The 72,089-nt window shown below is 38.5% G+C and overlaps 5 protein-coding genes and 1 pseudogene across 5 annotated transcripts; 5 read left to right on the forward strand and 1 right to left on the reverse strand.

Annotated features, from left to right (window-relative positions):
• Positions 1–23,348: 23,348 nt before the first annotated feature.
• LOC108394905 (olfactory receptor 5B12-like) lies at positions 23,349–24,302 on the forward strand. The gene has a single exon (XM_017656768.3). The coding sequence runs from the start codon at positions 23,349–23,351 to the stop codon at positions 24,300–24,302; it is 954 nt and encodes a 317-aa protein (XP_017512257.3).
• A 12,057-nt stretch (positions 24,303–36,359) lies between these two features.
• LOC108394906 (olfactory receptor 5B2-like) lies at positions 36,360–37,307 on the forward strand. Its single transcript, XM_017656769.3, has one exon. It carries the CDS (start codon positions 36,363–36,365, stop codon positions 37,305–37,307), a length of 945 nt encoding a protein of 314 aa, XP_017512258.3. The 5' UTR covers positions 36,360–36,362.
• An 11,234-nt stretch (positions 37,308–48,541) lies between these two features.
• On the forward strand, positions 48,542–49,424 carry LOC118968089 (olfactory receptor 5B21-like; annotated as a pseudogene).
• Positions 49,425–52,355: 2,931 nt separating this feature from the next.
• Positions 52,356–53,300, reverse strand: LOC108389907 (olfactory receptor 5B3-like). The gene has a single exon (XM_017648398.3). It carries the CDS (start codon positions 53,298–53,300, stop codon positions 52,356–52,358), a length of 945 nt encoding a protein of 314 aa, XP_017503887.2.
• Positions 53,301–61,664: 8,364 nt separating this feature from the next.
• Positions 61,665–62,588, forward strand: LOC108389909 (olfactory receptor 5B2-like). Its single transcript, XM_017648399.3, has one exon. The coding sequence runs from the start codon at positions 61,671–61,673 to the stop codon at positions 62,586–62,588; it is 918 nt and encodes a 305-aa protein (XP_017503888.3). The 5' UTR covers positions 61,665–61,670.
• A 3,827-nt stretch (positions 62,589–66,415) lies between these two features.
• On the forward strand, positions 66,416–67,366 carry LOC108389906 (olfactory receptor 5B2-like). Its single transcript, XM_017648397.3, has one exon. It carries the CDS (start codon positions 66,416–66,418, stop codon positions 67,364–67,366), a length of 951 nt encoding a protein of 316 aa, XP_017503886.3.
• Positions 67,367–72,089: the final 4,723 nt, after the last annotated feature.

Below are 72,089 nucleotides of genomic sequence, written 5' to 3' on the forward strand. Positions count from 1 at the left end.
CAGGACAATTATTTATATCAAGATAGATTATCTTTTGAAGAAGGCTTTATGATTGAATTATTCTAACTAGGAGGCTTGCCCTGTGCATTAGATGGTTTCTTAGTTTTATGCACAGGGAAAGGAAAATTAAGATATTAGGAGTCCTTAACAACTGAAACTAACATTACAGAGTCAACTCCTCAGCCCTCAAAGAGCCTTGAAAACTAATCTAAACCAAGCCTCTCATTTTACAGTGGAAAACCGTGATTCCCACAGTTTAACTTGCTTAAATCCACAGAGAACCAAATTTTACTAGACTTATCCTTTACATTCTGCAAAGTTCTAGATGCGTCTGTCAAAAGATTTTTTTTTTCGTTTTTACTTTCATTTGTTCTCCACCACATAGAGTTTTTTGTACGTCAGTACCACAGCTGAGGAAACCAGTGCTTTTGGAAGTTAACTTACCTGCCTGCTGCTAACAAGAGGAGCCAAGATTTGAACAAAGATCTTGACCTCCCTGCCCAGTTCTCTGAGGAAAGAACAGTAGCCTTATATTTTAGTAAATTTCAACAGATGACTCATTTGATATATAAATCATTTACAGACAGTCTTTCATGATAAGTCCCTGCTGTGTGGAAAGGAGGTCTGGAGAATACAAATACAAAACTGTAAGAAATAATTCCTACTTCAACTATGCAAATCCTCCTGCATGTGAGGTGACTGATGTTATGCGCTTTGAGATTCGATAACTTTGCCAGCAGGCCATTTTCCTATACGCTACAGAACACAAACAGACCAGGGCATATTTGTTTTCATTCTTGACAGTTGGAATTGGCTCTTCGAATGCTACAACCTAGAGATAGCCAAGCCCCAGCCAATGTTTACAGGGCATAAGCTGCAGGGAAGGCATGGTGTGCAGTCTGTGAGGAAACCAGGTGATACACAACACTGTTCTTGCTTCCAGAGCAGCCTGACACCTACTTCTAGAGAGAGGACAGTTCAAGGCATCTGTGGTCATTGTAATGTGAACAATACAGAAAATAAGTTAGAACTTTTCAGAGATGAGATGACTCCTGAGGGTAGGGAAAGGTCCCTGGGGGAGACAGAACTGGAGCCAGGCTCTGAAGGGATAATGGAGAAAGAGGCCAGAATTCCAAAATAGGAGACTGCTTCTAGTCAAAACCCTAACACTTAACCAGCTGCGAGACTGGCCTGAGCCACTTATCTCTGAGAAATTTCCTTAGTCATGAAAGTGGAGACAATAGCACTGGCCACACCTTCCTCAAGTGTATTGTGAGGGTAAGTTGAGATAATGGGCGGGAAAGCATTTTAAACATTGCTACCCTCTTTCTAAGGACAGTATTGCTGCTGGCAATTATATTGTTAGCAGAGCTGAGTGGAGAGTTCCTGAACGTTGGGGACCCACCTGAACCTGGGATGGAAGTGGTTGCACATGACAGGATCTTCTGTTGGCAAGAAATTGTAAGAAAAGTTACCACTTAGAAGTAGGTAAACCAGTTCCTGAGTTCTTTACTTCTGTCACAGCTTGTGTTCGTTCTCCTCAGCTCTTGTCTCCACCGCAACAAATAATCAAAAGACAGAGACACAGTAGAGAAGCAGAATGAAAGTTTTATTTGAATCCAGTCCAAGGGAGGAGCAGGCCTGAGTCAAGGGAGACAAAGGCAAGAGAGGGAAGCTCACTGAACTCCTGCTCAGCATGAGGCAAATTCCTTGCCAACTCCTAAAGCCAGAGTCACACGGAGTCCGGTGACCTCTTGAATCTTCATGGTGTAGGAACTCATACCCTATCATCCCAGGATTTGGGGGAGCTGCAGAATACTGGATGGAGTGAGATTGTGTTCTGGGAACTTCCAAAAGGCAAAGAAAGGAGATTTTCAGGTAAGCTACTAAAGAGCATGATAGCACAGCTGTAGTCCTGTCCAGGTCACCCAGGCGACCGGAACCTGCCAGCCCAAATCAGAGTTCTCGGTAGCCCCTCCCTACTTATCTGGAGCAGAAAAAAGAGAGTGATAGACCTGAAGAAAGGAAAGTGCAGACAACCTCAGAGAGAAGACACACTTAAGGGTTTGGGGCCTGGGGTTCTATAGGGCTTTTGGGGTAAGGATCAGCATAAGGCATAATGTATGTAGATGATTCATAATTCCTTTGAAGTTTGAAGAATAGGGTTATTTAGATGACTGTGCTGGTCCAGATCTTGGCATTCTTTGTCCACATAGGTTTATTTACACTTTGAGGTCTATCTCCTGTCCTGGTTATAAAGTTACATGATTAAGGGGCTGGAAGAAGAGGAAGAATGGCATATAGGTTAAGTTAAAGGATGAACTGGGCCTCATTTGCAAGCTAAGTAGATTGTACAATGGCATCATCTTCTTAGTACAAGGGAGACAGGTTGCACTTCGATACTTTTCCTTATCTGGGGAGTATCTGGACATTCCAAGTTGCTCTTGGTCTTTGAAACTTCAACTAATTAACTCATTAGCTCTGTGAGTCCTTTCCGGCTCTCTGGCTTTACCTGGTTAACTCTCTGAGTCCCTTTCAGTGGGCTCCACGGGCTTTATTCTCCCTCTGCCTGCTCATATCTTGTCTTTCTGCCTAACACTTCTACAGGCAATTAGGACTTGTTCCCATCAAACTTGGGGAAGCGCCTAGACCTATGAGAGTAGCTGGAGCAACTGTGTCCCTATAGGGAAATCACACTTTCATAGAGAGATTTCTGTAGGAGCCACAAGTTAGCTGCATAGATCCAAGGCCAAGAATCCTACACCCCCTGCTCATAATATGGGATTCCTCAGTTGTCGGTCTGTGATTATTTCATAAGGTGTGTGTGTGTTGGGAGTGGAGGGAGGGTAAGATTTTTGTAGTATATTTAACTGATGAAAAGTTAGTATATATATATATATATATATGCATGTGTGTATAAGATGTTTTTAAAAACTTTCTACAAATCATTGAGAAAAAGATAACCTGATAGAAAAATTTAATTATTCAGTCTATTTTATTGCTCCTGTTAATTTGGCTTATCTCTACATTGGGATAATGATGACCAAGGCAGATGTCAACATTTTTGTTATATTTAGTGAACATATGCATTTAGTTCTTTAGGGTATATATGCATCTGAAAGTAGAGTTGCTGAAGCATAGGTTATATACAGTATCAACTTTACTAAATAGCATGTCACTGTTTTCCAAAGTGGTTGAACCAGTTTATATTCCCCTCAACAGTGTGCAAGAGGTCCTACTGCCAGCACCTATTATTACTGGGCTTTTAAATGAAGTCAGTGTGGAGAGAGGTTAGTGTTTTTATTGTCTTAAATTGCATTTCCTTGATTACTTGTGAAATTAAACACACTTTTGTGTTTTTTTCAAGTCTTTCAGACATTTGTGTGTAAAAATAAAGCAAACCACAAATGGATACAAACAGAATGTATGGGAATGGATATATAGAGGTTTCTGCTCTATTCTGACTTTGATGGTGGATATGTTGGTGTTTTCTTTATAGCTATTATTAAAGTTGACCTTTGGAAATATATATATATATATATATATATATATATATATATATATATATATATATATATATATATAATCAGTAAAAATGTTAAAAAAGTAAATCAAACCTATATTCAAATAATTTATATAATTTCTGTTATGCACTTTTCTGTATAAGATGTATTTCACAACAGAAATGTTTCAAAAAAGATATATCCAATAGAATTCCTATCATATAAGTAACTTTAATTTTATGTAGCACAAGATAAAAACCAACAGAAGATACATATAAAATGCTATGGTAGAAGAAAGAAAGGACAAATCCCCGGGTGGGGAATTAAAGAAGGTAGCATTTGTTATGGACCAGAAAAATCATACAGTGCAATAGGGAGGAAGCTATGCAGATGTATTCATAAACAGTGGTCTGTTTGTATGGAGTGTAATATTCATGAAGAGAAATCATGGAAAATAAGTTGGTAGTGCCCAACCGTGGAGGATATTCTTTCAGTTTAAGATTTTCAGATATAAACTACCAAATCAAATTCCCTGGAGGAAAGTCTAGATATTGTACAGATGTCAGAGCCAAAAGTAGAATCCCAACTATAGTAGGAGAACATTTAGAACATTTTTGCCTATGCAGCTATGTTAAGGTAAAGCATTTGCTGCTTCAACCGAAGTTTTCAACATTTTATCTGTGAGCACATATCCACCTAAAAAGTTATTTCAGCACCTGTGGTACCAGATACTGGTCATTTTTGGATGGGTCCAGAGTCCATTTTCCGCTGAAAACATTCGGAGCTCCTTGGAGAGTAATCTCATAATCCCTGGGTTGATGGCAGAATTCCCTGTGCTCACCCAAGTCTATGGGAGCCAAGGCAGGGGGCTCCTCTCCTTCTCTGTCCCCTATAGAGAGACCCCTGTAGAGAAATGTATAGTGTGGTACGTACAGGGGAAGGCCTGAGTCCTAAACCTATCAATGAAGTGCTCTCACTGTCCCGTATGTGACATGAAACAGCAATGCAGGCACAGCATGAAGGCTTGGGATTCATCTGCCCCAGTGGCGGGATTCTGGCCAGGCCCTTCCAGGCAGGAGATGGTTTCTTTCTTGCTGACTTCGATTCCTTCACCTTCTGAAATATCCCTGGTTCCTGCCTTTTGCCCAGTTTCCCTTTGATTCTGTGAACCGCTCAATAGCCTTTCAGTTGCCTCCCTTTTTTCCCTCTACATTATCCTGAGCTGGTCTTTGTAATAAAGCATAACCAGTATGTCTAGCACATGAGAGATGCTCTGCTAAGGACTGTATTGTGAACAAGAGACAAGTTCCTGGTTTCAAGAAATGGAAGGATAGAATGGAAATGTAAAATGTTAAAAGAAAAAGAAAAAAACCCCTCAATAATGCAAGAGAAGGCTGTAAGTTTTTCAACTAGCAACTCAGCAGGAAAAATAAATAATGCAGAGGAAACATTGCCACAAAACATCTCTTACCAGCAGAAAGCAAAGTCATGATCAAGTGCTCCATTTTTTCATCATTTTTCCTTGCTAACCATGCTGATGAAGATCCGGAATTATTGGTAGTAGAGATGAAAGAGAACTTAGGGCTATTTTTGGTCCATTGTCACGTGTTTCAGACAAGGAAGTGGAGATCTGGGGAGGGGAAGTAGGTTCATGTCCAAAAAGTGGCTGAGCCAGATCTTCAGCCATACCCCGTCCTACACACACCCAGGCCAGCGCCCTGCCTGGTGGCCAAAGCCCATTTCATGCCTGTGAACATCCACTTTTGCTTCTCCCTGGATGTTTTTGAGAGAATCCCCCTGTGTCCTCATAAACACATTACTGGTTCTCTGCTCAGATAATGATCACTTGATACCCAAGTGACACGTGCGCCTGGCTGTAGCAGGGAGGACGTTGTACCTGAGAGCCAGCAGGTTGCCTGTCAAGTTAATTGCAGTAACTTCTCTTTAGGTCCCTTGGTAGCTACTTCCCACATTCCCCTCTTCAATTCCGAGCATCTCTCATGTCAATAACAGAGTCTCCCTCAGCAGATGCCAAGCAAGGCTGCCTGGACTTCATAGCTGAACTCCCTCCAGGAATTGCCTTCAGCTGAAGGGAGCTACCTCATGAATTACCCCACATCTAAGACTGTCAGTGAGGAAGACCAGTTCCTCTTGGCTTGTCTTCCTGACATCTCCTGGGCCGTCTGGCTCTGCAGTTGTCCAAAGGATTGGCTGAAGCCTTCTTTGCAACTGGATCACAGCCCAGCTTCTCGCTCTGTCTGATACTTCTGCTACCCCTCCCCACCGGGCATGGCTCCAGAGAGCATTCCCCAGGGAGCCACCTGCATGCAGATCTCAGTCTCAGAGCCTATTTCCCAGCAAATATGATCTAAGAAGCCTCATCACCCAGTCTCAGTTCTCTGAGAAACTCTGATGACTAAACAATATTGTTTTACTTCTTTGGGATTGTGATTTGTGTTGTTAACAATGTTGGAGATAAAAATCTTAAATCTCCAAACATCTCAGAAGAAAGCCAAGAATGACAGCTCTGAGATAAGTGCAGACAACAGCCACAGTTCCTAGGCATGTAATGAACCTTAGAGACCACCCCGTCCCTTCCCAGATATTTCCCGAGGGTTTCCTAGGGGCTCAGGGCTCTGCTGGGCTCTGTCGTCTTTGTTGTTTCTCACAATGACTCTGTTAACATTTAATTTATTATCCTAGCTTTATAGTTGATAAAACCAAGGCTCAGAGATGCGAAGTGACTTACTGAAGGTCTGATAGCTGCAGGAGTGTCACCATGTTCTACTAAATGATAAGTGGTTTGAGGACGGGCACTCTGCCACCTTCACCTTTGTATTCCTAGCACCTAGCTTAGTGCCTGACACAGAGCAGGTGTTCAATGATTTTTTCTGAGTGGATGCATGATTGAACATTCAAAGAACGGACCATAATTTTATTGAGCACCTTTATCATTCCATATACATTTCCTATATTTTAATGTATATTATCTCTTTTCAATTCATAATAAATGAGGGGGGAATTAAATTTCCCATTTTACATTGGTGAAACTGAGGCTCAGGTACACAGGCACTAAGTAGTAGAACAAGGATTTTAACCCAACTCTGCTTTGCGGCTGTATTTGCCTTTTACTATATCTTGTCCTTTCCACCATCCCCTATTTCTCACCATCTACCCATTTTGTCAGGTACAAAAGCCTTACGTGGCTCTCCCCAAGACACACCGCTACAACAGCAGCACCGAGGCTAGACCCTAGGTCCTGTATCTCCCCCTCCGAGCGCTAGCTGGCTGTCCTGCTCAGCAGGCGCAGAATCTGTACAGGACTCTGGTTGCCTTTTCCAAACATGGTTGATGGAATATCTTTCTCACTTAGATCGCAAAATGTCTCGCCAAATATAAAACTGAAAATATAGGCCACCTGCCCACGTGATTATGTTTCATAACTCAGCTAACAATAGCTCTCAGCTTGCCTGGCCTGTTTATAACATATTAAAAGCTCATGTTCAAAGTCGCTCATCTCTTGGATTAGTGTCAAGATTTTGGCTTTCCAGGATCCTTTCTCTCTCGGTCTCTATCTCACCCAGCAGGATGTGGATTATGCTTGTCCACGTTATTTTCCACATGGATTATTGAGTACTTGTTTTCAAAGGTGAATTACATGGCCTTATTCTCTTGGCTGTGCCTGCAGAATTCGTTTTGGACAGCAGGAGACAGAAATGATTAAGGGTGCAGGCTCTGGAGCCAGGTGAGGGTTAAAGCTGTGTATTCTTGGGCCAGGCATGAAACCTTTGTCTTAGTTTCCTCATCAGTGAAATGGAGATCAAATAATACTTATTTCCTGGGATTGTTGTGAGGATTAAACACAATCATTCATGGCCAGTGTTCAGCTCAATTCCCAACACACAGAGGGAATGCACAAACAAGATAACTGAAAACAAAAATCAACAAAACAAGGGGAAGGGGATGAGAGATGAGTGAAATAGGTGAAGGGGATAAAGAGGCACAAGCTTCCAATTATAAAATAATCAGTCACAGGAATGGAAGTACAGCCTAGGGAACAGGGCCAACGATATTGTGGTATCTTGGTTTAGTGACAGATGGTAACTACTCCTACCTTGCTGAGCATTTCACAGTGTATGTAATTGCTGAACTGCTACGTCATAATCTGAAGCCAATATAATATTGTATACCAACTATATTATGCTCAGTGAAATAAGTCAGGCAGAGAAAGACAAATGCCAAATGATTTCCCTCATTTGTGGAGTATAACCATGAAGCAAAACTGAAGGAACTAAGCAGCAGCAGACTCACAGACTCCAAGAAGGGACCAGCAGTTACTAAAGGAGTGGGGGAGGGCAGGTGGGGAGGGAGGGAGAAGGGGACAGAGGGGTATTATGATTAGTGCACATGGTGTGTGTGGGGTCAGGTGGAAGACAGTGTAGCACAGAGGAGAAAAGTAGTGACTCTGTGGCATCTTACTATGCTGATGGACGTGTCTGCAATGGGGTATGAGAGAGGACTCAAATAATACGGATGAATGTAGCAACCACATTGCTTTTCTTGTGAAACCTTCATAAGAGTGTTTATCAATAATACCTTAATAAAAAAATGTTGTATACCAACTATATCCCAATTTTAAAAAGTTAAAAAAAAAATCAGTGCTGGCATTAAAAAAAAAAAAGCCACCACCACCTAGCTTGACCAGATTGTCCCAGTTTTACTGTGACTTTTTAGATTAAACACAGAAAATCCCAGGTCCCAGGAAACCTGTGGGACTTGGAATGGTGGTTACTGTATTTCCTATTAGTGAAGAAAACAAAAGGTTCTGAGTTATTCATTTATTCATGAAGTATTATTGGTGCCTAATCCATTCCAGACACTTTGAGGGTATTCGAACTGTAAACATGACAAAGCAAGTCCTCCGGAATGCTCCAGCTAACGAGAGAGTCATGAAAATGGGCAAACTGTGTTAAGACCCTTCTGGAAGTTGGCATGAAATGTTCAAAGAGTGTAACTCTGAAATGCTCTGCTCCCAGGGGGACACTTTGTAGGAATTCCATGGGTTACACACTTCTGTCTAATAGAGAAGCAATGCTGTGGGGAGCTTTTGGGGTTCCCCAAACCCCTAAAACCTATGGGGCTTTACACAAGAACAGCATTTCCATGAGGAGGTAGGTTACACAGCTCTCTTTATTGCAGTACTCCGTAGTGTCTTTAACAGATTTATGAGCACTGGACTCTCGAGGATGGGGGTGTTTTAAGTATTGTTTCCAAGCTTTAAACGTTTTTTGACAACCCAGAATTATTTTTAGCACTTGTGGAATGACTGCAGTGTTCCACAAAGCTTTGACAGAAAGCTGATCTGAGTGGTATCTGGCACTGAACATAAAAAGCCCAGACTAGGGAGAAAGTCCCCAAACCCCAGCTCCTTACAATTTTAGAGCAGATACGCTTCAGTCACAATAGCCGGAGCTGTGGTTCTTAACCTTTATGTTTGTTCATGAATTTCTTTTCAGAATTTGATGAACACCTAATGCTCAGAGGATAAAAGGTCTCAGTCTAGAGGTTTAAACTTTGCAGAGCATACAGGAGAGATGTTTTATCTCTTTAGGAATTGAAAAATCTTGTTCTCTTAAGATAATTTTGAGCCTTCATATCAGCAGAAATGGCGGGGGTGGGGAAGCCCTATAAAGACTGAACTAAATCCTGACACAAGCTAGAACCACTCAAGTGCAGATTAGTATGAAGGATAAGTATGGAAAGCACACAAGTAATAGCAATCGCTTTGCTATACCAAGTGCTCGCTATTAAGTGTATTGCTTTATTTAATCAGGAGGGAGGTAGTGGTTTAGGCTGCAGTGTCTGAAATCAGAATTCCCAGTTTAGAATATTGTTTTTGCCATTTACTTGTGACACAATGCTGGAAATGGAAATTAGTAAAATTCTTGAGTACTTAACATGAAACCTTAGTCTTCGAATTCTCATCTACAAAGTAGCAATCATAAAAATATCTTTCTTGTAAGTTTTGTAGAGATTACGTGACATGATTCTTGCAGCCTAGTGCCCAGCTTATAGTGAAGCCCAGTGGACATTGCCTATTATTATCGATACTGTTACTAGGTGGACATTATCATTATCAACGTCCCTTCACAGAAGTAATGAGGACAGGAATGATCTGTAGCAGATCAACCCTATCAACCACAGTCACCTCAGAGATAATCATAACTCATTAATGAGGAGGAGCGGGAAAGTAGTGTCATATTTCAGCTTTATTTTCTTTTTCCTCATAAGAAATATTTGAATAAAACTAAGTAATGTATTTGGTCTCTTTCTAAATTATTTTTATCTGAATCACCAGTTAGCAATATGAATCATATTTATATCTTTGTGAATCACATATTTCATATTTATCTGTATGACTCCTATCCAGACTTGTGTGGGTTCTCTTTGGGTCAGATGTGCCTTAAGGCTGTGTCTACATTTTGGGGACACCCAGGATTTTCTTAATAAGAGTTGTATAACCTTAGGATTCTCTCTTCTGATATAAGAGGCATTCTTTTATCTCTAGGACCTGATGCCCAGTCATTCCCCACAGGCTTAAGCTTCCTCTGAGGTCGCCTGTGTCCAGCCTAGAGGGTAGAAGCACGAGGGAGAGGAAGGGGAAAGGAGGGGACAGCCACTGAAGCATGCACGTTCTGTGACTATTTTTTAACTCAGAAGTATCTTTATTTAGTTTAGTTTAGTTTTGTTTTTTCTTTTGTTGTGGTAAGAGCACTTAACATGAAACCTACCCTCTTAACAACTTTTCAAGTATGCAATACTGTACAGTTAATTATAGGCACTGTGTTCAACATCAGAGCTCTAGAATTTAGTCATCTCATATAATTGAAACTTTGACCCATTAAATAGCAACAGCTTATTTCCCCCTCTTTCCAGCCCCAGTAATCATCATTCTACTCATGGTTTCTCTGAGTTTGAGTATTTTAATACATTATGTAACTGGAATCATACAGTATTTGTCCTGTGGCTGATTTATTTCACTTAGCATAATGTCCTCCAAGTTCAACCATGTTGTCCCATATGGCAGGATTTTTTACTTTTTTAAGGCTGAATAATATCCCATTGCATGTCTGTACCACAATTCCTTTATCATTCATTTGTTGATGGACATTTGATTGTTTCCATATCTCTATTATTGTAAATAATATAGCAGTGAATGTGGGAGAGCAGATATCGCCTTGAGATCCTAGTTTCAATTCCTCTGATATACACCGGAAGTAGGATTGCTGGGTCACATGGTAATTCCAATTTGAATTTTTTGGAAGAAACTCCATACTGTTTTCCATGTGGCTTCAGCATTCTATATTCTCATCAACAGTATACAAGAGCTCCAATCCTCCAGATCCTTACCAAGACTTTTGTTTTCTTTGATAAGTTATTCTAATACATGTGAACTGAAATCTCATTGTGGCTTTGATCTGCATTTCCCTGATGATTAGTGATATTGCATACACCTGGCGGCCATTTGTATGTTTTCTTTGGGGAAATGTCTATGCAAGTATTTTGGCCATTTAAAATATGTAGTTTTTTGTTTTGGGGGGCGGTTTATGCATTTGAGTTGTAGGAGATTGTAATATATTTTCATTATTAACCCCTATTCAGAAAGAGGTTTTGCAAATATTTTCTCCCATTCCATAGAATGCTTTTTTCATTTTGTTGATTGTTTGGTGTGCAGAAGCTTTTTAATTTGATATAGTCTCACTTGCCTGTTTTTTATTCTATTGCCTGTACTTTTGGGGTCAAATCCAAGAACTTATTGCCAGGACCTCTATCAAGAAGTTTTCCCTCTATGCTTTCTTCTAGAAGTTTAAAAGCAGGTCCTAGAGATCTGTACACCATAGTACCTACATTTAGCAAGACAGCATTGTGCACTTTAACTTTGTTGAGAGGATTGATCTATATACTTATCATCAACAAAATGAAACAAAACAAAAGACAAAAAAATACAAGGAAGTCTTTGGAAATGATTGATATGTTCGGTACCTTGGCTGTGGTGATACTATCATGAATATATGTGATGTCCAAACTCATCAAGATGTATACATTAAATGTGTGCAATATTTGTGTATTAGTCATACTTCAGCAAAGCTAAATATTATCAGAAAGTGCAGGAAAAGAAAGGAATTCCATGTTTGCCAAGCATTGCCTCTGATCAGGCATCACTCTTGGTGTTTACATTTTTGTTTTATTTAATTTTCATATAATCTTTATAAAGTTTATGTTATAATTCCTATTTTTAAATGTGCAAAATATAATTAAAGGAGACTGAATAACATTGTAAATAGCTTTAAGAGGCAGATCTAGCACTCAAACTTGCTGTCTGACGTCAAAGCTTGTGTTCTATGAAAACTATTCTTCTGAATGGTCACTGGCAGGTGGAGGAGTAAGTTGCTTGATGTTAAGGGACAGTTCGATTCACCTTCCCACCTCTAGCTTCTAGCCTGTATGAAGAATATGGTAGGTAAGTGCAGGAATGCATGCATGCGGTCACATGCCAGGATGGGCAATACCTGTTCTTAGTTAAAATGCTATGGAGCATTCACCTGGCCTCTTGCCCTGACCTACTGTCTTCCAAGATAAGTATTTGTGGCTGCTTCTGCTAATGTATTTGTGTAGTAGAAACAAACCCTAAATTTATAAAATGCCTGAGGATGAAGGAAACTCCATCAGAATTTGCTGTTGGCTTTTCCTTCTCTGGATAAACATCACTGGACTATCATGGCTAACTGTCTGATTGGATCCTGCAATAAGGTACTTCTTTCATGTCTACTCTCTGATTTATGGTGGGCTACTTAGTTCCACTGTAGGAAAAAAAAAGATCGTTTTTTCTCTCTTTTCTGTCATCTGAGTATACTCAGTAACTCATTCCATTTTCTTTTCTTTTTTGAGAGAAATGCCCATGAATTGTCTGTCAAACCTGGTTGTACAAAAGTATGCATTGGACAGTGGAATATCACCATTGATTGCTTGTCTTTTACATGCTGGCCAGGGTAATGACGATTCAGAGATGAAGTTAACCTAGAGCATAAGTCTTGGATTGAAGCTGTCTTCAACAGAGGACTCCAGTTTTGTGGGGATGGGGAGCATAGGTTCATAAAGTTGAGCAATCATAATTCTCAGATCATGGCACTCTTTCTTAATTGGTCTTTTCAAGTACCTCTATCCTATTATTTAACTACTCTCCCCCTTAATTTCAACCAACTCCACTCCTTATTTCCTTTGCTGCAAAGACACTAGCTCCAATAGAGTTACATATATGGCTTTCCTTGAAAAAGATGTTTTATTACATGTGTGCTTTAAAATTACATAAATGGTATGTGTAGATCTCATTCCTTTTCAAAGATTTTTAAATTGAGATAATTGGCATGTGTGCATTTAAGGTACACAATGTGTTGATTTAAGACATTCTGTATTCCAATGTGATTACAAACACAGCATTAGCTAACACCTCTATCACATCACATATACATCATTTCTTTTTTGTGGTGAGAGAAATTTAAAATCTAATCTCTTAGCAACTTTGAAGTTAATAATACAGTATTGTTAACCATTGCCACTTTCATGCGGATTACATACCCAGGACTTATTTATATTCTAGTGGCAAGTTTGTAGCACTTAAACAACTTCTCAATTCCTCTTCCCCCAGCCCATGGTAACCACCATTCCACTCTGTTTTTGAGTTCAGGATTTTTAGATTCCATATGTAAGTGATATCATACAGGATTTGTCTTCCTCTGTGTGACTTATCTTGCTTGGCCTAATGCCCTCAAGGTCCATGCCGTCACAAATGGCAGGATTTGTTTCTTTATCATGGCTGAGTAAGAGCCCATTGTTTCTATATCACACATCTTCTTTATCCATTAGTCAGTTGACAGACAATTAGGTTGTTTCCATATCTTGGCAATTGTGGATAACGCTGCAGGAAATATGGGAGTGCAGATATCAGTGTGATATCCTGTTTTCATTTCCTTTGAATATATACCCAGAAGTGGGATTACTGGGTCAGAGGGTAGTTCTATTTTTAATTTTTTGATGCAAATGAGCTTTCACCTTACACCTGCAAGTGTGAATAGCAATCATCAAGAAACAAAAAGAAAATAAGTGTTGGTGAGGATGTGGAAAAAAGGGAACCCTTGTACATTGTTGGAAATATAAATTGGTTCAGCCACTATGGAAAACAGTATGGATGTTCCTCAAAAAATTAATATGGAACTACCATATGATCAGCAGGTCCACTTCTTGGTATATATCTGAAGAAAATAAAATCACTATCTCAAAGAGATATCTTTACCCCCATGTCTTCTAACATGGAAACATTATTTCTAACAGCCAAGACATGGAAACACCTGAGCACCCATCAGTGGATGAATTGGATCCTGCATTAAGGTATTTCTTTCATGTCTACTCTCTGATTTATCATGGGATACTTAGTTCTACTGTAGGAAAAAAAAGTTGTTTCTTCTCCCTTTTCTGCCATCTGAATACATTCAGTAACTCATACATACACACGCACACACACACACACACACACACACACACACATATATGAACGGAATATTATTCAGTCACCAAAAAGGAGGAAATACTGCCACTGCCACAATATGAATGGAACTTGAGAGCTTTATGCTAAGTGAAATATGTCAGAAAGAGAAAGACAAATACTGTATGATCTCATTTACATGTAGAATTTTAAAAACCCGAATTCAGTGGGTTGATGGTTGCCAGAGGAAAGGGTGTGGGGAGCAGGGGAAATGGTTGAAAGTGGTTAAATGATATCAACTACTAGTTATAAATGTTTTACAAATGTAATGTATAGCATGGTGACTATATTTAATAATACCCTATTGTATGTTTGAAAGTTGCTAAGACAGTAGATCTTAAATGTTCTCATTACCAGAAAATAGATTGTAACTATGTGAGCTGATGGATGTGTTAACTAAAGTCATTGTGGTAATCTTTAACAGGGTATACATATATCAAATCATTATGGCATATACCTTAAATGTATGGAATGTCATATGTGAATTACTCAATAAAACAGGAAAAACAATTTATTTAAAAGAACCTTTAAATCTCATCCAACATCAGAATAGAAAATAATTTTCCTACAATAGGCTTTGCAGTTGGATGGGGTTAGTTTGGACTACTTCTCACCACCTGTTCTGTCACCTGTATGACATTTCAGCCTCCCTTACCATCAGACTGATAATGTTCTAATTAATGCTTATTTTTGGTTTGTGGCAGAGACCAAGTACATGCTTGCTATATAATTTTTCTTCCTAGCACTGACGCGGTCTGGCCATGCCAAGTCGAGCAGGTCCTGAAGTGCGGAAGGGGAGCAAAGAAAAGAAAGAAAGACAGAAAGAGCTGGGAGGGCTGACACTCCTGTGCGTCGCCAGCAAAACTTTATTGAAGGTCCAGCGTTTATATAATGCAGTGGTGTTACATGATTCCAGGACACAGCATTATCCAATAGACAATCAAGCACAGTATTGACGTCAGCGGTAGCCGCGCAAAGGTAGGCTCGGCAGGGTTCCAGTTAGTTGTTCATGGCATGCGTAAACAGAATGTTCTTTGTTCTCCATTCCCGCCACATCGGCAAGTGGGGGAAGGGCATAGCCAGCTCCCAACATAGGACAAAGAAATTCCATTGCAAATATACAAGGACTCTATGGCTTAATTCCAGCTGATAGAATTTTTTATCTATACAAAATTCCCCACACATTTTTATCCATACTCTCTCTTCCCACCTACAGAAACCTTTTTAGTCCCTTGTGGATGATATCAGCATTACGAAGTGTAAGAAAGCTGGGTCTCCCTTTACTACTTAAAATGAACCACTTGGAAAACCACACAACTCACATCCAACTGTAAGAAGGCCAAGAAACAAAATTTCATTTGAAGTTGTGCAATATACATAAAAGGAAATAAAGATTAGTGCTGGAAGAGAATAACATTGGGGGAGCAGCCATTTGCTAGATTTTAGTCCCACACAGATGATGGCTTCCGAGGTCAAGGGCACAATGGACACAGAAGCGTAATTACTTTCAAAGGGAAAGAAAAAAGTCCCACATGACTTATGGAAGCCATGTTGTCAGAGGTCTTTGTGTCTGTCTGAATGCCCCCAGCTTGTGTTTCTTTTCCTGTTCTAATTTCTTATCAGTTGCAGCCAGTCATGTTAGTAGCCTCTTTTTCTTTATTTTTGAGAACAGCAGGTATACTGGAGAAGAAATAACAGCTCACACACCCATGACTTTGCTTAGCAAGTTCCCTCGGAATATGGTCCCTCCAGGCAAGATTTAATGAAAACACTCAGTACGTGAGGCATGGAGCAGTGGATGTTCCCACAGGGGACCTTGCCCCCTAAGAGCTCCATGTCAGTATCATCATCCCCTTCCAGACATCAGTCACTAGACCCTTGAATCCCAACCTGGCTTTATGCAAGCTCACTAGAGAGGAAACAACCTGGTGCCCTGAGCATTCTTGTTTACTCGATTTTATTGTATGCTGAGGAGGTCTTCTGGGTCTCACTGTTGGAGGCCTTGTCCCTCACAGTCCACTGCTGTGGTTCGTAAATCAGAATGACTTGGGATAGCACTTCCTGATAACAAGAACAACCTTGTACATAGGTTGAGTGATTCACTAAGCATTTACACCCTTTGTCTTATTTCATTCCCTTATGTCTATGATCCTAAAGCATCAAGGGTGGGTATTACTAATTCCATTAAAAAGATAAAGGAAATGAGGCTAAGTGGAGTGAAGTAATTCATTTCTTTTCCTATCTGGGACATGACATCTAGCATTTAGGACTCCTGTGGTTTGGATATAAAATTACAAGACCTGTTACGGCATGGTAGAGGTAGAGATAGTTTGGTGTATGGGACATTTCCTTCAGAACCGAGTGCAAGTTTACAGTAACAAATTGTCTCTCTTCATAGGGTGGGGTTTTCTTTTATGGAAAAGGAACTAGGATTTCCATTTTCTCCAATTTGTCCTTGTAAAATGATAAAACCTACCTGGAGTTTTTTTTTTTTTTTTTTTTTTTTTTGCTCCAGCTTACTTTATTGTAAAAATACAATGTATAATACATATAACATACCAAACAATTGTTAATCAACTGCACTTAGTTAAGGCTTCCAGCCAACAGTAAGCTATTAGTAGTTGAGTTTTAGGGAGTCAAAAGTTATATGGGGACTTCTGACTCTGCAGGGCTGGGATAAGGAGGATCGGTACCCCTTACCCTGTCATTGTTCAAGGGTCAAATGTAGTATTAAGACTACCTGGAATATTTTAAAAGTAAAGAATCAGGGCTGGCTACGTAATTTGCAGAGCCCAGTATAAAATAAAAATGTAGAGCACCTTGTTAAAAATTTTTAATAATTTCAAGGGGCAAAAACAGAAATTAAATTCTGTGTAGGACCTTCATAAGCACAGAGTCCTGTGTGACTATACAGGCTGTATGTCCCTGAAACCAGCCCTGAAGAGCCCTCCTCTTCTTAGATATAGTCCTTTAAAAATTACAACAAAACTTATATTTGAAATTAAGTTATTTTCCACGTTTATGTCATCAGGGAATTGCAATTTAAAACAACACTATAACACTACCACCTGCTGGAATGGCCATCATTCAGAACACAGACACCACCAAATGCTGGCAAAGATGTGGAGTAAAAGAAATTCTCATTGATGGTTGATGCAAATGCAAAGTAGTGCAGCCGCTATGGAAGGCAGTTTGGCAGGTTCCTATGAAACTAAACATATTCTTACAAATACAATCTGGCAATTACACTAGTTAGTAGTTGAAATCTTATGTCCACACAAAGTCCAGCACAGGGACTTTTACAGCAGCTTTATTCATAATTGCTAAAACTAGGAAGAAACCATTATGTCCTTCAGTAGGTGAATGGATTAATAAACTGTGGTACATCTAGACAATGCAATATTATTCAGTGCCTCAAAGAAATGAGCCATCAAGCCATGAAAACACATGGAGGAAACCTAAGTGCCTACTACTAAGTGAAAGATGCTGATCTGAGAAGGCTGCACGCTGTATGATTCCAGCTATATGAGCTTCTGGAAAAGGCAAAACTATGAAGACAGTAAAGAGATCAGTGTTTCCCAGGAGTTGGGAAGAGGGAGGGATGAATAGATGGAACAGAGGATTTTTAGGGCAGTGAAATATTCTGTATGATATTATAGTGATGGATACCTAACATCACATATTTATCCAAACTCACAGAGAGTAAAACACCAAGAAGGAACCTTAGTGTAAACTATGGACTTTGGGGGACTAGGGTGTGTCAATGTAGGTTCTTCAATTGTAACAAATGTACCCTTCTGTTGGGGGATGGTGCTGATGAAGGAGGGCATGCTTGTGTGGGGGCAGGGTTTTTTTTGGGGAAATCTCTATACCTTCTTCTCATTATTGCTGTGAACCTAAAACTTCTCTTAAAAATACATCTAGTAAAAATTTAAGTTAGAGATGCATAAAATGCCTATATAACATAAATTCATGAACTTTATACAAATAGACAGTGGTTACATATATTATACATATTACTTTATAAGTATATGATATTATCTCTCTATGTACATATGTATACATTTGTATATATACAAAGAAGCCTTATACATAAACTTGTATGTATATTGTCTATCTATATGTATATGTATATAAACATATATATAGTGAAATTCCAGAAACAAAACAGAAATAACACATTAATGTCAAAGCTCTGCCTGATTCCTAGACACTTATTCCCTTGAAGCAAATACTATGTAAAATTACATGCTTATTCTGTACAAAATTGTACACATACAGCATTTTGTTCTACATGTATACTTCTTGAGTGTCTATTTGTTTAGTGTATATCTTCTCCACTAGATTTAAGCACCATGACTGCAAGAATGATGTTTATTTTGCCTTAGCCTGTGTTCCCACCACTCATCATTATGGTCAAAATACATTTGGGATCAATAAACAGTTGAATAAGTTGATATTTCTTCTCAAGGGTACACATTTTGAAGGTATATTAAGAGAAGCACTAATTCCTGGGTCCACTCATCTTGCTTACTGACAGAGCCTGTGTCTCTGTCCCTCAATTTTTATGTCAAATTGCAGCCCTGGAGGTCATGCTGTGGCTCCATTTGTGCCTTATCAAAGAGAATTACTACAAATAGTGTAAATATACCATGATCTCCCTCAACAAGCAAAGCTGGGTCTCCATAGACATTTTAATCATTTGTTGCCTAGTTAGGTGAGATAAAAAGTTTTGTATTTGTCCCTTGGGAGTTTCATGGCATGTAACTCCCTCCGGGTCCCCACTGTTTAACCTTCCAAGTCCCCACATGACTTATTTGGCATTATATTAGAGGCAGCAGTCCAAAAATCTGTTAATTTGGTCATTCACTTATTCATCTTATTTGTAAATAGTTGTCTAGTAGCAAAAATGATCTTCCCCCAAACTGTGCTGTTGCTAAGGACATGCAACAGTGTCCAGGGAAAACAGCCCCAAATAATAGCAATGGTGGTGGTGATACTGACGATCACCCCTTACCATGTCTAAGGCATTTTAGGTATTTTCTTATTTTCTTATCATAGCAGCAGACTTCAGGGAGGATTTTGTGGGGGCTGCCTTTTCATTATTTCCATTTTATAGATGAAGCTATCAAGACTCAAAGAGGGTAAGTGATTTATCTGAGAGTGAGCAGCCGATCCAGGGTTAGCTGATTCCAAAACCATAGCACTTTTTTCCTTCCGGGCCTCGAGAGAGAACTTTAAACATTTTGACCAAACATTAAAGAACAACACCCCAGTAAGTTGTTTACTTCCTTTCACAGCTGAATTTCTGATTTGTGACCCTCTCACATATAAAGGTGCTGGATTTGCCTGTCGTCTTGTTCGAGAATAAGGTAAATCTATAAACCCACTACATCAAGCCCGTCATCTGCATAAATTTGCATGGATAGAGGTAATCAAGAACATGTTCCAAAGCAGTGATTTCTGTTTTGATTTATTCAGAGCCTGGGTTTAAACACTTTGAATACTTCCTGTGTTGGTTTCATGCAACCAAGGGTTATATGTCTAAACACTGTAGAAATCCTATTAAGAATATGCATATTTATCATGTGACATAGAGGAAAAGCACAAGAAGACTTTTAGTTTCTGCTAATATAAACTTGCTTGACTTTAAACAAATTATTTCAATCTCAGTTTTCTTTTTTTTTCAGAGAATGTGATAATAGTTATTTTGACTAATGCCAGAGTCTTTGAAAGGATCATATGAGACATCAATATAAAATTTTATTGTAATATGGAAACTAATACAATATTGAGAAGAGAGAGAGGAATGAAGAATAATAACAAGGGAAAAATCAGGCTCAGAAATCAATTGTAAAATGCACTGAAATGGAGATGTGAAAAATTACACAAGACATAACTAATTATGGAAATGAATAAATATAATCTCAAGTTCTGACTCTGCCACTGAAGAATGATAAGAAATCAACAAATACCTCAAAGAATCATTATGGTTCTTAATTTCTTTTCAATAGACTAAAACAAGTTTTAATTTTCTTTGTCTTCCGGGAAGATGTTGGATTAAAACCTAAGATTTCATATGTGGAGAAGAGAGTTGGTAAAAAGTTTTGAAATGATTCTTAGCACATTGTTTTTTCTTCCCCCCAGATTTTGAGAAATCTGTATCTACTATAGATTCAAGTGAGCAGTTTGGGGAACCAAGAGGGTATCTTAGTCATTCTGCTCTGGGTAAGTGACCGATATGCCACCCACAGCAGGGGTGAACTCTTCCCAGAGGTCTCCACGCTCTCACGGCTCTCGCTTGTCTAATCAGCTTTCCAACCCCTCCCTTCATCTTGAGACCCATACGACTAATCTCACTATTTCAGTTATTGCTCTGCCACTCACTATGAAGCTGAGGGTTGTCATGAAGGAATTGTCATATCAGCTTTCAAATCCTGCAAAATAATGTCCATTCTGATATGCCATTCTGTATATCTCCTTTACTGACCATGGCTTCCACTCCTGCCCACCTCCTGAAATCATTCCACTCTGGAATTTATAGCCAGTCATCGGCATAACCCAACGTATACAACATTTCATCTGAAAGTCCCCTTAAGCCACTTGGTCTACCTGAAATCCATGTCCCAGGACAGCGCTTCCCTTGAAACCATCTAAAGTGGTGGCAATTGTCTCTCCCACATCCTCCACCAAATCCCTCATCTTTTTGATTGTGTGACATTAGAATACTCTGATTTTTGTCTGCCTAAACTTCTTTTGGTGATGTTATTTAGTCTTGGGGATTCCATATGAGATATATATATATATATATACTTTGAGCTATTAGAAACTACCAACAGAGGTCAAATTAATATAATCTGTTGCAACGAGTCTTCTCTGAAATCTAGAACATATATCCAATTATTTATGCAACATTTCTACTTGGGTGTCCTAAAGCATCACAAACTCAATGAAATGACTTCTTTCCCCACTTTCCCAAACATCTGCTTCTTTTACACTATTCCATCTATCACTGCACAAAGTTTGGAGTCAGCATTGACCCCTCTCTTTCTTTCATGCCCTTTTTTCAATGTATCAGGAAATTGTCAGCTCTACTTTTGAAGAAATCCCAAAGTGGGTAATTTCTCATTATCTTTTTCACGACCATCTTGGTCCAAGCCGTCATTATCTTTTACCTGGACTATTACAATGACCTCCTAATTTTTCGAGCACTTTTCATTCTTATCCTGCTAAATTCAATTATCAACAGATCTACTAGCGTGATCCTTTATAAAAGAAGTCAGACTATGTCACCTATTTGTCTAAATTCTGTTTCCAACCTCACTCAGAATAAAAGCTTAATAACTTTATATAGTGTATGAGGTCATTACAGCTCACCCTGCTATACTTCTCTAACCTAAACTTTTCTTTTCACTGTAGCATTATCGTTTTTTTTTTTTTTGCTGTGCCTAGAACAATCTTGGCATATTCAAACTCCAGTTCCATATATTTGCATTTCCCCTTGCCTGGAATACTCTTCGCCCAAATGTACTCAAGACTTGCTCCCCTGTTTCCTCCAGGTATTTGCTCAAAAATATTATTTTATGGATGAGGATCTCCTAGACCACCATATTTAAAATTATATCCACCTATTTCTAACCTTACTATCCCCCACTTGGCTTTTTAATAAATTTCCATACTATATATTGCCCTATTCATTTTATTTTATATTTACCTCCCTTTCTAAAATAGAAATTGCTGTTTTGCCTTTTATTTCTGGTATCTATGGCAATGTCTCACTTACAGTAGCCACTCATCACTGGATCAAATATATAGTTGCTGTAGTAGGAATTAATCTCTTAAGGATATTTAATCTCTAAACTACTTAGATAAAATTTTAGAGTAGATAAAATTTTCAGGCTCTGTTTTGGAAAGATTTTTGATTTAAGAAAGTAAGTGGAGATTCCATAACAATTTATGTAGTCTTCAAAAAATTTCCCTATGTGGTTCATAACATCAGTGATAATGTATCAACATTTGTACTGTTCCTATCTATGTAGCTTTTTCAGGTTTCTGAGAAAGGAAGAATAATGGAACAAAAGGGAAACTCACCTACATGTTGAATTTCCCAAGAATGTATGCTTATTAAGTGATTGGAGGATATTATTAGCCCCATTTTACAGATGGGGAAACCAAGACCTGGGCACATTAGTTACTACTGAAGGTAACTTAGAAAATAAATGGGTTCTTACTGGCACAGCTGAAAAGGCCACTCATATATATAGAGAGAAATCTGTGTTAAAAATTGGAGAAGGGTATGTGAAAGACAGGAATAGAAGGAGTTTAGGAGGAAAGTAAATGACATGAGAGATGTTATCAAACCGTTGATTTCACCCTTATCTGGATCTCTGTATTATTTTACCTACCTCCCCGATAGCAGCTAGATGAAGCGCTCCATCCGAATCATTCTACCTGATAACTTACATTGTTCAAGTTTGCATTAGAAGCCCAGTCTGATAACTGATGGCTGAGCAATGTTACATACTACCCAAGTTCATCGATTCTATACCTGGTAGAGGTGTGTTTTGTCTCCTTTAAACATGGCTTTAACATGTGAGTACAAAAGTTACAAAATGTATTAATTTAATAAAAAATTAAAAAATGTTATTTTCTAGATGTTTTTATTCTTTCTACATGAGTTACGACTGGTTTCCCACTATGTGGTAAATCACAAATTGTGTATACTGTTCAGAGACTATTTTGGGCTAAGTACATGTCTTACATAACTAACCTTTACCATCATATAATGCTGTTTTTGAAACAATGGAAAGGACAAAGATGTCAGCTCAAGTAAAGTTCACTCGATTTCACACTAATTTTGCTGGGATATTCTAGTTTAGTATAAAGGATAATTTGTGTTTGTTTCATGAACTTTGAACGGGGAGCCTGAACTGTTCCAGTTATCAACATTGATGATCTCGCATGAGATTTTCCTTCATTTACTTTGATTCAGTCTTCTATGAAGTTAGGAGACTGGGATGCATTGTCTCCAAATCCTTCCATCTAGGATCCTCTATGATCTGTCAATATTTAAAACTGCATTTAGTTGCCACAGCCGTGCTTTAGATCTGAAGACTGCAGGAACCATGTTTTTGTGACCCTGAAATGAGGCAGAGTGACGTGCTGATCGATCTCAGCAGTCTTCCCTCCATTTATCATCTTGCTTCCATATTGTTATTGCTGCAGGGCAGCCGCGTGATTCCCAAATGGTCCCCCAGGAGAACAGTACAGAGGTGACCGAGTTCATTCTGGTGGGGCTGACTGACGACCCGGAACTACAGATCCCGCTATTCATTCTCTTCTCGCTCATCTACCTCATCACTGTGGTTGGGAACCTGGGGATGATCATGCTGATCCTGCTGGACTCTCGGCTCCACACCCCCATGTACTTGTTCCTCAGTAACCTGTCTCTGGGGGACTTCGGTTACTCCTCAGCTGTCACTCCCAAGGTGATGGCAGGATTCCTCACAGGAGACAAGGTCATCTCCTACAGTGCGTGTGCCACCCAGCTCTTCTTCTTTGCAGCTTTTATCACTGTAGAAGGTTTCCTCTTGGCTGTAATGGCCTATGACCGCTACGCAGCCGTGTGTAAACCCCTGCATTACACCACCACCATGGCGACAAGTGTGTGCGCCTCCCTGGCTGCAGGCGCCTACGTGTGCGGTTTCCTGAACGCCTCCATCCACACTGCGAACGTTTTCAGGCTCTCCTTCTGTAGATCCAATGTGGTTGATCACTTTTTCTGTGACGTTTCTCCTCTCCTGGCTCTCTCATGCTCAGACCACTACATCAGTGAGATGGTTGTTTTTTTTGTGGTGGGTTTCAATGCCCTGTTTACCGTCCTGGTCATCTTGTCCTCCTACCTGTTCATATTTATCACCATCCTGAGGATGCGCTCATCTGAAGGACGGCAGAAGGCCTTTTCCACCTGTGCGTCCCACCTCACCGCCATCTCCATCTTCTACGGGACAGGCATATTCATGTACTTACAGCCCAGCTCCGGCCGTTCTGTGGGAATAGACAAGGTGGCGTCTGTGTTCTATACTGTGGTCATCCCCATGCTGAATCCGCTGGTCTACAGCCTCCGGAACAAGGAGGTCAAGAGTGGCTTTAAGAAGGCGGTGGGGAAGGCAAAGTGTTCAATAGCGTTCATGCTTTAATTACATAGAATCTGCAATAAGCATTTTCATCCTCAGATCTATCTAAGGAAATATTCACCTGGCTAGCCCACGCATTTCTAATTTCTTCTAATACTTTCCCAAGCTACTTATGAAGTCTACAAAGTGAAAGTCTTAAAAAATATGTGGCCTAGGAATATGGGTTAAGAAGAACCCCCCACAAACATGGAATTCTTATTTTAAAATTTCTTCTTAATGACCATATTCACTCAGATTCCCCCATAAACATGAACACATACATGTATGTAAAAGCATATGCATACACATACATCATTCATGAGAAATTCATGAAATCCGCACACCTCCAAAAGGATAAATTAGTTAATACATACATGAGCTTGGTCTATTGTTTTAGTAGAATTTAAAACCATTATTTTGGTGTCTGAGAACACATTCTAAAATATTTGACTTACTGGAAATATACACACACATACATATGTATATATGTTTGGTTTTTAAAGATTATAAATCATTTTACCTTTTTACATATCATAAAGAAATAGGTTTTGCATTTTTAAGACAACCTTTATGAAAATACTCCCAAAGTTCCTTGAGTATAGATTTATTATTGATTCTTTGTTCTTGTTTTTAATCCAAATATATGCTGTTCTTATAGGGCATGTGTTTTCCTAGCAAATTTCTATACTAATAAGTCACATCTAAAAATATAACATTTATATTACAATCTTAAAAGAGATAACATATAACAATATAGGAAAATGAAAGGGATGATAAGGAGCATACATTAATTCACTTAAGTAAAAATCTGACATTCAATTTTCTTTTAAGCACCAAAAATTACAGTAGCATTAATAACTTACTTGTATAGAAATACTATTAATTTGTATATAAATACTATGAATACCATGAATAAATACTATGAATTTGTTAATGAAGAAATCTGCTAATATTTTCAGTCTCACTATGTTAAACATTTTGGATCTATAAATATGCATCCTTTCCCTTCCTCAGATTTTGAAAGTGGGCATTATTTCTGCAAATATTCTTTCTGTCCCTTTCTTTCCTTTTGGGACTCCCATTAGGTATCTGTTGGTACCGTTGTAGTATCTCATTGTTCTTTTTTATTTCTGTTCCTCAGGCTGGCTATTCTCAACTGCCTAGTCTTAAAGTTCACTGAATATTTTTCTTCTGCCACCTTAAATCTATGACTGAATCACTTTAATGAAGTCTGTATTTTATTTTCAACTCAGGAATTTCTATTTGTATTATTAAAATATTAATAAAATCATTAAATTAATGATTTTATTATTAATTTGTCTATTAATATTCTCTATTTGTTGAGACATTGTTCTTATACTTTTCTTAATTCTTTGGACAAGGCTTCCTTTAGTCTTTTGATCATATCTCTAATATCTGATTTAAATATTTTTCTATTAAATCCAACATCTGGGTTTCTTCAGGTAGTTTATATAGATTATTTTTGAAAGACCTAGGTATTGGTCATACTTTCCTCTTTCTTTGTGTGATGCATTTTTTTGTTATTGAAATATGGGCATTTTATGGAATAAAATGTAGCATATTCTGGAAATCAGTTCTCCCCTCCCACCTAGGATTTGTCAGTGATGTTAGTCACGGCATTGAGTTTGTTCTCAGTTCTTGTCCCTGCCACAACGAAGAACTGAAGGGGGGGGAGACGCAGGAGTAAAGCAGAGCAAACATTCAATTTCAATACACTCTAAGGGAGAGGAATGGGCCAGAGGCAAGGTAGGCAAACACAGGTTTACTTGAATAAAGCAGAAGGGAAGGAGAAGCTCATTGTCGGGAACTTGCAAGCACAAATCAGAGCTTTCAGGAGTCTTATCTGGAGTAGGACAGAGAGAGTGAAGACTTGTGCTTAAAGTGAGGAAAACAGAATGAAATAGCAAAGTGATAAAGATACCACTGGAAGAGCACAGAGACAAAATGTAGTAAGTTAAGCAGTAAGAAGTCTTTCAAAAATACTTAGATAAAATTTTAGGAAGGGGGAGTGCAGGTGTAACTGCAAAGGAAAAATACTTTCCCAGCCCAGGGCAAATTACCTTTGAAACCAAAATCAGTCAAAGGGAGAAACAGAGTGGGAGAAACCCATTTATTGCTTACAAGTAGTAATCCACTTCTGCTTGCCCGCATCTCTCATGACACAGCTGCAAAAAGGGTCCCCACCCAACTTGATGTGGAGACGGACTACTTCTCTCCACTGTTTGGGAACACTTACTGGTACAGAGATGCACTAAGGCCAGGTGAGAGATTCCGGAAATACTGCAATTTTACCCGCAGGCAGAGACTCAGTAGTGAAGCAGACCAAGTTTTACTTGAAGTTACACACTCACAGAGAGAGAAAGTGCAGGCGTCCTCAGAGAGGAGGTGTTCCGTGAAAGGATGAGAAAAAGTTTTATTTAAGGCTATGCACTTAGAAAATGTGGGCATTCTCAGAGAGGTGCACTGAAAGATTGGGGGTTCCCCTTTTAAGGATTTTTCAAGAATGTGACAAAGGGCTAGGGTTGTGGACTTGTCAAGGGGTCTCAAGATGTTTATCTTTGATGAGAGACATTATGTATCTTCTCGTATATTATCAGTCCTCCAGGTAATTGCAAAATTAACTACACCGGAAATTTACTGATTCGGCTCCTCCCTAGAATAGCCGCTTCTCTCTGAGAGCATATCGATCAAGACCTCTTGCCCTGCCCCCAAGGTAGGCTGAGTTATTGTCTGTTTGCTAAAAAATATGTCAAAAATCTTACTTCTTACCTTCCTGGGTTTTAAAATGCAATCTTAGCTTTAAGATGGAATCTTTCCTGTTTTTACTGTGCTGTTTATCTCTGGACTTGTTTGGAAAATTAATCATGATGCTTATCTCCTGGCCAGGTTGCAAATTACTTGATTAGGGGCTGGAGGAAGAAGAAAAGAACAGCATATAGGTTAAATTAAAGAATAAGCTGGGCCTTTTAGCAGGCTAAAGTAAATCTTACAATGGGAAGATCTAATTGACACAATGAAGACATGGGCTGTGCTGGGATACTTTTCTGTACCTGCAGGATATCTGGATATTCCAAGTTACTCCTGGCCCTTGATTAACTGATTAACTCTGGGAGTCTTTTCTGACTCTCCAGTTTTAACTGGTTCACTTTTTGAGTTCCTTTTAGTGGGCCTTACTGGTCTTATTCTCTCTCTCTCCACCCTGCTCATATCTATCTGTTTGCCTAACAATATTGACATCCCAGGCAATTATAATGATAAATAATTGCCACTCAACATTTCCACAAACACCCTAGGAATAGGACTTTTCTCACAGAGTGAACTGAGTGAAGTGAAATAAATATTAAAAATGTGAATGAGGTTTGTCTATAGGGCTGCCATTTCTAGTGACATTTCTCTGGATTTGGAGAAATAGTGTCATTTCTCTCAGTTTGTGGCCATTTAGGGAGCTCTCAACGCACCCTGCTCACTTTAATAGCTTTTAGGCTGATGCTTTCCTCAGCTCCCGTGGTTCTGAATCTGCTAGTTTTCAAGGCTACCACAGAATTGGGAAATAGAGCAAATTAGGATGCCACCGAACTCCCTATTATTATGTGGATTCAGCCATTTTTTCTTGAATAAACACTCCCCAGATTGTTTCTAGCCTCTCATTAATTTCTAGAGCTTTGAAACTTTTTGTTTTGAAAACTTGCCTGTTATTACTTTGATGGAGAGGTAGACTTTCAGAGGCCCTTATTCTACCATTCTGAAAGTGTCTTCTCCCCCCGCCCCCCATTTAGTGTAAGCTTCCTTTCTTATACTCTGAGTATGTTGTTCAACTTTTTCATAATACTTACTAAAATTTGTAATTGTATATTTATCTGTGACTTTACATTTTTAATGTCTCTTTTCCCATTAGATCAGGGACTATTCATACAGGAGTCATACCTCTTTTGTTCTGCCCTATGTATTCAGGATCTAACACAACAGCAAGCACCTTATTGGGACTCAGTAATTTAGTACCTTTATGCACAGCTGAATAAATAATGCCTTTTTTAATGTCACGATAATTAAGATTAATTGTTGAAGCAATGTTGCTTGGGACTTCTGGAAAGATTTCTTGTTCATCCTGTTCCGGTGACTATGCAGAGTGACTGAGGAAGATAGTGCCAAGTTGTAATTTTTCATATAAGTGTCCTACATGATCAAGAAGAAATAAGTTTTGAGCATCCACCTAGGGTACAGAAAGCTGGAGTCAGCATTACTACTGCCTTTACAAAACCTTGCTAAATTTTGTTCAATTTTGCAATTTTTACTGAACTCATTAAAGAGCTGAGATCACAGGGCAACTGACTAACGTCAAATTTAATCAAAGACAAGCATCTCCCCACAGAGATGGGACAAGAGCTCTCACCTACCTGTGTTAGATGCTCCTGGGTTCCATACTCACTGAGAAGAATTCACCTAAATTTTAAAATTTGTTACTAAAAGTTGAGTGGGGGCTAAAATGAGAATATAAATCCTTACAAATGTAGGCATTATAGGAGTCTGTGCCATCTATATGCTCTGCTCCACAAACCTCTCCTGGTGCTTACAAGAAAAATTGGGGGCAGGGTAAGATTACTGAAATGATGTTTTCATGGTGCCAGCCTAGAAGAGCAGAATCACAGCCCCTGCAGAAAGAACACGAACCCCCCCTGCTGGTTTCCTCTCCCTTACGTTTCTGTGGAAATAAAGTCTTAAGTCACTATTGCCATTAGGTGCTGATAAACATTCATTGGATATAAAATATAATTGATATAAAAAAGGAGAATAAACCCTCTATCCATGGGAATAAATCAGGACAATGTCCTGAGACAAGACCACAAGAGGTCTACAATATCCAGAGTAGGTCAAGGTCATTGAAAAAAGCCCTATCTCTGTGAACGAGGGGCAAGGTTCCTATATAAGATTAAGGCAAGGTCAGCATAGTAGAGAAGGGACCTTACCATGGCCATGCTAACACTGAACAACAAGGAAAAAAGCCTACTGCTGGAAGAGCACCAAGGGCGTGGAGATAGTTTCTGAGGTTCAGGTGTCAAGGAAAGACTTACACCTGAGAAGGAAGTGGATATTGAGAAATATTTTATTGTAAGCTAGCCCCCATCCAAAAACATGGTAATGCCAGAGGTACATGATGTGGTTCTCTTCCTGTGTGGTTCACTGATGACACCTGCAGATACAAAAAGATCCATATTTAGTTAAATTTATAATCACATTGACTCAACCCTCCAGTCTAAAGGTTCAACCAAACAGCAGCAAAAGCAAAAGCAAGCCCATTTTCAGGTATAAAATCTATTTACCAAAAGTTTTACTCTTTTATGATAACATTTAGCTTTTAAATTATTTACCAGAAATCTAACGAGGCAAGAAAATAATACACTGCTGAGACAAAAGCAATCAACAAAATCAGACACAGATATGACAAAGATATAGAAACTATCCAAGAGGGAATACAAAATAAGGGTGATTAATATGTTAATAAATGACTTAACATAAAAGTTGGAAGTGACACAGGTGATTTTAACAAAGGAATGAAAAATTGTAAGAAATATAATTATAAGAAATGGAAATGCTAGAAATGAAAAACAAAATAGCAGATGAAGAATGTTTTCAGTGTGTTTATTTCTAAAAACTGTTAGGTCATCTACTTTCTTTTCTTTTTTTTAGCATTATTGAGACATACTTGACATGTAACATTGTATAAGTTTAAGGTAGAGATGTGATGATTGGGACACATAAATACTGTGAAATGTTTACTACCACAAAGTTAGTTAACGTAGTCTTCAACTCTCATTTTGTTATTATGTTGATTACACTAAGGCTTTACTCTTGAAGCAACATTCAAATATATAGTATAATATTGTTAACTATAGTCACCATGATGTATGCAGATCTCCCAAACTTATTCATGTTATAGCTGAAAGGTTGTACCCTTTGACCAACATCTCCCCATTTCCTTCAGCCCTCAAAATGCAGTAACCACAGTTCTACTCTGTTTCCATGAGTTTGATGTTTTTAGATCCCACATATAAGTAAAACCATATAGCATTTGTCTTCATCTGACTGACTCTCTCACTTAGCATAACGCACTCAAGGTTCATCTACGTTGTCAGAAATGGCAGGATTTCCTTCTTTCTCTGGCTTAATAATATTCTACTGTATGCGTGGAATGTTATTCCAGGAGGAGGAGGTATGTGTGTGTGTGTGTGTGTGTGTGTGTATACACATTACACACGTCTGTGTATTACATTGTGTATATATGTACATGCATGTTGCCTAGCTCAGCATCCAGACTCTCTGGGATTGGTCCCTATGTCTGGGCCATATAATGATAGGCTGGGCCACAGACAGGGACTTCTATGGGACAAGAACTGGGTTGCTAGGGTCCATCCTGCCTCAAAACAAAGTTAGATTTTCTATATGTAAGTTCAATATCATCTGCAAATAATGATAATTTTAATTCTTCCTTTCCAATTTGGATTTATTTATTTTTCTTGCCTAATTGCTCTAGCTAGGATATCTAGTACTAGGAGTGGTAAGAGTGGGTAGCCTTTTCTTGTTACTAATTTCAGAGGGAAAGCTAGTGGCTTTTCACCAATGAGTATGATGTTAGCTGTTGGTTTGTCATGTATGGCCTTTATTATGTTGAGGTATGTCACTCCTGTATCTAATTTGTTGAGTACTTTTCCCATGAAAAGATGATGAATTTGTCAAATGCTTTTTCTGCATCTATTCAGATAATCATATGATTTCTTTTCATTTTGTTAATGTAGTGTACCACATTTATTGATTATGTATGTTGAATTATCTTGCATCCGAGAGATAAACCCACTTGATCATGGTATTTGATGATTTTGATGTGCAATTTTGAAAAAAAACAACAAAGTTGGTGCATTCACAGTACCTCCTTTCCAGATGCACTATAAAGCTACAATAGTCAAGTAGTGTGATATTGGGCAAATGACAGATGTAATGAGATTAAACATTACTAGGACAAAATAAATATTCCAGAAAGATATCAACATTCATAGGGTCAATTGATATTTGACAATTTTGTGAAGGCAGTTTTAAAGGGGAAGTATGGCATTTCCAACTGATATAGTTGGAACACTTGGTTGAAAACAAAAAGACAAATCATGAACTAGGAGAAAGTATTTGGGAATTATGTATCCGTCCTGATAACTAAATGCCTTGTATTTTGGAATACATATTCTCAAATCCAGTAATAACAAAACAAATACAAGGAAAATGGGCAAAAGATTTTAACAGACACTTTACAAAAGATTTAATAGGGATAGCAAATAACCACATAAAAAGATGCTCAGCATCATTAGTCACTAGAGAAATGTAAACTAAAATAAGAAGGAGATGCACTCTCAACTATTAGGAATGACTAACACCAAAGAAAAGCACACCTGTAGATATCAAGTGCTGTCAAGGATGTGAAGTAATCAGAATTCTGATACATTGCTGGCAGGAATACAGAGTAGTATCTATTTTGGAAAATTGGAAAACAGGTTGGCCGTATTATATGACCTAGAAATTTTCCTCCTAAGAATCTGCTCAGGTGAAATAAAAGCATATGCCCACATAAAATCCAGCAAGTGAATGCTTTATTTGTACTGGCTAAAAACTGGAAACAACCCAAATTTCCCTCACCTATGGAATGGATAAACAATCTGTGTTGAATACACAGAATACATCTCAGCAATAAAAAAAGGAACCAATTACAGAATGGATACACAACTCCATAAATTTCAAATTCATTATACTAAGAGAAAGGAGTCTGATTCAGAAGACAACCTACTGTATGGTTCTTTTTTTTTTTTTTTTTAATGATATTCTTACAAAGCCAAAACCACAGGGACTGAAATAACAGTGGTTGCTGGGAGGTAGAAGGAGGGGTCAATTACAAGAGGTACAAGAAATTTTGGGGGTGATGGAAGGGATGTGTTCGTAGGTATATGGCCACATTCATTTGTGCAATGTCTTAGAGCTATACGTTAAAAAGTGTGGATATAACTGTAAGTAAATTATACCTTAATTAGGAAATGAAAAAGAAGAAAGGCAAGTGATGCATATGGGTCAGTGAGCTTACTCAACAGACACTTCAACTCCCCGGTGACAGTTTAATTGCTTCTTCCGTAGGTATGTGAGGTGAGGAGCTGCAGATGTTCTCACAGGGGAACTGCAACCTTGAGAACTCTGTTCCTACCACTTTCTCCTGGCTTCCACTCATTCACTTTTGGAATCCTGAAATCATTCCATTTAACATCATTTTGGAGGACCAGTCTGTGTGCAGAACCCTTCTGTTCATTTGTTTATTCCTAGCATTTATGCCTGTCTTCTGCCAAACACGATTTGCTTAAAGCCTGAAACCATAGCCAAGGAAAACCCTTCAAGATAAGAATTATACTGATTGAAGTTAAAACGAAAGCCCCCTCGCCGAGTTATTTTATAGATCTTCCCTCCTTTGCTATTCTACTCTGTTTCCATGAGTTTGATGTTTTTAGATTCCACATATAAGTAAAACCATATAGCATTTGTCTGCACCTGACTGACTCTCTCACTTAGTTGTGGATTAGTTTTGAGGTCTGTGAGGGGCGTGGGAGAGGTAATTTTATTATTTCTTTCTCACAAATAAGGAAACTGAGCTTGACAGAGGTACATGACTCTTCCAAGGGGTCATGAAGAATACACGGGAGGTGCAGGACTTGAACCCAGGCTCTCCGGCTCCGTGACCATGATCTTTCTTTTATTGCTCTATGCTTCAGAGACCTTGAAAACTTATTACCATTATTGAGAGATCCTCTTCAATAGGATACATACATTTTATCCTGGTTGAATTTCTGTTATCAGACATGCAATTCATGCTGCCTTTCCTTTTGGTCAAGGAGCAAGGTAAGTTTCTATGTTGCCTACACATTTTTAGTATGAGGTGTAATTCATGCAAAAACAGGGAAGAGAAGCTGTGTTTAGCATGAATTATTTTGGCAAAGGAGTGGATGTGTTGAATATTTTTCTGAAATGGTGAGGTGGAGGTGATCTGTAAATGTCAAAATGTACATCAACATGAGTCAACGAATTCGGGAGTTTACTGATACTTTGGAAACACCCCATTGCTTTTTTAAAGAGGATGGACAACAACAAAAGCACAGGACAGATGATGCTCTGGTTGAGTAGGTGGCGATTTCATTCTGTTCACTCTTACCTGAGGCCTGTTACTGAGGCTAAACGAAGTAGAACAGAGTGAAATGATACTTCTTTAGATTCCAAGAGGATTGCCATGGATTATAAAGCCTTTTACTCTATTTCAACTTTCTTTTCCTCTTAATTCACTCATATTATTGTTATTAGAACATTTATAAAACCCAAAAGTGTGGTAACTAAGGGCGCAGGCTTTAAAATCTACCTGACCGGGAAATGAATCTTGAGTCTATTTCTTGCTGGGTGTGGGCTTTTACGAAGTCATATAACCTCCCAAATCCCTAATTCCTTATCCACAAAATGTGAATAATAATACTCAGTACCTTATAACACTGTAAGTAAAGTTGTAGAACAATATAATTAAAAAGTTATTCTTGTCAACTTATCAGTCACCCTTATAAAGTTATAGCATAAATATTATACTGCCTACCTTAAAAAGTCATAAGGGTAAATGAAAGGAGATATATATACACACATAAACACATATATATGGAATACTCTTATCAGAGGTTATAGAACATGCCATATGCTAAAACTAGTTATTATGTTTGTCGAGGGCGAGCAAACCCAAATATCTTTAAGAACTAGACATAACAGTGAAATTGCGGAGCGGCTAGATGAAGATCGTAGAAAAGATTGGTTACCAATGAATGGAAGCTGTGAAACAGGATTCAAATGAAAACAGATACAACACAGAACTCACCAGAAAACCAGATCTGAAAGCTAGAGTCACACCCAGGAACATGAGATTTCACCTTTAGGTTTTTGGGATCCAGCTTAGGGGTGACAGTCATGAGGGTAAGGATGAGTTCGAGGTAGAAGAAAACTGTCTCAACCCAAGGTAAAATTTGTATCTTGAAGAATAAACTGAGCAAAGGGCTAGTACAGCCAATGATATGGTCAGAGGAAGGGCAGAGTGTCACACTGGAGGGATCAGAAGATCTATGTGAGGAAAGACGAATCAAAGAGTGAGGCCATCGGACCTCAAAACTAATCCACAACCTAAAGACTGAATATTGCTTCCCAGCCAAACCAAGAAAGAGACCATCATTTCATTTCAATAGTAGTATTAGAGGTAACACTCATCAGTCTTATAGTATCTCACAATTAATTGTCTCTTCACATTACATCTTCATTCTTAGAGTTGAAAGAAAATGAGGCTCAGAGAACTTAGGTTAGGACACTGTCTTCCAGAGAGTAAATACTGGGTACTATTTGAACCCAATGAGGCTCTTCCCAATGTGCTTTTCCACCCAATGCATTACCTTCTTTTCAAAATTGCTTTTGCTAATGGCACACTGTTGCTGATGCATTTTTTCCACTGCAACTACTTTACATTTATACCTCTGTTAGTCCATGATAAGTCCCAAATCTAGGAACAATACCTCAGTCATTTCAGTGCTCCTAAGAACTAACATTAAGACTGACCCAATGGATTCAATAAGGAAAAGGGAACAGAATTAATTCAATTCAAATATTAGTTACTGTTATAGGACTTGGCAACTAGTTTTCTTCGGGGCAAAGCTTGACTCTGCTGGTTAATATTTGTGTAAACTTCAAAAGTTACACAACATTTTGGACCGAACCTAAGCTACCTCAGAAAATAAATGAGGTTTATGATTAATGTCATAACATTGCTGGGAGGATTAAATGAATATATATAATACAGTCAATCCTCTTATTCATGGATTTTATATTTGCAAATTTTCCTACTAAAATCTATTTGTAACCCCAAAATCAATACTTGTGGTGCTTTTATGATCACTTAGGAGCATGTGCAGAGTGGTGAAAAATATGAGTTGCCTGACATGCACATTTCCAGCTCAGGTTGAAAAGGCAACCACTAGTCTTAAATAAAGTGTCCTTTATGCAGTTTATTCTAGGTCTTCATATTTTTATGCTTTTTGTTGGTGATTTTCCTATTTAAATGACCCCCAAGTGTACTGTTGAAGTCCTGTCTAATATTCCTAAGCTTATAAGATTATAGCATGCCTAAGGACAAAATATATGTATTAGATAAGCTTCATTCAGGCATGAGATAGAGCGCTGTTGGCCATGCTCCAATGTCAGGGAACCAACAATATATATTAAATAAGGTGTCTTTAAAGAGAAACACACATCAATGAGGTTTTGGATGTATTGGTTGATGAAAATGTGACCAGAGGCTTGCAGGAATTTGACCATGTATATTTGCTAGGAGCAATAAACATTCAAGAATTATGTTTGCAGTGACCTTATAGAACATAATTACCTTGGAAAATGAGGATCAACTGTGAAATCTATCTGTTTATCTACCTTTTATCTATTATCTATCTATCTCTATCCATCATTTATCTATCTATCTATCTATCTATCTATCTATCTATCTATCTATCTATCTATATCATCTTTAATCTCTCATCTCTATCTCTCTCTCTATCTATCTAATCATCTATGTATATCCATCTACCCAAATCTCCAGGAAGGTGAGCCCTATAGAGAGAAACTGTTTTTAGAACTCAAGAAATCTGATGTGAAAGATAGAATCATTACAGATATATGAAGTTGAATAAGCTTTTCTCTCTTTCTGCACCGCAGTTTCTTATATACAAATTAATAAACTGGGTGAGTAATCAATGAAATCCAGCAATTTTAACAGTTTATAACATTACAACTAATTTATCCACTACATATTTTTGTCCTGTGCATGCTTTAGAGCTGGATAAATTATTTCTACAACTGTAACAATCAGCAGAGTATTAACATATTCCAATTTTACTATACTCTCTTTTACATTTAACACGGTGTTCTTTAACTTCTCATTGTTACAGGGCATCTTGTGATTCCCAAGTGACATCCATGGAGAACAATACAGAAGTGACTGAGTTCATCCTTCTAGGACTTACTGATTCTCCAGAACTGCAGGTCCCCCTATTTATAATGTTCACCCTCATCTACCTCATCACTCTTGTTGGAAATCTGGGGATGATTGTGTTGATTCTGATGGACTCTCATCTGCAAACTCCTATGTACTTTTTCCTCACTAATCTCTCTCTGGTGGACCTCGGTTACTCCTCAACAATCACCCCTAATTTGATGGCAGGATTCCTTACAGGAGACAAGGTCATCTCCTACAATGCATGTGCAACTCAGATGTTCTTTTTTTCAGTCTTTGCCACTACAGAAAGTTACCTCCTGGCCTCAATGGCCTATGACCGCTATGCAGCAGTGTGTAAACCCCTTCATTACACCACCACCATGACCACAGGTGCGTGCGCATGTCTAGCCATAGGCTCTTATGCCTGTGGTTTACTGACTGCTTCCATCCACACTGGAAACATGTTCAGTCTCTCTTTCTGTGTGTCCAATGTGGTCCATCACTTTTTCTGTGAGGTCCCAGCAGTCATGGCTCTTTCTTGCTCTCATAGACACAGGAATGAGTTGGTTCTTATTTGTTTGACCAGCTTTCATATCATTTTTGCTCTAGTGGTTATTTTTATTTCCTACCTGTTCATCTTTATCACCATCTTGAAGATGCACACAGCTCAGGGACACCAAAAGGCTTTGTCCACCTGTGCTTCCCACTTCGCTGCAGTTTCCATCTTCTATGGGACAGTCACCTTCATGTATTTACAGCCCAGCTCCAGCCATTCCATGGACACAGACAAAATCGCATCCGTGTTCTATACTATGATTATCCCCATGCTGAACCCTGTGGTCTACAGCCTGAGGAACAAAGAAGTCAAGAGTGCATTCCAGAAGGTGGTTGAGAAGGCAAAATTGGCTTTAGGATTAGCCCTTTAATAATGTAGATTCCACCATAAGTTAGTTTCATCTCTCAGTTCTTTGCTCAATGACTCCCTAGTAAGGCCCACATTGTACTTACCTTCTAGAAGTAATGTCCTCCCCTGACATAAAGTCAGATATCTACCAGACACTTAACGCAATGTCCAAATATCATGCATTTTGCTACCACATGTGAATGCAAACTTACATGCAAAATAAGAACCTGCATAAACCCATTCATGTGCCCCATGGATGCACATACAAATAAAAGTAGGGAATTTGCTAAAGAAATAAATGGAATACAGCTAATTTTTTAAAAAGAAAGTTAAAGTAATTAATTGGGGTATAAGAACATATATTGTTATGTGTAATCTTATTTATTTCTCTAATGGAAAATCTGTTGCTAGTTTTAGATTCAGACAAAATGTGATGAAGTTTTAAAAAATAAATGTAAGTGATTTGTAAGGCACAATCTTTCCAGAGCTACAGAAATATCCTATTTTAAATTAATTAATATTTCTGTCTTTATTGAGTCATTTATTACAAACATGTTCACATGATAATTTTCAAAAAGAAAAATATAGCAGAGTAAGACTACAAAAAAAAGAAGATAGATCAGAAAAAAGTCTTCTGATCTATCCATGTAACCACAACCAAAACTTCATGTTTTGTTTTGTAAAAAATAAAAATGCATTGAGAATAAAAGCTATAAAGATTTTTCTTTCTATAAATGATTTAAAATGGTTAATGCCACTCATTCATTGATGACTTAGTTGAGCTACAAAATCTTTTGTCACGTTCCCATTCATGTATCCTACTTTGTTCAAACTGGTGTCCTTGCTGTTCTTTGGCAATTCCAAGCATGTCTCAGGGCCTTTCCACTTGCTGTTACCGCTGCCTGGAATATTCTCTCACTCTCTTCATATTTCTACTTAGATGTTATGCTATCAGAGAGGTCACCTTTAGAAAATATCTGCTCCCTGCCCCCATGACCATTGTCTTCTCATTCTGCTTCATGATTCATATCCTTATCAACACCCATCTAACATTTATTTGTTCATCCATTTATTATATATGTCTCCAAACTAGAACGCAAACTCCATGTGAGTAGGAGCTTCATCCACTTTGATCATAACTCTATCCACGGAACCTAAATGAGTTTCTGGATCATAGATTTCAACATATATTTGTTAAATGAATGAATGAATCAATGGAGGTTTTAGCCCAATCATATTACCATATCAAATATTAGAAGCACAGATATTTATAATTCATCATCCATAAAATAAGCCTTTATGCAGAATTACAGAGCATTTCAGAGTCATGACTCATGTTGTTTTGCTGGAATATTTTCATCTACTTTCTCAATGTTTTTAATTCCCATTTATGGGTACAATTACCTGGAAACTACATTGATGGGTAGTACACCAAATAGATTCTATTTAGTAAGACGTAAGAAGACTTAAAACATAAAACTATTTAAAAGTTTACTGTCTGGTTCAGTTTGGAAAATTACTTCATAGATACTGTTCATGCAGTTAATTCCAATGATTCCAAATAGCCATAGAGACTGTAAATATTATACTACTTATCAGTAATAAACATAATCTACATTCAGTGCCTTAGTATAATAATGCTATGTGCTCTATTTTGATACTCAGGGAACTCAATACTACAATAAAACTCCCCATAGAAATGTGCGCTGATGTTTCCTTTTCTGCCCCACGTACTACGAGGCACTCACTCTCTCAGTATTTGTAAAACTGTGTTCGAATGTGTGAAGATGGTCATGCTGACATTAGTGTGAGCAGAGTGTTGTAATACAAGTATTGCCTTCTGGCCCTAAGTCTTTGATGATGGTGATGCATCTTCTGCTGGACACATTTAAAATTTACTTTTAATAAAAGCTTTTGGGGCATCTTTAGATTTATAGAAAAGGTGCAGAGATAATATAAGCTCTCATATTCTATCATTTTGCATTAACTTGGTAAATGTGTCAATACAAAGAACCTAATATTCACACATTGCTATTAACTGAATCCAATACTTTATTTGGATTTCATTAGTTTTTCCTATAATGTCCTTTTTTCTCTTCCAGTATCTCATACATGGTACCACATAAGGAAATAAAAATGGTTATTGTTTTATGTCATGGTTTTGGGTGATGTTTTATAAGCGGCACATAAATAACACAGCTGCTATTAAACTGAAAGAGAAAGTCATGGGGTAAGGAGGCAAATAAAGAAAGCTGAATAATTATGTCTAAGAAAAAATTTTGGATGTGGTGACTTTTATTGAACCTAGTAGTAGAAATAGAAGACAAACTTTCAGGTAATTACAGGAATTGACTTGACAAAAAAGCTATGAACCTTGGTTTAAAAAGTCTGGCTGAGCATTAAAACAACTCTAGAAATTCAAAATTGCATGTATGTAACTAAGCCCCTATTTTCATGTATTTTGTCAAATACTTTTCTGCAGCAATTGATATAATCATTTTAATCTTCTTTATTAGTCTATTGACATGGTGGATTAATATTGACCAGTTTTCAAACATCGAATTAGCTTTATATGCCTGGAATGAATCTCACTTGGTCATGTGTATAATTCTTTTTATACATTTCTGGGTTTGGTTTGGTAATATTTGTTGAGGATTTTTGCATCTGTAGCTTTCTTTAATTGCAATGTACTTATCTGGTGTTGATATTAGGGTACTTTTTATACTTTAGCTTGATTTTTTTTTGTCATTTGCTAGTAAAAGAAACTATTATAAATTTGTATTTACATATTGTTAGGAATTAGGAAACCTGAGAACTGATCTAAATATGCTTCTCTCTCATCACCTTTCTTTTTATTTTATTTCCAGTCAATTGAGTTAGAATTCCTCTACTAGAACAAAAGTGGACACAACACCATGGTCAACAGTACATAGGCTAAGATAATGTGAGGAGGGACAAAGAAGCGTGTCTGTTTCCCTAGATTTAAGACCAGAAATCAGTCATTTAAAATTTTCGATGTTTGGTATGTTGTGCCAGGAGCCAAGTCATGGCCCATTTGGGAATTAAAGAATGAGACGCCTCAGGACATAGAACAAACCTGGTAGTGGCAATCTGCTTCTCCTGAGGTTCCCTCTACTGTCTCCATCCTTGCCTATCACACAGATGTGGTGGTACATGGGGGAGAGAGGTGATTGTGGGTCTACACAATAGAAATCAACTCTGGCTAACTTAAGCAGAAAAGGAATTCATTGGAAGAATAATGGGGTGCTCACAAAACCAAGGAGAATGTTGGATAATGAATGAGGCTGTGAAAAACAATGTTAAACAGAGGAAACCAGAAGGCAGGAAACAGGCAAGATAAGACCCCTGGAGCAGTTTTGTTAAGACTGTTTCTCTGCCACAGTGCCACACCTACAGACAGCCTGCTCTTTGACCACCATTATCATAATTGTCGGACTCTTGCTAATGTAACATGTCACAACACCCACTGTAAACAAATGCTAATTACCCTAACTTCTGTACGTTATTCACTGCATCCCTGAGACTGAGATACATTCTTTTGCCAGCTGAACTATGAGCATGGTAAGCATAAAAATAACAGGTCTCACTTATATAGCTTCCTAGAAAGTGGACATTTTCTTAGAGCTTTACATGTCTTGACTCATTTAATCTTCATAACTACTCCATGAATAAATAGCATTATTATTCCCAGTTTGCTTATGAGGAACCTGAGACTTAAACACATTAAGTAACTGCTCAAGTTCCAGGACAGTTTGGGCAGAACCAGGATTTACTTTCATCCCACCTTCAAAAGTTTTCTCCAGGGACACTCCTGAACATGGTTCTGTACAGCTTTTCACCAAGTGTCACACAGTGGGGAATTATCCAAAACAGGAACAGTTTGGATAAAGGACATACAGAAAAATGTCATCTCTCAGCTCCTTGTGGCCATGTTATAGTTTCTGCATAGAAAGATGGCTGGATTTTTTTGTGTGTGTGAGTCCCAGGTTGTCCAGGTTTGTCTGTAACTCAGTGAGCAAACTGAAAATGCTACAGATGAACCCTTGTTTCCCGATTTGCTTTGCCAGCTTAAACAGCTCATATTTTGATTCTCCTGTGTCTTATTTCTCAGTTTATTAATTTTCTATACACAGCTCAACCTCACAACTACAGGGTAGGGTCTTTGGAACAAACTCATGGGCACTTCTAAGACCTCTAAGGGATAAAGGATTTCTTTTGGAGATAAAGGACACTTTCAAAAATGAATGAAGGACTCAACAAAAAAGTAAGACTTTATAATTGTTCTGCAGTGCTTAAAGAGAGTTTACTATGTACAAAGCTCTGTTCTGAGAACTTTATAAATATTAACTTATATGCTCCTCATGACAACATCTGAGCAGGCACTACTGACACAGGCTGTGCGGTTCAGGGGAAGAGCCAGAGCCTGGCAAGCCAAGAAGACCTTGAGGCCAGTTCGCATGGCCAGCTGGCAGGACAGGCTAAGCGAAACCAAACCAGCAGGATTCTAGGAAAATAACTGGTTCCAACCAACTAAATTTGGGAAGGGGAACTAAGTAACCTACAGTTACCCCCCAAGTTCATTATATGCTCATTAGTACTAAATATCACACCCCTTGGTGCCATCCATGACTGTCTGTAGGCAGACCATCTGTTGCCGGGCTATTGCATCTGGGGGGTCTCTCCCTGTGCACCTGGTGGAACCTCAACCTGCACTGGAGAGGGTCTTTCACTCTGAACAAGAAAGAATTCTCGAGCAGGTCGGAAGAGTGTAGGTAAAGAATGAATGTGTTAGAGTGAGAGTCAGAATGAATGGCCTGCAGCCTTGCAGGCAGCTGAGGGCAGGGAAGTGCAGAGGGAGGGAGCGGGGGCTTGCTGACCTTCTAGGCACGGAGAAGTCTCCCTCACCAGCTCCTGAAGCCAGGGTCAACTGGTGTCTAGCATCTCTTGGATCTGCACGGCATGGGGGCTAGCCCCTCCCACCCCAGGATTTGTGGGGGCCACGGAGCACGGATGGAGTGAGATTGTGTTCTGAGTGCTCCCCAGAGATAGGAGATTTTTAGGCAGACTCCTGCAGCTGCAGTTCCGTCTGGGTCACTCAGGGGAGGAGAACTCGCAGACCCAAATCTGAACTCTCAGCAGCCGCCCTCTACTTATCAGAAATTAAGCGGAGATGAAGTGGAGACCTGGAAATAAAATGAAACAGCAAAGAAACAAGGACTCTTACTACTGGCAAAGCGCAGAGAGACAAAACGCAGTTAAGTTGAGCAGTGAGAAAGCTTTATTTAAAGTTAACACGTTTAAAGAGAGAAAAAGTGCGGGCGTTCTCAAAGAGAAGGCTCACTGAAAGGTTGGGGTTTCTCTCTTTTAAGCATTTTTTTCAGGATGTGACAAAGGGCCAAAAGTGTAGTTGTCAAGTGGTCTCAAGATGTTTATCTCTGGTGAGAGACAACACACCGGCTTTCTTCTATTATCAGTCCTCTGACCAATTCCGAAAAATAAACTTAACATAAGAAATTTACTGATCCAGTTCCTCCCCAGGATAGCAGCTTCCCTCTGGGAACACATCAGTCAAGACTGCCTGCCCCCAAGGTGGGCTGAGTTATTGCCTGTTTGCTAAAGAACATGTTAGGAATCTTACCTCCTAACTTCCTGGCTTTTGAAATGGAATCTTAGCCTTAAGATAGAATCCCTCCTGTTATACTGATTATATCTCAGCTTGTTTGGAAAATTAATCATGATGCTTGTCTCAGGTCCCTGCCCTATATCACATCTAAAGACAAAAAGAGGATATCACCCTACTGCACAGAAATCCCCCCCATTCTGAGAAAAACCTCACCTATCCTGAAGAATATTCCACCCCCTGCTTAAACTCCAGTTATAAGACTACCCAACCTGAACTTCACCATGCTACTCATCTCTGGAACGCGCCCACACTCCCTCCTTGAGTGTATACTTTCACTTTATTAAACTACTCTTTGGTGCACCTGTTTGACCTGCTTGTGAATTCTTTCTCCACCAAAGTCAAGAACCCTTTCCTGGGTTGAGGTCTCACCTAGTATGCAGGGAGATCTCCCCAGACAGGATTTCCAGACAACACTACCATCATCTTCACTTCAGAAAGGAGGGAACTAAGTGCAGAGGAGTTATATAACCTGTAACCTTCTTGATATAAATTTTAGGAAGTCACGTTGCCATGGGTCAACACAGCTTTATGCAACCTCTCTCATTTCTTTCTAATTGAAAGTTAGTGCCAAATCTCTTCTGAAGATGTCTGCACTATCGAGAAGAAATAACCCCAAGCAATATAAATATACCAAAAGTTATGACTTAACAATCTAAGCAAGGTCTTCATAGACAGTTTAATTGCTTCTTCTCTACAGGAATGGAGTCAGAGGGCGTGGTTGCTCTCGTGGACACCTATTCCCCTCAGAATGGCATGTGTGCATATATTCCTCTGGTTCTTAGTCATTGGCCTTTAACATCCCAACATGAATCTATTTGACATCATTTTAGAGAGACCAATCTATGTGCCAAAGACCCTTTGGTGTTCTTGTATTGATCTTAATGTGAAAGGTTGTCTGTTTTTACTAAGTGGCCTAAATTCACTGACATATTACTCTGAGCCTGCCACAATGGCCAATGATAAAACCCCAAGCTCAAAGTGATGTCCAAGGTGAGCAGGATCTTCCTCTCTTAGAGTGCTTCAGCACTTTGAACACTCTCCTATTTATTCTCACAGTAGCATCTCTGTGTGACAAGTTGGAGAATATTTTATAATCCTCATCTAATAATTACCTTTTCTGTATATGTCGTTACCTCTAGACAACTTTGTTGGGCATGGGGAGAAATTTCCTCTATGTCTTGTTCTTCTAGCTGGCCTAAGAATCAAATTGACAAGAGACAGATGGAGAGAAAAACCAAAGGTTAATTATGTACATTCGGGGAATCCATAGTCATAAATTCTAAAGACAGTCAGGGACGATGAGGTATATACGTCATCTGGAACTAAGAAGAAAGGGATAGGGGTCTGGGACTTCAGAGGAAAAGGGAAGCAATTCAAAGCAATATGAAAGGGTCAATGTTTGGTAAACAAATGTTTGATGAACCAAACAGAAAACATGGGGCACAGAGAGGAATTTTAACAAACAGACTGCTAATTTTCTCCTTATCTACCATCCCTGTTTAATATTATAATGTAGGTGTCTTTGATGATAGGTCTCTTCCTAGGGCAGGTCCTCCATCCAAATTCTATATGCAGTTAGAGGGGAGGTTAAAGTTTCTTCTTGAGTCTTTGGGCTTTGAGTGTTTTCAGCTTGAAATAGTCTGCATGCGAAGAGGCACGTTGTGGGGGGGAACTGCCCTTGGCCCTTACAACTTCAGTGTTTGTGGCCACACATCAGCAAAGAACTTCAACACGGTCCCAAGTGAAGCAGTGTCACCCTCCTTGCATAGCAAAGTAAACATCTGGCTCAGTTCTGTGGTCAGTTTAGATTGTGGAATTAGAAGATGTGCTGCGTAAAGTTACAGGGCAATGTCTTCCCATGGATTTTTTTAGAGTTTAATATCCCAAGTTTTAATACTTTCATGCTGTCATGTTGTTTAGCTAGAATCCAGATGTTTCAACAACTTCCATGAATTAGGAAATGGTGATTTTACTCAAATAATAGAAGATGGTATTTTTCTTACCCTTAAAAACCCCTGTGCTTAAGAAAGCACTTAGAAAATGGTGGGTGTTCAGTAAATGTTTGAGGCAAAGAACAAACAGGAAATAAATGCACAGGTAAATAAATGAGTGAATCAGTGAATCACAGTTTATTGAACACATGATGAAGCACAAGGTCCTACCTTCCTAAAGGAGAGCCTCACGGGTAACTTTGCACACACTTTTCAGAAGCTCTCAATCAAAGGATTTAGATGATAGATTCCTCTTGCAGAAGCCATGCCATGAAAGACATCATCTCAGAATTTCTATCTGTTTAGGCTTTCTTTAAACAGCAAAATGGATGATGTACATGGTGCCCCAGCACCCCACCCACCTACACACACACACACACACACACACAAGCAGAAACAAAACTTTCCTGGAGCAGTACTTATTTTTTCACTGCAATGCACCTTTCTATTTCTGCAATACTTTCTATTCTTTTGTCTTTAATGAGCTTAATTCATGCAAAACACTTTGAAGAACATCTGTACATAGTAAGGGCTACATGTATTAGAAATTACTACTAATGATAACAGTGAAGGACAATCTCTCTACACATTATCTTGCTGACATTATTGTTGCTAAGGTTAAAAAGACATGATCTACAGGATACATTTACTATCTAATTGAAAACACAAAACTTCAACATTCTTCAATACCTACTCCATAGGCCCTACAGTCTCTTAGGTCCCGTGTCTGCATCTCTCCTTAAATGTCTTTTTTCCTGACTTTCCCAGTGACTCACTGTGGGCCTCAGCTCTTACCAGGTGTGAACTAGAGATGGTTTGGCTTGGAGTAGTTACACTGAAGGGGGTGCCAAGCAAATGCATGTGGGATATATTTGAAAGGTAGATATAACAGGGATGTGCTCATAGGCTACACGTGGAGTGTGAGGGAAAGAGCTAGGATGAATAATTCTGGCATTAAGAGATTATTTGTTGAAGATTTTATCAGGCTTGGCCAGAAATCTAGTCTGGATCCTGAAAATTGAGAGGCTAATTCATAAATACTGTTAGGTGAAATAATAGGTTCCTCTCACAGAAGTCATGCTGTAGAAGATAGCATCTCAGAATTTGTATTTGTTATTTTCCCTAAAGCTTAGCCCCAACTTTTTGGTGTTAATATTTGTGAAAAGCAGTATGTTTGTTTAAACAAATTTGAATTTAAGCTATGAAGTCACTCACCCAGTTCAATTTTTTCAGTAATGTGATTTCCATAATTTTGTTGGGCTTCTTTTATTTTTCTAACAGTCTTATATAATACTACTGAAGGGCAGAGACAGGAGACAAGCATCATGATTAATTTTCCAAAAAAGCCAACATATAAATAATAGAGTAAGAGCAGGAAAGATTCCATTATAAAAACCAGGAAGTTAGAAAGTAAGACTCCTACCATATTCTTTGGCAGACAATAATAACTCCACCCACTTTGGGGGCAGAGTGGGTGGCCCTGACTGATACGTTCACAGAGGGAGGCTGCTGTCCCGGAGAGTAATTGACCAATTTCTTGTGTTAAGTTTACCTGGAGGACTGATAATAGAAGAGAAGAAACTTACTGTCTCTCACGGAGATAAGCATTTTGGGACCTCCTTACAATTCTATAACCTCTGGCCCTTTGAAAAAATCCTTAAAAGAGGGAACTCCCAGCCTTTAGCCAGCTAGCACTTTTTCTCTAAGTACTTATCTTTAAATAAAGCTTTATCACTGTTCAACTTACTTCTTTTTATCTTTTTGCTATTTCATTCTATTTCCAAGTCTCCATTTTACCCTTGATAAGTAGGGAGGGGCCGCTGAGAGCTCTGATTTGGGCCAGCGAGTTCCCATCACCTGGGCAACCCAATGCAATGCGCCTCCTCTCCCTTCCTTTGCATTTTCCTGCTGTCAGCTGCCTGCTATCATTTCTACTCTCGCTTTAATAAATTCCTTCCTTACCTACACTCACCCAACCTGCTCGAGAATTCTTTCTCATTCAGAGTCAAAGACCCTTCCCCGTCTAGGCTGAGGTTTCCCCTGGTGCGCAGGTCTGAGAGACCTCCCCAGGTACAGCTGCCCGGCAATGCTACTATTAATAATGATGTTTATTTAATAATAGTAATTCAAATGACATTGCATGTTAGCTATGTATTAGGCAGCATTATGAGTGATTTAAGCATATGAACTGATTAAATTCACAGCCCGTGAGGTACTTTCACTATCATTCCTGTTAAAAAAATGAGGCGCAATGAGGTTGTAACTTGCCCAAGGTTACCTGAGTAGCAAGTGGAAATGCCAGGATTTGAATGCAGACAAGTGACCCCACAGGCCAGATTCTTTACTACCGCAATATGCTTCCTTTCTAGATATCTGTATTATTTTCAAAGCAAGATTTTAAATTGCTGCAAGAATCCTATGACATAAAAAAATTATGAGAGGCAATATTCACTTAATTTTGTCAGATGAAGAAATTAAAGCTCAGGAACATTTATGTTGTTGTGGGTAAAACTGCAATATTTCCAGAATCTCTCGCCTGGCTTTAGTGCATCTCTATATCAACAGGTGTTTCCAAGGGGTGGAGAGAAGTAAGTCCATCTCCGTATCTGTGGGTAATCACACCGGCCAGTGAAGGTTTATCTGTACCTGAGAGGCTGGGGGGGATGATTTGCTTGCTTCTGCCACAGCAGGAGAGAGAGACACACATGGGACAACTGCTTGTAAGCAATAAACGGGGTTTTAAACTTTATTTCTCTCTTTGACTGATTTTGGTTTCAAAGGCATTTTGCCCTGGAATTTCTCCTCCCCGGATTTACAGTTGTTTTTCCAAGGGGATAAAACAAGAACGAGCATCTTCCTGCAATCTGAGCTGCTTCCCTTAAGAGGATGAAACAAGATAAAGGCTGTACAGTACAGTTTGTTTGAGTGGCCACAATTTGGAAATTTTAACACTTTTTTTGTGGGGGGGGTGCATATCTTTCAAGAGGGGCAATTTTCTCTGAGGAGTGAAAATAAAGCTATCCTTTCTTAGACTTCAGATGGACTATGATTGCTTGAGTAATAATATAACGCTTCACAGTTTTTCACATCCAGAAAGGCAGTGATGCATCATTTTTCTCAGGTAATTACCTAATTGGACAACTGGAAAGATCAAACGAGATAATATTCATTCTTCTTGGATACTTGGCACTTGGTAAGTGCTCAGTTAATACGAGTGTTATCTGGCTCAGAAATTGCAGTGACAAAAGAGTAATTTACAGAGGAGACACGAACTTTCAAGCCAAATGAAAACAAGCTATCAGTGTTTTGAAGGAACTGAGTGGTCCTTTGGAATGCCTGGGTGGGTCAGGAACTAACAGATATAGTGCATACCCTTACAAACTGCATGACGGAGCCCAAAAGCTGCCCGCCCCTGGATCACTGGGAACCTGGCATTGGTAATGGCGCTGCGGTGTGCTCGCGTCATGCGGGCGATGTGGGTGTGCTGTGAATCCTTTTCTGAGCAGAAGTCAGTTATCCATTTTTCTTCCCTTGTTTTGACAGATGGAGCACAGCTTCAAAATGACATGCATTGAGAACAGTGCTGAGGGGAAAGAGTTCAGACTCTTGGGACTGACTGACACCCCAGAGCTGTAAGTCCTCCTCCTCATAACACTCACTCTCATGTATCTCATCACTGTGGCTGGGAACCTGGGGGTGATCTTGTCGATCCTCTTTCTCGTCTCCACACTCCCATGTATTTTTTTTCCTGAGGAGCCTCTCTCTGGTGGACTGTGTTGACTCCTCAGCTGTCATTCCAAAGGGGATAAAGTCATCTCCTAGGGGAAGTGCGTTGCACAGATATTCTTCGTGGCTTTTGCCAATGTGGATTGTTTCCTGCTGGCCATCGTGGCTTATGACTGTCCTGAAGCAGTGTGTAAACCCTTACAGTGTATCACCACTGTGACCACCAGCATGTGAGCTCAGATGGCAGTAGGCTGCTGTCTGGGGCTTTCTTGAATCTGCCATACACACCGACTTCACCTTCCACCTCTCCTTCTGCTATTTCAATGTGGTCCTTCGCTTTTTCTGTGATAGACTCCCAATCCTGTCTCTTCCGTGTTCTCTTATCTTCATGAAGGAAGTTGTGGTTTTTATCTTAGCAGCTTTTAATGTCTTCTTTGCCCTTAAGGTTATCTTGCCGTCCTTCATACTCATTGCCACCGCGCAGATGCACTCAGCAGATGGGCGGAAGGAAGTCTTCTCTCCACCTGTGCTTCTTGCCTCGTTGCTGTAACCATATTCTATGGAACTGTAATGATCACATACCTACAACACAGTTCTAGTCATTCAATGGACAAGGACCAAATGGCATCTTTGTTCAATACCATAATAGTCCCTTTGCTGAACCCTATTATCTAGTCTAAGGAATAAAGAGGTTAATAACTTTCAGGAAAGCCATTGAGAAGATGAAGACTCTGCTCAGCAAATCAATTTTAATACAATCTGTATAGTTAACCAGTTATCCATTGCCGTGTAACAAACTACCACAACATTTAGTGCCATAAAAGAAAAGTTTTTACTTCTCATAATTTACGGCTGGAAAGGCAGTTAACTGCTGCTTTCACGTGGGCTTGCTCACGAGGTTGTATCTGTTCTGCACGGTTGGCTGGGGTGACAAGTTCAAGATGACCTTACTCACATTTCTGGATGCTGATTCCACCTACTTTCTACGTCTTTCCACATCTTTGATCTTTCTGAGACTGGACCAGCTTTGTCACGTAATATTTTCAGGCCAACATTCTCACAGTATGACTATTTCACTACATCCATTTGTAGAGAGGAAAGAAAATAATACCTTTGAAGTGACCTCATGGTGCTGTTAAAAAGAAAACACTCTGCCTGTTTTGGTAGAGTCAGACTGGCATGGAACTATCAGAATTTAAAGTCAGTATCTTGTCCCTTTAGGTAGGTGGTCAGCTCCAACCAAGTCAGAATTACTGAGGGAACTGTGTGCTACAGTTAAGTAAGAGTATCGTGCCACTGACAAAAAAGTTAGTCTAATCAAATTTTAGGTCTGGAAGAAACATTAAAGATGATCTGATTGGACACTTTTATTCTCTAAGGAAATGAGGAAAATGTGTGCTCAACTGGCCACTTGCTGCCGTGTCTGAGGCTTGGTGAGCTCTGCTGTCCACACCAAAGGCAGCTTCCAGCTCTCCAGGAGTGTCCATTCACTATATTTTCTATAACATTTCCCACTCCAGGCTCTCACGTGCTCTAGCAACCATTCCAAATGATACTATGATACTGTATTCACGTTTCCAATAATGCTGAGGGACTTGCTTGGGCTATATAGTTCTCAAGTGGAAATGTAAGAGTAAAACCAAGTAGCCTGACTCCCATGATATAATTCCATCTTGTGGTATATTTTTAAAGCAAATAGAGGGGACACAGCTTTCTATTCCATCATTATCACTGTAGCCCCTGAAATGTATTCAACTACTTTGCTTTTAGAGTCTTTAAACTAGGATGTCATTTTTTTCTTCTTTACACTAACTACCATCTGACTTACTGTAGACATTTAATTATTTATTGCATCATCAGTCTCCTCCTTTAGTAATATAGCTTAAGGAAAATATAGATTTTCAACTATGCTTCCTCAAATCCTAAAACCAGGCCTGACACAGAGTAGATACCTATTTATTAAACATTTGCTTAATGAATTAAATGCATTGAATTCAGATTATTCTGCCGAGGACCACATACCTAATGATGTCTCCACTGAAATCTCCACCTTGCTATTTCAGAAGCTGCTCAAATATACAAAGTCCAATAGAACTCTCACTTTTTGCTTCTAAACCTGTTTCTCCTTTAGTCGTTCCTATATCAGTAAACAGCAGCAATGCCAGCCCAGTGATGTTCGGTCATTCTTTAGCTCTTTCTCTTCCTTACTCACTGCATCCTTTTCACCAGTATGTCATTTAGATTTTACTAACAGGCAGATATCTATCATCGGAATGTCCTTTTTCTTCATTTCTATTGCCATGGCCCTCATCTAAACATCTCTCTGTCATGCATCACCTGGGTCACTATCACTGCCTTAGACTGGTCTTTTTACTCTTTGTCATCATGCATCGGTCCCCCTGGCACTCATCAGATCTTAGGACACACCAACTTCTTTCCCATGCAAGCTTTCTGCTCTCGCTGCACTCACTGCTTGAAATGCTCACCCTGCAACTTTCAGTGCTACTGGCTCCGTCTGATTAGTCAGGTGCCTCCTTATTCTACTGTGCTAGATTTTACTATGGTCATCTTGGTTGATCTGGGAATTACATTTCCCAGAATCCTTTTCCCTTAATGGTTCTGGGTTTGAGCTGCCAAAAAGAGAGGCTCAAAGAAGATTTGGGAGATGGAAATAATGTGGCTGCCATTTTTACGTGAAGGTCCTTGTGGTTAAATATGGGGATGAAGATGCATAAGCCCTTGCAGGTTCTAGCTCATCCTCCCTGTCCTCGGCTCCAAGCCTACGTCTTCCTGCCTGTTGACTCTGCTGAGCATCAGTGACTCCAGGCCCGCCACAAGACACTTATGCGTGTTGGAGTTGGGGAGACTGTGGAAGTGGCAGCTATGCAGAGGCATTAATAACACATAGGAAGAACATGCCTTAGATCTCTTCGCTAATAAACCCTTAGCTGTCACTCTTTTGCGGCTGAATATGCTTAACTTCTAAGCTTCTCCTGAAAACTCCAACTTTTTCACTTCACTAGTCTTTCAGCAGGATTGGTTAACAAATCTGATCTGACGTCAAAACTCTCCCTTCTAGATTTTCACTTCCCCGGTTCCTCCCAGAAAATGTCTACTTCCCCAAAGAATCCATTCTTTTAATTCTGTATTTTGGACCCTTGAAAGAGTTTTTTAGCTAGAGAAATAATGTCAGACAAAAATTTTAAATCTGATACATGAATTGATTATTATATTATTTTATTAAACACTAGGCATACTCCATCCAACTCCTTTAACAAATTTCCCACTCACGGTTATGTGCACATGTAGGATTCTTGCATATGATTCTATCTATAGGTTTGTGCATGCATGTTTTATATATCATGCTTGCATTGCCATATGGCAGAGAAAATGTGAACATGTGATTAAGTCAAATATAATTAATAAGGTTCATTGCAAGCAGGCACCTAATTCTTAAGGTCCCCGTTGGTCATCCACAATCAGATATCACATATTTGAACATAATGTTTTCTTTTTCTAGATTATTGATGTTTGAATAAGAAATGGTATCACCTTAGTAATTTAGGTGCAGTGTGAGCATTAAACAGTGAGTAATTGCATGTTGAAGCTATGAAAGGAATAAAAGCATGTCATTGTGGGATCTAAAACTTTAAAAGGTAAAGCCTAGGGACAGTTTTGTCTTCTCAACTACCTTCTTGAATGCATTTTTTACTTCCTTGTTCCTCAGGCTATACACGAGTGGGTTCAACATGGGGATGAGCATTGTATAGAACACGGATGCGATCTTGTCCTTGTCCATAGAATGGCTGGAGCTGGGCTGGGAGTACATGAAGATGACTGTACCATAGAAGATGGAGACTGTTGTGAGGTGAGAGGCACAGGTGGATAAAGCTTTCTTATATCCCTCAGCTGAGTGTAACTTCAGGATGGTGATAAATATGAGCATGTAGGAAATCAAGATAACCAGCAGAGCAAAAAAGATATTGAAGCTTGCCACAAAAACAAGAATCAGTTCACTAATGCGTCTGTCAGAGCAAGACAGAGCCATGACTGCAGGAACATCACAGAAAAAGTGATGGACCAGATTGGACATACAGAAAGAGAGACTGAATGTGTCCCTAATGTGAATGGAGGCATTCAGGAAACCATAGATGTAGGAGCCTAAGGCCAGAAGAGCACACACACGTGTCGTCATGGTGGTGGTGTAATGGAGGGGCTTGCACACTGCTGCAAAACGGTCATAGGCCATTGAGGCCAAGAGGAAATTTTCCACAGTGGCCAAGGCTACAAAAAAGAACATCTGAGCAGCACATGCATTGTAAGAGATGACCTTGTCTTCTACAAGGAACCCAGCCATGACCTTGGGAATGACAGCTGAAGAGTAACTGAAGTCCACCAGAGACAGGTTACTGAGGAAGAAGTACATGGGTGTGTGGAGACGAGGGTCCGAGAAGATCAACAGGATCATCCCCAGGTTTCCAACCACATTGACCAGGTAAATGAGAGTGAACACGAGAAAAAGGGGGACCTGCAGTTCTGGGGCACTGGTTAGTCCGAGGAGGATGAACTGTGTCACTTTGGTCTTGTTCTCCATGGATGTTGTTTGGGAATCACATGATGCCCTATAGCAATGAGAAATAAAAGAACAGAATAATAAGCAAAAATAAATTGATGAGTAACCGTAACAGAAAGACAGATAGATGATAGATAGATGTACATTATTTCATTATGGCATGTAATTCTCAGTTCAATATTATTCAGATCTAAAATATGGGTATGACCACAAAATTCAATGCATGCATTATTTATGGAGTTACACACTGGTGCAACTGAAGGATCTTCATGGATCATCTCTTACCTTCTAAATTTTGCCAAATTTGTAAATTGAGGTGTGGAAAAGTAATATCTTGATTAAGATGACATGTCTGGAATGACTCTGTTTCCTGAGTCTATTAACTGCTATACTTCTATGTTGCTCATGTGCCAGGAAGTGCTATAGACAAATTATATGTGTATTCATTTATTTTTCTCCCTGACCCTATAAGACTTATTTGTTACCCCCATTTAACTTATGAAGCACAGAGGTTGAGTAGTGTATCTAACTTTACAAAATTATTAGTGCCAAAAACATGTGTTGTACCCAGGAAGAGGGGTTCTCAGTCCTCTGGTCTTAAATATTTAAATAAAATTGAATTTAACTCGGTTTACAATTACTCCTTGTCTCCATTGGTCCATACTCAGAGCTTGGGGTTTTCTTTGTCCACTGAAATTTTTTATGTCCTTCAGAGTTTCTAAGGCTGCTCTAGCCATTCTTTTGCTAACTTCTTTCTTAAAATCCATATTTTAGGTGAGTTTCAAGAGTCTCCTTTCTTAAGCACATCCTTTCTGTCATTACTACCCTCTCACAGTTGAATCACAAAGATTCAAGGTTGGAAGTTCCTAGTTTGTTGGCTGGCTTTAGCCTGCAGGTCTTTGGTGAGCTCCATGTTTGAAATTTTTTATGTGAATGTGTTCTTTGTGTACAGTGTTTTAAACCTTTTAAATTTGAATTTGAGGTATGTAGAGTGACATTGATCATATAGTAATCGTTATTCTCTACCACCATCTTCCTAATTCTTTAATATCTGCACTTTACAAGCCTCCCCTCTAAAATCATTATGCTTGTCAACCTTTGACAGTGTTGACCCCTTGTAGAATATAGTATGTTCTACAAACAAGAAATAGAGCTATAGGCTTATATAATTGTACTCATGCATGAGTGTGCATGTGTATATTTGTGCATGAGTGTGCATGAATACATATATATCTAAATACACACATCTTCTCATTTAATCCTCACAGTACCGTGAAAGGTAGATAAGTAATGCTATTATTTCTTTTTTTGCCATTAAGAGAACTGAGGATTTGAGAAGCTATGTAAAGCTCTACAATTACATGGCTAATATGAGGAAGATTCAAGACTTGAGATTCATATCCAGTCGTGACCAAATCAAAAGCCTATGCTTCTAGCCACCTCACCATCGGCATGTATACACGTGCCAGTTTCAATAAGGATGAGTTCATGGGAGAAAGATTACAAGGGGGTATGGATCTTGCTAATTCAACTACAATATTTTGTAGTTTAAAGAAGGGTTATTTACTCTCTTCTCTTTTTTTTTTAACCTCAATGAGAGGACAAAAGATAGTAAACAAGATGAAAAGATTTAATAAGAACATCACCTCTTCTTCTTCTTTATTTTTGCTAATCTTTTTAGGAAAGCAGCAAGATGATATTCTATAAGTATCATTAAACTCTCTACTGATAGAAGATTTGACATTTAAACCGCAGTCATAACTCACCATTTTAGAAAACATGTTCAAAACATCTATTTTTGTGCCCAAGTATCTCACAGTAGGTATACTGTCCCCCAGATTTTTCATGAGTTATACTTCTCAGAAAAATGTAGATGGAATATAGAAGCTTACCTGCTGCTGGAAAAGAAGGGATGATCAATCCTGAACAGTGCGTCTGAAATCAGACATTTAGCTATGGAATAAGGAATACATACTGTTAGAGATCTTCTCTATCAGGTACCTAGTCAGAATATTCCAAGACCTCTTAGACAGGTGAAGATGGAGGAAAGACACCAATACGGACTCAGAAACATGGGTAACACTCCAGAATCCACCATTAATTCTCTCTATGCTCTTGGAGGAGTCACTTATCTTCTCCTTATTTATGAAATAAAGACTAAAATTACCTGTCCCATATAATTCACAGAATTGTGTCTATGAATAGCAAATGGGGGAGACTCTATGAAACACCTTGCTGAGGAATTACCATTTTAAAGACAGTCAACATAATTTTTATCTTGAGATGTTTTCCCTGGCCATGATTGCAGGCTCATAGCAAATCCTGAGGTTGTTGGTCAGTGGTAAGGCCTGCTTGTACTAACAACTGTTAACATTCAGATGAATAAATGTGGGCAAAGGGCTCAGCACTCAGTCTATTCCCTCTAAAATGATGTCACATGGAGTCATATTGGGATTTCAGAAGCTAACTCATGGGAATCAGGTTGTGGCGGGGGGGTGTTACACAGACATGGGGTTTTCTGGGGATGCCCCACAGGGCAGCATCTAAAGCGCTCATCTCACATTCTCAGGGAAGAAACAATTAAATTGCCCATGGGGACCTAACCAGATATCATGAGTGTGTACACATATTTTTATATTACTTGTTGTTTGTTATTTTTCCCTATTTTCTAACTGAAGCAAAGTTATAAGTAACAGCAATGTCCATAGTTTTTATTATATAAATCTAGGAGTTTGGTCAAATTTATATGGCTGTGTAACCACTACCACAAACACGATCTGCAAGAATTTCATCATCTAAGCAAAACCCCTGAGTTCCTTTGTGACCAAGCCCTTCTCCCACCTTCTGCCCTGGCAAACACTAACCTGTTTTTCTCCATATAATTTTGCCTTTTCAAGAATGTTCTATAAATTGAACTCCAGTATATGTAGCCTTTGTGCGGATTTTTTCACTTAGCATGGTGTATTTGAGAGCCAGCTCTATTATTACCTGTATTTATTTCCTAGAACTGCCATTAAAAAGTACCATAAACTGGGTGTCTTAAACAACATAAATGTATTGTCTCATGTTCCTGGGGGCTAGAGGTCTGTCATCAGGGTATCAGCAGGATTGGTTCTGTAGGTTCCTTGTGATTTCAGTCAGGGAGACTTAGTTTCATGTCTGTGTCTGAGCTCCTGGTTGACTTGCTGGCAATCTTTGGTGTTGTTTTATCTGCTGCATTAACCTGATCTCTGTGTTCATCTTCACATGGCATTCTCCCTTTGTGTGTGTGCATGTCCAGATTTTCCCTCTTTAGAAGGACATAAATCACACTGGATTTGGGACCCACCATACTCCAGTATTAACTCAACTTAGCTAATTAAATTTACAACAGTCCTATTCCTAAATAAGATCACATTCTGAAGTACTGAGGGTTAAGACTTCCACAAATAAATTTTTGAGGGACACAGTTCAACCCATAAGATATCAGTAGTGAAACCTTTTTTTAATTATTGCTGAATAGTATTCCATTATATAGATGTTACAGATTGTTTACCCATTCCCCAGTCGTGGGGCATTTAGGTTGTTTTTCCATTATTCAGAGTGGGGTATTGACATCTCCTACTATTATTGGGTGTTTGTCTATTTCCCTCTTCAATTCTGTCCATGTTTACTTCTTATATTTGGGGTGTTTGATGCATATATATTTATAATTTTCATACATTGCTGGATAATTGACCTTTTTATCATTATTTGTCTCTTCTGACAGTTTTTGAGTTAGAGCCTATTTTGTCTGCTATGACTGTTCTTGCTCTCCTTTGGTTACGATCGCAAGGAATATCTTCTTCCATCCTTTCACTTTCAGCCTATACGTGTCCTTAAGTCTAAAGTGAATTTCCTATAGGCACATAGAGTCGCATCCTTTTTTTTAAATGCATTCTGCCACTCTATGTCATTTGATTGGGGTGTTTAAATTTACTTTTAAGGAAATTACCAGTAAGGAAGATGTATTAGTCAAGGTTCTTAAGAGAAACAGAATACACACACACACACACACAAACATTTGTGTGTGTGTGTGTGTGTGTGTGTGTGTGTGTGTGTGTATATATACATATATATATATATATATGAAGAGATTTATTATAAGGTATTGGCATATATGATTACGGAGATTGAGAAATCCCACATCTGCCATTTGTGAGCTGGAGATTTAGCAAAGCTGGTGGAGAAGTTTGAAGGCCCAAGAGCTGGAGAGCCAATGGGATGGATTCCACCCTGAGTCCAAAGGCTTGAGAACCAGTGTCAAGAGTTTAGATAAGCTACTCCATGGCACTGCTGCCTTGCCATCCATTTCATTTGGTCAAGTAGCCTGTGGGAACCTTAAACTAACACCAACCCCCTCATCAAGCTCATGCCCTAGATAATAGCTACAGAGTCACAAGAAAACGTAAGTTCCTAATACAAACTTCTCCAAGAGTCCTTGTGATCAAGTCTGTCCTGCCTTTCAGGGCCTTTCTTTTGTGCACCCCTTAGGTAGGATCCCCATGTTGCTTGTCAAAACTCTGTTCTTTTGATTTGAATTAACTAATCCAGCCTTAACCCAAAGCATTCCATCCATGCCCCCTGATTAAGGCATGTGCCCCAGGTCTTATCGCTCTCTCTGTCTATTCTCTGCCACGACCTGCCTGTGTGGCTCCTTGGGGTACACTGTGTTCTTCCCCCATGACCTGTGAGTAATAAACTTCTCCCTTTAAATTTCTCCTATGGCCTGTTGTTGAACTGCAACTCACTGGCACCCTGCGCTCCACCTAACAAATGTTTATTTAACAAAGTCACAACAACCAGGAGCGTCAAAGGCAGGAGAGGATCATTGTCTTGGTTCAAAAGTAAAGCAGAGAGTGAATCCAACCTTCCTCTACCTTTTTGTTGTATTCAGGCCCATAATGGACTGGATGACGCCCACACACATTGAGGAGGGTCATCTGCCTTACATAGCCCACCCATTCAAATATTAATCTCATCCAGAAACACCTCATGAACACACCCAGAACATATCTTATAAAGTTAAACATAAACCTACCATATCAGGTAATAATCCCACTTCAAGGATTTACTCAAGTGAAATGCAAACCTGTGTTCGTTCATACACAGACCTGTTGCAAATGTTTTTAGCCGATTTAATTGTAATCAATACAAACTAGAAATAAACAATCTGGTTAGATCCAGTAATAAAATGCTACTGACAATAAAAAGGATCAAACTCCTGTTACATGCAACAGATGAATGAATGTCATATATGCATAATGATAAGTCAAAGAAGTCAGTCTCTAAAAGCTAGATACTGCATGATTGCATTTGTATGACGCTTCTTGCAAAGGCAAAGTCATAAGGACAAAAAGTTTCCTGGATCTGAGGGTGGCAAGAGGGCTGCAAAGGAACACAGGGGACTCTTTTTATGTTTATTGTGTTGGTGGTTACATGATCATATACATTTGTTCAAACTCTCAGAACAGTACACTAAAATGCATGGAATTTATTGCAAATAAACTATATTTAAACTGAAAAAAAGGAAGAAATGACAACAAATGATGTAAATGCATCAGTGTGCTTGATCAGCAAACCAAGCTGGGTCCCCACAGGTAGTTTGACTTCTTGTTCCCTAAGTAAATGAAATAAGGACCTGTAATTGCCTTCATAGACACCCTGTTCCCCTGAGATCTCCAGGTCTCTAAAACTCCTTCCTGGTTCCCATTCATTATCTTCTAAAATCACAACACGGTTCTTCTGTTTGACATCATTTTGGAAGGAACAGACTATGTGCTGGCCCCCTTAGTAACTTATTTTATTCATGTGAATGTGAATGGTTGTTAGTGCAGATGCTGGCCCTCCCCACAACTCAGGATTTTCTGTGAGCCTGCAACCATTGACAGGAAAACCCCCAAGATAAAATTATATTAAATGCAGTTAGAATTATAACATTTGACTGAACCATTTTATAGACCTTTTTTCATTTGCTATTCACAGACACAATTCTGTGAATTATGCCAATGTTTTCTTAGTCTCATGTCTATTTCACAAATAATTAAACGACGTTTAGCATAAGGTAAGTGACAACCCTAAGGGCATTTTTTGATTATCACCCAAAAACAAGCATCTCCAACAGGATGTACATATTCTTCCTTGGCAGAATTTCAGAACAACGACTAAAAATTTGGGATTTCCAGCACTCTTTTTTCAAGGGACAGGTAAGCTTCTATATTCCAAACACTTTTTTCGTGAGAAGTATAATGCATGTGAAATCAGTAATGAAGCTGATCCCATGAGTTACTGGAGCCCAAAACTGAAGGTCATGAACATTTTTCTGAAACAGTTGGGACAGAATCTAATTACAGAATAATTCCATTAGTAGGAAGTTCAGTGATACTTACAAAACACTGGTACTTTCCTGAAGAAGATGGGCAAAGCTGTTAATATAGATGGTGCTCTGGTTAAGTAGGGGGCAATTACATTCTGTTTACCTTCTTCTCCTGCCATTGCAGGGGATGCTCACAAGAAAAGTTTGAAAAGTTCTTTAGATTCTGGAAGGGTCTTTATGAGGTTATTTAGATCTGTGCTCTTATATTCTTTACCCCATAATCTCACCCTTTTCATGACATCTGGAAAAGCTGACATGGCAGTCCTTCAAAGCATAGGTTGTAAAATCAATCATTTATACATCTAAATCTTGAATCTAGTTCATACTAGACACGTAATTTTAAGAAGTGACTTCTCAAATTCTCAGTTTTCTTATCAGTAAAATACTGATAATAATGCTGACTTTAAACATTATGCATATTAAGTAAAATACATCTATAACTGAATATTTAATTGTCTTGTTAATGGTCATAGAACATAGCATATGCTATAAAGAAGTTATAGGTTTTATTATCATATATGTCAGAAACTTGCAAACAAACATGTTTTTAGAAAGTAGGAATAAGAAGTGATGTTGCAAAATGGCCAGAGGAAAATTGTAGAGACAAGTAGCTACCGGAATGGCTATCTTGTTACAGCCTCCAAATTTTATTTAGAAATTAAAAAATAAAAACATAGAGCTTGCCATAGAACAGATCTGCAGGCTAGAATTAAAGCCTGGTCCATGACTTTCAACCCTCCATCTGTGATTCAGCTAAGAAATGAGAGCAAAATGAGTAAGAATGAGTTTTAGAGAAGGAAATTTCTGCAAACATGGGTCAGAAGGAAAATTAAGCAAGATAGGCTGAATGTCCCTGGATTCTCATATGAAATGGCTGGTAAAGAGTGAGAAATACTGGAGAACACAGAGAAGGCTAAGCGAAACTAGTGTGTCAGGAAAGGCAAGTCAAGGAGTGAGCCTACCAGACTTCAAACTCACCCCCACCTTGAGGCCCTGCACCTCACCACCCACCTTATCCTAAACCAAGATGGAGATTATCATTCCATCATAATAATAGCATAGCAATTCATCAGGATTGTGGTGAACACCCACACTGTGTTTTTTAAATGTATTATCTCATTTAAATCTTCTAATAATCACCTTGAGATGTCCCATTACTGTTTTCATTTTATAGAGAAAATGAGGCTCAAAGAAGTGATGTTAGTATGAATGTCTCCCAGGTAGTAAAGGTGGGCTGCTGTTGGCATGTTCCTGGAGCCTAAGCCCTAACACCCAATGCCGTACCTTCTCTTCAGAATTGCCTTTCTGATTGATGTGTCGCTACTGCGGCAGTCCTATTATCCCTCCGCATCTGGTCACCTATACATCTTAAATACCCACTGTGCACCCACAAGCATTGAGTTTGGTCTAATGGACACAATGAATAAGCAATGAATTGAGTTAAAATAAATTACATTTAACTTCAATTAAGAGCATGAATCCTGGAAAATCACCCTGCCTGGGCCCAAAGCTTGACTCTATCACCTGATATTCATATAAATTTGCACAAAACACTCATCTGGTTGTGGGTTTGTTGAGAGGATTCAGCATACTTAAACATATTGAACATAAGCATGAACTTGGAATGAACACCGTATAAAAGGTAAGCTGTTAACAGACTCAGGTGATCTGATTTGGGAGATGTCTGTATAACAATATGTGACCTTAGACAAATTGTAACCTCTTTCTGCACCTCAGTTTGTTCATTATCATGATTGGGAAGTTGATCATGTGATCTATAATGCTCTTTTAGCTTCAAGGGTATGTAACTATATAGATAATTTATCTGCTAAGTTTTTGTTCAAATCTATGTTCGAGATCAGAGAATCATGAAGAACAAATTATCGCTGTCATGAAATAAACAAGTTCTTTATATGTTTAAATTTCATTGCAATCTCTTTTTCTGCTTACCAAATATTTCTCTTTTTCTCATTGCTACAGAGAATTTAACAATTCCCATGGAGAATGATACAGAGGTGATGGGTTTCATTCTGGTGGGTCTAACCAATAATCCAGAACTTCAGATTCCCTTTTTTATTGTGTTCACCCTCATTTACCTCATCAGTGTTTTGGGGAACCTGGGGATGATCATGTTGATCCTACTGGACTCCCATCTCCACACCCCCATGTACTTTTTCATCTTTAACCTGTCTTTGGTGGACTTTGGGTGCTCTTCAGCTGTCACACCAAGAGTGATGGCTGGGTTCCTTGTAGGAGCCAAGGTCATCTCTTACAATGCATGTGCTGCTCAGATGTTCTTTTTTGCAGCATTTGCTACTATAGAAAATTACCTCCTGGCATCAATGGCCTATGACCGCTATGCAGCAGTGTGTAAGCCCCTCCATTACACCACCACCATGACCACAGGTGTGTGTGCATGTCTGGCCATAGGCTCCTATGTCTGTGGTTTTCTGAATGCCTCCATCCTTGTTAGAGACACATTCAGTCTTTCTTTCTGTAGGTCCAATGTGGTCCATCACTTTTTCTGTGACGTTCCAGCTGTCATGGCTCTGTCTTGCTCTGGTAAACACATTAGTGAGGTGATCCTTGTTTTCATATCAAGTTTTAATGTCTTTGTTGCTCTTCTGGTTATTTTTATTTCCTATCTGCTCATATTTATCACCATCTTGAAGATGCAGTCGGCTAAAGGATACCAGAAATGTTTGTCCACCTGTGCCTCTCACCTCTCTGCAGTCTCCATCTTCTATGGGACAGTCATCTTTATGTATTTACAGCCCAGTTCCAGCCATTCCATGGACACAGACAAGGTGGCATCCATGTTCTATTCTATGATCATCCCCATGCTGAACCCTGTGGTTTACAGCCTGAGGAACAAAGATGTCAAAAGTGCATTTAAGAAGTTTTGGGGGAGGTAAAATCATCTCTAGGATTGGGATTTTTAATATTATATTATGCATAATAATCTAGTTTCATTTCTCTCAAGCCATCCCACTCACATTTTAAACCCTATATTGCATTTAGTTTCTGAAGTTATATTCCTAGCACTCCAAAAGTCTGTTTTCTTGTAAAAATAAAATATGTCCAGAAATGAAATACTTAAACTAGTATGGTTTAAGGAAAGCATAAGAAATTTTGGGTCCTGCCTTTCAAAAACCTTTCTAACGGCAAGTGACTTACTTGTTCCACATGAGTTTTCTCTACCACAGTGCAAGCATAAATGTAACTCAGAGGGACAAACAAGCCCATGAATGGAAGCACATACATATACTCTACTCTAGGTGGGCGAGTGGACACATGCACACAGTGGTGGTCAGTTTCTCTCCTAGCGCCCCCCCAGAGGGATCATGGTCCTACCACTACATGGATTTTGACACAACAAAACTCCTAGAAGAAAACATAGGCAGTAAGCTCCTGGACATTGGTTTGAGTGATTGTTTTTTGTATCTGACATCCAAAAGCAAATTTAAAAAAACTGTGGCTGCATCACACTGAAAAGCTTTTGCACAGTGAAGGAAACCACCAGTAAAATGAAAAGGCAACCTACTAAATGATAGAAGATATTTGCAAATCAAATATACAAAAAGTGGCTGATACCCAAAACATATAAAGAACTCTTACAAACTCAAAAAAAAAAAACCAATAAAACCAAAACTGATTTAAAAATAGGTAGAAGTTGTTAATAGACATTTTTCCAAAGAAGGTATACAGTGGGCAGTAGGTAAATGAAATAATGCTCAACATCACCAATCATAAGGCAAATGCAAGTCAAAACCACAATAAGGTATCACCTCACACATGTCAGAATGGCTATTATCTAAAAGACAAGAAATAACAAGTGTTAGTAAAGATGTGGAGAAACGGAAGCCCTTGTACAGTGTCAGGAAGGATGCAATTTGGTAGAGCCACTAAGGAAATGAATATGGAGGCTCCTCAAAAATTAAAAATAGAGCTAATATCGGATCCAGTGATTCTACTAGTGGGTATCTACCTGAAGAAAATTAAAACACTAATTTGAAAACATATATGCACCCCTAATGTTCATTGTAGTATTATTTACAAAAGCCAAGATGTGGAAACAACATAAGCACCCATCAAAGGGTGAAAGGATAAATTATATATACAATGGAATATTACTTAGCCATAAAAAAGACTGAAATCTTGCCATTTGCAACAGCATGGATGTTTCTTGAAAGTATTATGCTAATTGAAATTAGTCAGACAAAGACAAATACCACAGGATTTCACATATGTAGAATCTAAAGAACTACAGAAAAAAAGAAACAAAACAAAATAAAACCCAGACTTGTAAATACAGAGAACAGTCAGGCAAAATGGGCGAAAGGGATTAAGAAGTACAATTTCCAGTAATAAAATGAATAAGTCATGGGGATGTAATGTGCAGCATGGCGAATATAGTCAATAATATTGTTTTCACTTGAGTAAGGTGACAGATGGTAACTAGATTTATTGTGCTGACCATTTCATAATAAACACAAATGTTGAACCACTAGGTTGTTCACCTGAAACTGTTATATTTTATGTCAACTATACCTCAATAAAAAAAAAGATTAAAATACCAAGTGCTGGGAAGGATGTGAGACAACTGGAACACGTTGTAGGTGGGAACAAAATAGTAGAGCAAATTCAGAAAACAGTTCGGAGGTTTTGTTTTTCAATTAAGCATATATTTGCCTTACAGTCAGGCAATCCTTCCCACAGATATTTACCCAAAGGAAATCAAAACTGTTCACAGAAAACCTTAGGTATTTGTCTACATCAGCTTTACTCAAAATCACCAAACAGAACCAACATAATGTCTCTCAACTGAGGAATAGAAGAATAACTGGTAATATCCATAAAGTGGAGTACTACCCCAAAAAGAGTCCATTATGTAAGAATGTTGATGGGTCTTAAATGCATTATATGAAAGGAAAGAAGGAGAAGCAAGACTTAAAGACTCCATATACTAGAATTCTAGTTAAGGTCATTGTTGCAAAGGGAAAGTTACATACACAAAGCAGTTAAGTTGTTTCCAGGGACAAGGGCTGGAGAAGGAGTTGATTACAAAAAACTCTGGGGTTTTGTTTTTGTAATGGAAGTGTTCTGTGTCTTGATTGTGGCGGTAGTTACCTAACCACGTACATTTGACCAAATTCTTAGAACTATACACAAAAAAGTATAGATCTTACTATTTGTAAATTGTACATTTAGAAAATGAAAAAAAGGAATAATAGCAAGTAATAGCAAAATACATATGCCAACTCAGCATATGCAGTCAGGTCCCCACAGGCAGGTTAATTGCTTCTTCCCCAGGAAGGTGGAGTGAGGAGCTATAGACCTCTCATGAGGCTATCCCCTGAGAGCTACATGTCTCTATAATTTACTCCTGGTCCCCTTGCATTAGCCACTGAAATACCCAGAGCAGTCCACATGATACCATGTTAGAGGGACCAGACTACATGCTGGGCCCACTGACCATCATACATTTATCTGAATGTTAATAGTTGTCATTAACACAGGCCTTCTCCCTAATGGAAGGATTGCTATGAGCCTGACATCATGGCCAAGGAAATCACTCTAAGGTAAACATTATATTGAGTGACTTTAAAATGGTAACCACCTTAGAGTTATTTTCTAGACCTTCCTTTATTTGCTATTTACAGACACAATTCTTTAAGTTATGTAGGAGAAGTGTTTTTATTATGTTTACTTTACAAATAAGGAGAAGGTAAATGACTCCTTCAAGGGTGCAGTAAGAATTAATGGTGCATTTGGGACCTGAACCCACCTCTTTTGTCCTTAGTGTTTTTTGCCTCCATCTTTCTCTACCTTAAAGAACTTGGAACTTGTTGACCACTACCTGAAATATAGCTTCTATACCATTGTTTATGCATTATTTCATGGGTGTATTTCTCATTTCACACTCATTATTCAGGATTGATTGTCTGTTTTCTTCAAGGAACAAGGTAAGCTACTATATCCTATATACACTCTCAGTGAAAAGTATAATTCATGCAAAATCTGGGGGAAACTTTAAATACTATGAGTTATTTAAACACAGAAGGAGTTTAGTGATACTTATGAAATATCCTCCTTCTTCCCTAAAGGAGAAGATGAATAAAAATATAAGATAGATGATGCTTTGATTGTCACTATCTTGTCACTATCAGTTGTCCTCCCATTGGAGGTTACTATCTTCTTGTCACAATCAGTTGCCCTCTGACTGGAGGTTAAAAAACAAACAAACAGGCAAAACTTAAGTGTGAAGTGAACATTCTTCAAAATACAAAGGGAACTGAAGGAATTACCGGGAATGAACCACTATTAAACCTTTTCCCCATAATCTCAGTCTTACTGTTTTTGGCACCTTTATATATGCTGACAGTGAGGAGGTCAAAAGCACACAGATTATTTATTAGGTTGAAATCGGGTTTTGATCTTGAATTTTGAATCTTCATACTAGTAATATAATTGTAGAATGTCATGTAACTTCTCAACTCCCTAATTCTTTTAATAGTAAAACAAATATAACAATAATACCCATTGTACCCAGAGACACACACATTAACACATTTTTATTTAAAGCTATTAACATGAGATCGGGATAACTTTAAAGTACAGATTATTAATGAAATAATGCACATGGTATTTATCCATTTCAGTTTCACTACCATTTCTTTTTTGTTTGTCACTTTTTCCCTTTAATTCACTTTGCTACAGGACCTCTCATGATTCCCAAGTAATGCTGATAGATAACAGATCAGAAGTGACCGAGTTCATCCTCCTCGGACTAACCAGTGCCCCAGAACTGCAGGTCCCCCTTTTTCTCGTGTTCATTCTCATTTACCTCATCAATGTGGTTGGAAACCTGGGGATGGCAGTTTTGATTCTTGTGGACCCTCGTCTCCACACCCCTATGTACTTCTTCCTCAGTAACCTGTCTCTGGTGGACTTCTGTTACTCTTCAGCTGTCACTCCCAAGGTCATGGCTGGGTTGCTTATAGGTAACAAAATCATCTCCTACAATGCGTGTGCTGCTCAAATGTTCTTTTTTGTAGCCTTTGCCACTGTAGAAAATTACCTCTTGGCATCAATGGCCTATGACCGCTACGCAGCAGTGTGCAGACCCTTACATTACACCACCACCATGACAACAAGTGTGTGTGCACGTCTGGCCATAGGCTCCTATGTCTGTGGTTTCCTGAATGCCTCCTTCCACGTTGGGGACATATTCAGTCTTTCTTTCTGCATGTCCAATGTGCTCCATCACTTTTTCTGCGATGTTCCAGCTCTCATGGGTCTCTCTTGCTCCGATAAACACATTAGTGAGGTGGTTCTTGTTTTTTTGTCCAGCTTTAATGCCTTGTTAGCTCTCATGGTTGTCTTGATTTCCTACCTGTTCATCTTTATCACCATCTTGAAGATGCCCTCAGCTCAGGGACACCAAAAGGCTTTGTCCACCTGTGCTTCCCACCTCACGACAGTCTCCATCTTCTATGGGACGATAATCTTCATGTACTTACAGCCCAGCTCCAGCCATTCCATGGACACAGACAAGGTAGCATCCGTGTTCTATGCTATGGTCATCCCCATGCTGAACCCTGTGGTCTACAGCCTCGGGAACAAGGAGGTCAAAAGTGCATTCAAGAAGGTGGTTGAGAAGGCAAATTTTTCTATAGGATTAGGATTTTAACATTGTCCTATGAACAAGAAACTTGTTTGCATCCTCTCAGACTTCCCCCATGCAATGAGTTACTTTATAAGCACTTCATTTAAATTCATTTAAATGCCTTGAGGTGACATCCTTCTCTCTTCAAAAAGTCTGTTGTCTGGGTAAAAGAAAACATATTTAGAAATATAATACTTGAGTGATGGTGTCTAAAGGGAAGCATTAGAAATTTGGGAACCTGCTTGTCAAAACTTACTAATGATATTTGATTTATTCACATATGCCACTTACATTTTCCCTACCACATCCTAATGCAAATGTGCATATTAAACAGAGCCACAAACAAGACCATAAACAAAGCACATGTATGTGCTCCATGTGGGCACATACACATTAAAGTGGGAAATTTGTGAGAAGTAAGTCAAGTAATTTAAATTATTTTAAATTAAAATAATTTAAGTAGTTAACTGAGATATTGAACATAAGGTTATATCTAACTGTAGTTATTTCTTTTGTTGAATAACTGTTCCAAGATTCTGGATGGGAGAAAAAAGACAGGTAGTTTTAAATGAAAAGTGTACTCTTTTGGTACATTTTATGGAGAAATATATAAATTTCACATCTTCAATGAATTAATATTTCTGTCTTGACTGAGTCATTCCGTAGAATCAGTATTTCCCTATTACAGCTTTCAAAAAGACACAATAATCACCCAAATTCCATTGCTTACCTTAGGTTCACTCAAGATGCTGTACATGCTAGGGGTGTGGACGCATGTGTGATGAACTGAATCCATCATCACAGTATCATACAGAGTATAGTCAAAACTCCCCTGTGCTTTGTCTAAGCATCCCTCTCTCCCTAGCCCCCTGACAATTACTGATCTTTTTGCATCTCCAGAGTTCTGCCTTCACCAGAATGTGATATAGTTGGAGTCACACATTATGTTGCCTTTTCAGGTTGGCTTCTTCATGAAATAATATGCATTTAAAGTACTTCCATGTCCTTCCATTGCTTCAAAGCTCATTTCATTTTAGTGCTGAATAACTGCACTACAGTGAATTTATCTATTAACCTCACAAAGGATGTTTGGTTGTTTCCAGTTTAGGCAATTATGACTGAAGGTGTTGTAAATATTTATGTTCAGGTATTTGTGTGGACATAAGTTTTCTACTAATTTGAGTAAATAGCAGGGAAGATGATTGCTGGATTATATACTAAGAATATGGTGAATTTTTTAAAGAAATCTCCAAACTATCTTCCAAAGTGCTGTCCCCTTTTGCATTCTGACCAGCCATGAAGGAAAGTTCCTGTTTTCTCCACATCGTCACCTGCATGTGGTGCTCTCAATGTTCTGGATTTGGGCCATTTCAATAGGTGTGTAGTGGTATCTTGTTTTAATTTGCATTTCCCTGATGACTTATTATGTACATCGTCTTTTAAAATGCTTTTTTGCCTTCTGTATTATCTTCTTTGGTGATGTGTCTGTTACAGTCTTTGGCTATTTTATAATTGAGTTCTCGTTTTCTTATTAAATTTTAAGAGTTCTTTGTACATTTGGGATAATAGCCCTTTATCAGCTGTGTCATTTGTAAGTGTTTTCTCCCAGTTTGTGGCTTGTTTTCTCATTCTCTTGGCATTGTTTTTCACAGAACAATTTTTGATACTAATGAAGTCAAACATTATTTCTTTCATGAATTCTACTTTTAGTTTTATATCTACAAAACCATCACCATTCTCAAGATCATCCAGGTTTTTCTCTTATGTAATCTTCTAAGAGTTTTATAATTTTATATTTTATATTTGGGTCTATGATCCATTTTGAGTTACCTGCTACAAAGGGTGTGAAGCTTGTATCCAGATACAGATTTTTTTGCATGTGAAGGTCCATTTGTTTCAGTGCCATTTGTTGAAAAGAATATCTTTGCTCTGTTTAATTTCCTTTGTCATACTTTGTCAAAGATGAGTTGACCATATATATGTACATCTATCTCTGGGTTCTCTGATCTGTTCTGTTGATCTATTTGTCTATTCCATTTTTTATTAAACTATCATTGATATACAATCTTATGTTGGTTTCAAATACACAACAGAGTGGTTCAACATTTACCCATATTATTAAGTCCTCACTCCCTCCAGTGCTGTTACTGTCATTCGCGTAGTAAGATGTTACAGAATCGTTAACTGTATTCTCCATGCTGTACCACCATACCTGTGACCAACCTATATTATGAATGTGCATTATTTTGCCCCTTAATCCCCTTTCCCCTTCCACCCACCATCCTAACCCCTCCCCCTTGGTAACAACTAGTCCCTCCCAGTGTCTATGAGTCTACTCCTATTTTGTTCCTTCTGTTTTGCTTTGTTTTTATACTCCATAAATAAGTGAGATCATTTGGTATTTGCCTTTCTCCACCTGGCTTATTTCACTGAGCATAATACCTTCTAGATCCATCCATGTTGCAAATGGAAGGATTTCTCTTCTTTTATTGACTCAATAATATTCCATTGTGTATACATACCATATATTCTTTATCCATTCCTCTACTAATGGACACTTAGGGTGTTTCTATATCTTGGCTATTGCAAATACTGCAGCAATAAACATGGGGTGCATATGTCTTTTCAAATCAGGGATCTTGTTTTCTTTGGGTAAATTCCTAGGAGTTGAATTACTGGGTCAAATGGTATTTCTATTTTTAGTTTTCTGAGGAACCTACATACTGCTTTCCACAATGGTTGAACTAATTTATATTCCCACCAACAGAATAAGAGGATTTCCCTTTCTCCACATCCTCACCAGCATTTATTGTTTCTTGTCTTGTGGATATGGCCATCCTAACTGGTGTGAGGTGATTTCTCATTGTGGTTTTGATTTGCATTTCCTTGATTAGTGATGTGGAGCATCTTTTCATGTGCCTGTTGGCCAACTGAATTTCTTCTTTGGAGAAGTGTTTGTTCAGGTCCTCTGCCCATTTTTTTTAATTGGGTTATTTGTTTTTTAGGGTGTTGAGGCATATGAGTTCTTTATATTTTACATGTTAACTCCTTATTGGATAAATTGTTTATGAAAATATTATCCCATACTGTAGGATGCCTTTTTGTTCTGCTGATGGTGTGCTTTGCTGTATAGAAGTTTTTTAGTTTTATGTAGTCCCACTTGTTCATTTTTTATTTTGTTTCCCTTGCCTAAAGAGATGTGTTCAGGAAAAAATTAATCATACTTATGTTCAGGAGATTTTTGCCTATGTTTTCTTCTAAGAGTTTTATCGTTTCATGCTTACATTCAGGTTTTTGTTCCATTTTGAGTTTACTTTTGTGTATAGAGTTAGACAATAATCCATTTTCATTCTCTTACACATAGTTGTCCAGTTTTCCCAACACTAGTTGTTGAAGAGGCTGTCTTTTCCCCATTGTATATTCATGGCTCCTTTATTATATATTAACTGACCATATATGTATGGGTTTATATCTGGGCTCTCTATTCTATTCCATTGATCTGTGTGTCTGCTCTTGTGCCAGTACAAATTGTTTTGATTACTGTGGCTTTGTAGGTGAGCTTGAAGTCAAGGAGCGTAATCCCCTAAGCTTTGTTCTTCTTTTCCAGGATTGCTTTGGATATTTGGGGTCTTTTGTGGTTCCACATGAATTTTAGAACTATTTGTTCTAGTTCATTGAAGAATTTTGTTGATATTTTAATAGGGATTGCATTGAATATGTAAATTGCTTTGGGCAGAATGGCCATTTTGTATTTGTCTATTCTTTTACCAATATCACATTGCCTTGAGTATGTAGTTTGGTTATGATTTTATTAGGTCTTGGAGTCAAATAGTGTCAGTCTTCCAACGTTGTTCTCTTTCAATATTCTAGGTCTTTTGCCTCTCCATATAAATTTTAGAGGCAGTTTATTTATATCCAAAAATAATTTGCTTTTGATTGGTATGGACTGAGTCTGTTGATTAAATTAACTTAATCTCTAGGTTAAATTGGGAAGAACTGACATCTTGATAATATTGAGTATTCTTATCCATGAACATGGAATATCTCTCCATTTATTTAAGAATAAGAAAAAAATTAAAGTTTTAAATTTACATTCTCTTATTTTTTCTTTCTTGATGCAGACCCCAATTTCTGACCTAAACTATTTTCCTTTTCTCTAAAGAATTTTTAAAATATTTCTTAGGAGGAAGATCTACTGACAAGTTCTCTCAATTCTTGTTCTTTGAGATTTTTTGTTCTTGTTCACTTTGAATCTGTGCTTTACCCTGTATCCTCACTTCTCTTATGAATGCAAGAAGGGTTGTTAATTTTCCAGTCTGCTCAGTTTTTTACCTGCTGTTGGCATGGAGTAGTGACTTACAAGCTCCTTCAAAGCAGAACCAGAAACTGAGAGAGCATGTGAAGTTTTTTCAAATGCTTTGTCAGAATTAATGAAATGATGATTTTTTTTCCTTCATTCTATTAAAGTGATTTATTAAAATGACATTAGCAGTATGGTGAATGGGAAGTCACAGCCCTTATCTTCCCTCAGATACACCAACTTGGCATAATATAAGGACAAAAATCCTTATGAGAGGTCTAAAGTCCAGTTAAAATGTTGCAGGACCTAAAATAAGCACAAACTTAAAATACACACATTGAAATAGATGAAAAGAGCAATTTCACTTACCCGTGTCAGTGCCTCCTTCAAGCAGGCACAGCAAAGCTATGAGAAAGACAAGCCTTGGCCTGTGACTTCTTTTTCAAG

The sequence above is a fragment of the Manis javanica genome, chromosome 11 (genome assembly GCF_040802235.1).
Source record: "Manis javanica isolate MJ-LG chromosome 11, MJ_LKY, whole genome shotgun sequence".
Classification (NCBI taxonomy): domain Eukaryota; kingdom Metazoa; phylum Chordata; class Mammalia; order Pholidota; family Manidae; genus Manis; species Manis javanica.

Excerpts from the sequence above, each read along its gene's own strand:
- LOC108394905 (XM_017656768.3), top strand. The coding sequence starts at position 23,349 with ATGGTCCCCCAGGAGAACAGTACAGAGGTGACCGAGTTCATTCTGGTG.
- LOC108394906 (XM_017656769.3), top strand. The coding sequence starts at position 36,363 with ATGGAGAACAATACAGAAGTGACTGAGTTCATCCTTCTAGGACTTACT.
- LOC108389907 (XM_017648398.3), bottom strand. The coding sequence starts at position 53,300 with ATGGAGAACAAGACCAAAGTGACACAGTTCATCCTCCTCGGACTAACC.
- LOC108389909 (XM_017648399.3), top strand. The coding sequence starts at position 61,671 with ATGGAGAATGATACAGAGGTGATGGGTTTCATTCTGGTGGGTCTAACC.
- LOC108389906 (XM_017648397.3), top strand. The coding sequence starts at position 66,416 with ATGCTGATAGATAACAGATCAGAAGTGACCGAGTTCATCCTCCTCGGA.